Below are 72,089 nucleotides of genomic sequence, written 5' to 3' on the forward strand. Positions count from 1 at the left end.
CCTAGTGTGGTCGATAATGAGGGTTCGCCATTGTCCAAAAATGGTGATCCACATGCTCCAACTGCTCCACCTCCCACTACTGCTCCAGCTCATAATACACACCTTCCAACACATAAGAAGCAAAGATGGAGACCAGGCACAGCTGTGCTACGTGAGATAAGGAAATTCCAAAAGAGTGCCGACTTGATTATTCCTAAGGCACCATTCTCCAAGTTGGTGCGAGAAATACTGCAAGATCTACAGTCAGGGCATCATCACAAGTTCTTTTCGAGGAATCAGGCAAGGAATGTGGCGCAATGGTCAAGCCAAGCCTTGCTTGCTCTCCAAGAAGCAGCTGAAAGCTACTTGATTGATCTAATGAGTGATGGTCAACTTTTAGCCATTCATGCCCGACGTATCACTATTAAGCCCATAGATCTGGTTCTTGTTCGCAGGATCCATAATAATAAGAATGCATTTAATCTTAATGTCAACAATATGCTTTGAGAAGCTACCTTGTAATTAAATCTATGTTTTTAGCTCAGGTTTGGTTGTAGATTGTAAGGAGCTTAGTTTTGGGTTATCTTTCTAGTAGACCTTCAAGTATTTAATAGTAGTCCTGCAAAATGGAGCTAAATTTTCCTTGGCTCTAGTTGTACTTGGTGTGATGCACTATTTACCATGTATTTCATAGTTTCGCAATGCTAAATCCGATATGTGATATTCTATTTTGACCATGATTCGCATTGTGTGAATTTTCAAGTTTCCAATTTTGTAAGTAGTTTTGTTGAGGATAAATTCAATGTGCAACCATGTACACGTCGGTGATCGGTTGTACATGGGCCGATGCACTATATCTTTACTGTATTTAGTGGTTTGGCAACACTATATCTGATATGCAATATTCCATTTTACCCATGATTTATTTTTTGTGAATTTTTAAGTTTCCAATGTTTCGCGTTGCAAGGTTGACAATACATTTAATCTGCAGTTGCACACACTCGTTGGTGAGTTTTTCTATTATCAGTGCAGTATAATCCAATTAATGCATTTTCAAAAAAGATTGAACCATCAAATTTATAAATTGAAATCTGGTGAAACTTCACCCTCATGATGGGCATCAGAAAAAATCATTTATATTAAAAATTTGGCCCCATCATAAGCCTCTAGGTCACCTGTCCAGAGGCTCACGTCTGGGGCCCTGAATCTGGGCCCTGAATCTGGGGATTCAGGGCCCCAGACGCAAGCCTTCGAACAAGTTATCCAGAGGCTTCTGTTGGGGCCAAAAAAAAATTGGGTGGTTGATGTGTCCTTGAGGAGTCCACATGTAAAATGTCATGTCAATCGGAGCACTGGTGATATTTTTCCAAAGCCTGGATTCATTAATTAAACTTTTAGGGTTTTTGAAAAGTTTGGCTATAAGTTTAAAGTTTCATCTCATTTTACACATTTCACTTTTGAGTTCTGAGTTCTCTCTCCTAGAAGACATGGTATACACCAAGCAAGCGGACCGGAGATACCCCCTTGGAAATTCCATACGACAGCCACATCCTCCAGTTCCACCACCACCACCACCACACCAACATCGCAAGCGTCGATGGAAGCCAGGCACAGTGGCTCTTCGCGAGATCCGCCACTACTAGAAGACTACTCACCTCTTGATACCGAAGGCTCCATTCCAGAAGTTGGTGCATGAGATCATGGAGGGCATACTAATTAGGAACAACATGACCCAATTTCCAAATACATCACGCGCAAAACAACCCGATCGTTGGACTGCCCACACCCTCCTTGCACTACAAGAAGCTGCTGAAGCCTACCTCATCGACTTGTTTGGAGACTCGATCTATGCAACGGTGCATGCAAGGAGGGTCACCATCACTGATAGGGATCTGCGGATAGTCAGGTTGTTTCGGTGATGGAAAGATAGTCCTCGTGGAGGTTAGCAAGGATAGGGGTGTACAACTCTAAAACACATGGAATGTAGCTTTTGAAGACATTTTGTAAAGCCTTAGTTGTAATGGACCCCATGTAAATTGTTATTAATATGAATACAAATTTTTTGGCACATCTTATTTTTGTTTAGTCGCTTGTTATTTATTTTATTTATGTCGTTGAGTTATCGTTACATGCATTCAAACAAATACATGTTGTGCACGAATTTGATAAAGCACTATGTATTAAATTTAGGGTACAAATCGTGTTGTGTATAAATTCGACAAATAAATGTAACATTCAAGTAAAAAACAACCGTAAACGACACATATCACAAACTACATTGCACGCGAATCCAACAAATATCGGTTTTCATTACTTGAAGAGAAGATTACAAAGTGCATTACATCGGTGATGCGATATCATTAGGCAATAAGTACATCTAGTCTCTCCTAGGCTTCTTTGAGCTAGGGTCCCCATGGTCATTCTTGATCATAGGCAACAATACATTTTGCCCCAATAGTTCTTGTCTAGTGACAGTGGGGTCTTCAACACCAGCAACCATGCCACGGGCCACCATGGAGAAAAGTGGACCAGACCTAGTATTTGTGAATAAGTAGAGCAGCTTCGAACGTTGAAGCAACACTACTTTCTCCGGGCTGGAGTTGGTCGGTATGGTCTTGAAGGGCCTAGCCTTTGTTAGTGTCCTCAACTTCAAGAAGTTCTCAACAAAAGCAGGGGAGCATGTCTTATGAAATACAATAATGTCATTGACAAGCTGCCCAACGTACTCCTTCAATGTCGAGTCTGACACCCTTCCTTGGCTACCAGATCAGCCACCCTGCCTAAATGAAAACTCATCTATATAGACAATCTCCTGCATCACACAAGTTCAGTATCAGACTCACTATGCATGGAGTGTACTAAAGATATATACATCATATTTATATGAAACTTAACCAGTAGGGCCTCTAGGGCATCGGGAGCCAACACAATAGTTTTTGTCAAGATCGGGCCCCCAGATGTGCCCTGGCCGGAGGCTCGCGTCTGGGGGCCTGAATCTGAATCTGCAGATTCAAGCCCCCAGACGCGAGCCTCCGGCTAGATTCAAGCCCTCAGACACGAGCCTCCAGCCAGGGCACATCTGGGGCCCCGATCTCGACAAAAACTGTTGTGTTGGCTCCCGATGCCCTAGAGGCCCTACTAGTTAAGTTTCATAGGAAACCGAGAACATTACCTTCTCTACATCATCTATCTGCTGCTGTAATGGAGCATCCAGGTCTGCTCCTGCCACTGGGCCACCCTCGTCTCTCTCCCAGGTAGGCACTGCATAATCGGGTCGAGGACCAAAAAGGCTTTCTTGCAACCGCTCAAACTCCTCATCAGAGATCTGATACTGTGGTGCCACATCCTCAATCTGCTCTTGGATGCTCACAGTGGCAGAGATATCATCGATGCTCATGCCATCATAATGAGCCACCTCATCAACATGTGCTAGGGCATCCTGTAAATCAAAATTTATGAAATCACTAGGTGCATCATGCACCATGATACAATATCGTTTTTCTTCCCTTAGCTCCAACAATTCTAGCACATCCTGCATGAGTAGATATTCCACCCCCTTGATGGTGATAGCATGGACAGAAGCAAGGGGTGGCTCTTCGCTCGTGGGCATCTCATCAGGGTAGGGAGATGGGTGCACAATGGCCAAGCTTTGTGCTGCCTCAACACTTGGATCGAGAGTGATCTCCTCAGGGTCCCTCTCAAAATACTCTAGTTGTGGCCGAGAGGGTGCATCAATGTCCTCGTCACTATCCTCTTACACCTCAATGCACATAACATATATGGCAAAGGCGGCATCCCTCTCAATGAGATCCATCGTGATGTGGTCCTGTGATGAGGTGGGCTCTGCTCTAGCGCAGAGATGTTGCCCCACATGCACCAGGGCTCGACTTATCACCTTTGCATGGCTAGATCCGGCACGCAAACTATACAAAAAATCCATGGGAACCCACCTGAGAGTGGAGTCAAGAATAGAGCAAGTGAGAGGGTTCATTGTATCGCAAAACGATGCTAGTATACTAGAGTCAGGGTTTACAGCAGAAAGCAAGCTCTCTAGACTCAAGGTCACGTAAAACCTAGGGTATATTTGGTCCCCTATGTGCGCATAGCGTGTGGAGCTGATCCATGCGGCGAAGGCGGGAGTGGTAGCCATGGCACCTTGGGGGGTTCATTATATATATATTCTCTATATAACATGCGTTCATGGCCTATTTATAAATATCCTAATCTGTGAATTTTTCTAGGATAAAACACAACCCTTTTCTATTCAATCTGTAAGTAACCCCTTTATATGACACCCTTCTATATGTAAAAAATGTATAAAATTGGTGTTTTAAAACCCCCTTATTTTGAACTCACATTATATATACATATATTCATGAGTGACCCCCCCTGAGCATGGCACACAAAGAGAGAAGGAAGGAGAGCATGTGTAGGGAAGTGGAGAATGAAAGTGAAAATGAGTTTGGAGTTATAGCTTTTATGTGTTTAGGGTTTTAAATAAAGGTTCTTTATAAAGTTATTAACCCTAAAGTTTCAAATTAAAACTCTTACCTTAGTTTCTTTATTTTAGTACTTTAAAGTCATTGATAAAATTACTCATACAGACAAACGCTTCGTTCTACATTATTATATCCTCGAATATGTTTGGATCGCTGAGTATATTCAAGTCTAACGAGAGAAAATATATAATTTTTTAAAGAAAATAAATCTAAAATACCTTCAAAATCCATTTGGATCCAATTTAATATTAAAATTTAAGAAACAAGCAGCAGAGATGCCTTCAATATATCATTGTGCAAAGATAATATTCTATAGATTATAGACCTCTAGCCTGCAATTTAATTATGATTTTTACCTGCACGATTGAGTAATTACAGTATGTATTATCACACGCTTGGATAACAGTAAACTAAATTTAAAGTACTCAGAAGTTCAAAAAAGGTATGTATTCGCTCTTTATAAAGTTTTTTACAAGGATTCCACTATCTCAAGGATATGTGGAGAAGCACATTGTTTACATGTCATGGATTGCTCACTACGAGTCCTGACTTTTCTATTATCTAATTTGAAATAGAAGTTGCAGAGGGGCTCATTGGACATTAATTGGATTTCTTGTCTCAGAAAATAAATGGGCTAATGACTCTCTGCGCTGACTACGAAAGGATTATGACCACTCCACAATATTACCACATCTATGAGCGTTGTATGTGTCTCATCTCGGGTATCTTGATCCAAGCTAATCCACTCCCCTCACAAAAGTCGTCATCTTCTATATCAAAAGTGAACGCACAAAGTTTGTCTAGTAATGAAATACCTGTAATTTAAAAAAATAATGGTAAGTGAATGCGACTAACACAACAATTGATCTAAGCAAGACCTATGTCAATTAAATCAAGGTATGCAAAGTAGTAAAAAAGTTTTACCTGAATGTAAGATCAAATTGGTTGACCCTGCACTCAATCGTCTCATCAAAATGTGTTCTTTTGACTTGCCAAGACTCACCCAATAGCTGACTCATCCATTCCTCGGATGAACACTTGCATTGATAAGTAATCTTTGTTTTCTTCAAAACATCACATGAACAAAACAAATGTGCAAACAATGAGAATGGAATAGACCAACTAAGATGCACATCTTTGGAGCTTGTGGTGGGTTTCATAGCACTATTGATGTCAGTTTTTATCTTCGACTTGCAAGCTTGCTCTCCCACCATAGCTCTGTTGAGATATCGAGCTCCACTCGTGATACGCCAGGGTGACCGTTGAGTATTTATGTCACTGACTTGTCAGTTGCAGACGCGGTTGGTACACCGCTGATGAATAATAGCTACATGATAGCTATCCTTATCTACTCTAGTTTGTGGCTCAGTTAGTATGCCACCTTAGTTAGTTGAGTTTGGTTTGAGACCCATATATAGGGTTCTTCTATTTCTTTGTACTAGAGTTCTTTTTGCCTTACACAACTAAGAAGAGGAAAACTGTTTTCAACCTCCACCCTTGTGTGTATTCCCCCATTGTGCAAGCAAGAAAGCTACAAGTGAGACTCCTTCCTTCTCTCCCACAATCTTGACATGGTATTAGAGCCTTGTTTGTGGTAAGGAGCTCAAGAAAGCAAGCCAAGCTCGCGGTGTTCTGGTAAGAGGAGCAGTGTTGCTTTCATTTTCTATTTTGGGAGCAGATCTCTGCAGGTAGCACAGCCGGAAAGTGCAGGAGTGCATTGTCTCAGGTTGAGACGCCCTTCGCGGTGAAGCAAGAGGGCAATATATGCTGCGGGTAAGGGCTTTAGCCCTTGGCTACCCTGTTTTTTTTATTTGAGGCCATTTCGGGGCCTGTTTTGGAGGCGAAAGTTTTCTGCACGCACTCAGAAAAAAGCCCTGTTTTATGCTGTGCGACCACTGTTCTACAGGTCGGTGAAAAGTTACCACAGAAATTGCATCGTATGCTTGTGTGCAGAGACATAGGGAGTTTCAGAATCATCCTTGGTTCCTGTTTATGCAAAATCGTCACTAGGAAGTGACTGTGTGGTCAAATACCACTTTCGCCAGTTTTGCAGATTTGCCCTTGTGAGGGTGAAGCTGTGTTTTTTGCAGTGACAGAATTTTTTGCAATATTCTGTAATGGCGTCTGATTCTCTTTCACAGATTGTCACTGAAAAGCTTGACAAGAACAACTTCCAGGCATGGAAGTTTAGAATGACGAATTTCCTTATGGGAAAAGAATATTGGGAATTTGTTGCAGGAAATGAAGAAGAACCAGTTCTTCCTGATGTTCCCAATCAACAGCAAATGCAGGCATTTAAATCATGGCATGAGAGAGCCAGAAAAGTTATGTATTGGCTGTCTATCAGCATTTCAGACTCTATGATTGTGCATATTCAGGATGCAAGTACGCCAAAGGAGGCATGGGATACTCTGTCAAAAATGTATAGCACAAATACTCAAGCCAGGAAAATGCAGCTCAAGCAAGAGTTGCACAATGTGCAAAGAGAAAGTATGAGCATCAATGACTACCACATAAAGGTGAAGAAGATTGCAGATGCACTTGCTTCCATTGGGTCGCCAGTGGAAGATGATGATTTAGTTTCTGTGACCTTGAATGGTCTAGAAAAGGATTATGCACAGTTCCGAACATCCATTTCCGTCCGTGAAAGATTTCCTGATTTTGAGGAGTTGATTGCTCTTCTAATTTCTGAGGAGCAGAGAAATGGTGGTGCATCTTCTTCAGGAGGAACTTCAAAAGAAGCTGTCTTCTACTCAAATGCTGGAAGAGGTAGAGGCAGAGGTAGAGGAGGCCGATATGGAGGCCGTGGTAGAAATCAGAATATGCAGCAAACTCAAGAAAACCAGTCCTATGAAGGAGGACATGGTAACTCTAGAGGCAGGGGGAGACAAAGAGGTCGTGGTGGATGGCAAAGAGGCCAAAATGCAAACAGTAATGTTGAATGCTACTACTGTGGTAAAATGGGTCATATGGCTAAAGACTGCTATAAAAAGCAGAATGACATCATGAATGGAAAACTGCAACAAGGGAATTATGCATCTTCTAGCAGACAGGGTGATGACATAAATGAGCACTTGTTTATGATGCAGCACATGAACAATTCTGTGACAAGTGCAAAAGAAAGCAATGATGTATGGTATGTTGACTCATGTGCATCAAACCACATGACAGGTCATGCAGAATGGATGGAGGATGCAAGAAAAATGGAAAAACTAGGATTTGTGGAGACTGGTGATGATACTGCACATCCTATTGTGCAAATTGGAAAAATTCCTTTGTCTATGTAGGATGGGAAAAAGAAATACCTGTCCGATGTATTTCATGTCCCGAATATCACCAAGAATCTGGTTTCTGTTGGTCAAATGGTTGAGCAGGGCTTGCAGGTCAGATTTAATCCTCATGGATGCTTTGTTGAGGATATGAAAAATAAAGGTCGCTTGATAGCAAAAGGAAAGAAGAATGGCAGAATGTTTACATTGGATGCAGACATGTCTGAATTGAGTGCAGTAATGTTTGCACATGGGACCGGTGTAGTTGCAGATATTGATATCTGGCATAAACGCATTGGTCATGTTAATGTACAGCGACTTAAGTCAATGCATGCCCAAAATATTGTTGCAGGTTTGCCTAAATTCAAGGTTGCAGAAATGCATAAGGTATGTGAAGCCTGTCAGTTTGGAAAACAGGCAAGGAAACCATTTCCTAGATATGTTCAAGAGAGTGAGAAGCCATTGGAATTAATCCACTCTGATGTGTGGACTACTAAAGATGCATCTCTTGGAGGCTGTCATTATTTTGTCACTTTTATTTATGACTATAGCAGAAAAGTTTGGGTGTATTTTATGAAAAAGAAAAGTGAAGTTTTTGGGTATTTCAAAACCCTTAAAGCTATGGTTGAAAAAGAAACAGGCCTGCAAATAAAATGCCTAAGGTCAGATGGAGGGGGAGAGTACCTCTCAAATGAGTTTGCAAGGTTCCTGCAGGAGAATGGCATAAAGCTGCAATATTCATGCAGTCATACCCCACAACAAAATGGAATTGCAGAAAGGAAAAACAGGCATATTGGAGAGGTATCTCGTGCCATGCTCAATGAAAAAGACTTGCCAAATTTTTATTGGGCTGAAGCAGTTGCTACAGCAGTCTACATAATGAACAGGACTCCCACTGTAGCAATACATGGAATGACTCCAGAGGAGAGGTATATTGGTAGGAAACCAGATATTTCTCATTTGAAAATTTTTTGTTGCATTGCCTATGTACATGTGCTAGATGAGTTGAGATCCAAGTTGGATCCAAAAGCTGAGAAGTGCATCTTTATTGGTTACTCTCTGCAGCAAAAAGGGTATAGATGTTATAACCCTTCTACTCGTAAGTTTACAGTGAGCAGAGATGTTGTTTTTGATGAGATGAGTAGCTGGTATAAACCAGTAAATGTGATTGATGATGTAGATGCACAAAATGGTAATGCTGCACAAAATTCACAGCAGCAGTCACAAAATATTAGTGGACCTGGAGCGTCCTCTAGCAGTGGTTCACATTCTTCGCCATGGACAGGCAGATTAAGATCAGGAGAATCTTCTCAAAGCAATGCAGATAGTGGTATGCAAGTATCACGAAAAGGAAAAGAGAAGGTTGATTTGCCCATGTTTGATGTGAATGCAGGTCACTCTTATGTGGATGGTGAATCTAGTGGCTCAAAACAGAGCATTGATGATGAGTTGGGTATTCCTTCTATTGTTACACCTGGAGTAAGGAAGACCAGGGATATTTTGAGAGCACCTGGGAGTGAACCTACTTTACGTAGGTCTACGAGAGCTAGGTATCCTGTGGATAGGCTAAAATATGATGGATTTACAGCCATTCACTATGCATATATGGTTAAAGTGATACAGGAACCAGAACCCACTTCTTTTGAGGAAGCCATGGGAAAAGAAAAATGGGAGAAAGCCATGGATGAAGAAATGGATGCCTTGGAAGCAAATGCTACATGGGAATTGGTACCTTTGCCTAAAGGTAAAAATGCAATTGGCTGTAAGTGGGTTTATAAGGTGAAGCACAATGCAGATGGTTCTGTGAACAGATACAAGGCAAGATTAGTAGTCAAGGGGTATGCACAAACATATGGCATTGACTATGAAGAAACTTTCAGTCCAGTTGCAAGGATGGCAACCGTAAGAGCAGTCATTGCTATGGCTTCATCAAAGGGATGGTCTTTACATTAGATGGATGTAAAGAATGCCTTCTTGCATGGTGATTTGCAAGAAGAGGTCTATATGGAGCAGCCACCAGGTTATGTGCATGCTGTTCATCCTGAGTTTGTTTGCAGGTTGAAGAAAGCCTTGTATGGCTTGAAGCAAGCACCTAGAGCATGGTCTGACAAGATAGGATAGTATCTTGTCACTATTGGCTTTCAGATTTCCAAGGCAGATTTTTCGCTTTATGTGAGAAAAACAGAGAAAGGTATTATGCTGCTTGTCATTTATGTTGATGATTTGAGTATGACAGGTGACAGTGATGAAGATATCCTTCATGTGAAAATGCTATTGAAGCAGAAGTTTGAGATGAAGGATTTGGGAGAGCTGCGTTATTTCTTGGGCATTGAGGTGATTAGATCACCAAGTGGGATACAGCTCTTGCAGAGGCAGTATGGATTGGACATGCTGTCCAAATATGGGATGACAGGCTGTAAGCCTATTTCAGTTCCTTTGGAGCAGAATGTGAAGCTGAGCGCAGATGCAGGTGAGCTTCTAGAAGACCCTACTATGTACAGACGCATAGTAGGAAGTTTGATTTATATGACTATTACCAGGCCAGATTTGAGCTATGCTGTTGGATTGGTAAGTCAGTTTATGCAGGCTCCAAGGAAACCACATTTGGATGCGGCTAGACGCATACTCAGGTATGTGAAGTCCACATTGCAGTATGGACTATTTTATGAGACTGGGGTTCAGATACAGCTACATGGATACACTGATGCTGATTGGGCTGGTAGTATTTCTGATAGACGATCTACCAGTGGATATGTGTTCTCTTTTGGGAGTGCTGCAGTCACTTGGAGCAGCAAGAAACAGCCTACAGTTGCCTTGTCGAGCACAGAGGCCGAGTACAGGGGTGCAGCAATGGCTGCATGTGAGGTAGCTTGGTTGCATAAGCTACTTTATGATATGCATCAGCCTACAGATGGGCCGGTTGTCATTTATTGTGACAACATGAGCAGTATACACTTGGCAAATAACCCAGTCTATCATGCTAGAACAAAGCACATTGAGGTGCATTATCACTATGTGCGGGAGAGGGTTTTACTAGGTCTTATTGATCTAGTTTATGTCAGCACAGAGGATCAGGTAGCTGACATATTCACGAAGGCATTGGGCGCAGAGAAGCTGCGCAAGTTCAGAGACCTGCTTGGTGTGCAGGAATTGGGATTGAGCTCGAGGGGGAGTGTTGAGATATCGAGCTCCACTCGTGATACGCCAGGGTGACCGTTGAGTATTTATGTCACCGACTTGTCAGTTTGCAGACGCGGTTGGTACACCGCCGATGAATAATAGCTACATGATAGCTATCCTTATCTACTCTAGTTTGTGGCTCAGTTAGTATGCCACCTTAGTTAGTTGAGTTTGGTTTGAGACCCACATATAGGGTTCTTCTATTTCTTTGTACTAGAGTTCTTTTTGGCTTACACAACTAAGAAGAGAAAATTGTTTTCAGCCTCCACCCTTGTGTGTATTCCCCCATTGTGCAAGCAAGAAAGCTACAAGTGAGACTCCTTCCTTCTCTCCCACAATCTTGACAAGCTCTCGAGTGCAAGCTTCGATCCTTCTCACCTTTCAACTAGTATCAAAGCACGGCTTCTGACTCTTGAGCTTGGCTCGTGGAATTCTCAGCTTTCCATCAACTCCCCACTCGCATTGGGTCTCCTTCCCGGTAGCCATAGCTCATTCTCTTGAGCTCCCGTCACTCCCCAGCTTCCCGAGCTTCTTCCTGGCCTATTGAGGCACCATCAGGGCATTGACATTGAGGTATTGCTTCATTATTTCAGAGATTTATCTCAGTCCACATGTCTAGGTAAATAGGGTTTTCACACGTTGTGGGCAGCCATAGCTCACACCTCTTGGAGCTTCCTTCACTTGGATCTTGCTTCCCGCCTGTTTTAAAATCTGGCCAAAAAATCACTCTTTTCGTCATATCTCGGGCATTCGGAACTCGATTCAGGCAAGGTAAGAGTCTAAGTTGGGGTTTTGGCATGCTCCGGATGCAATGGTTATGTCGAATTTGCCAAATTCTGATGACAAAATATTTTGCAATAGATTTCAGGTCTCAGACAACATGTATTTGTATGTCTATGTCTTATGTGATGCTTCTACTGATGTCTATTGATACCAGATCACTTGTGGATGTTATGCCTCTTATGTGAGATGCATTTGGAGCTAATTTAGCTCAGTCATTGACTGTTTTGAGCAATCCCAGATATGCCCAAAATAGGGCAGCCACCTGTTACTTCAATTTTATGCTTACACGTCTTGGCATTTGATGCCCGATTATGCCCGGCTGGTGCCTATACATACGGGAATGTATGCCTATGGTTTGCCTATGGATTTGAGCTTGGATTGAGCACTGATATGCTTAGTTTACAGAGGTTATATGCTGCTGGAAACTTCAGGGCTGAAGCTATTTATGCTACAGTTGCGTTATGCCTATTGGTCACGGGGTGCTTTCGGCTACTCGGTATGATGTCATGATGTATTTGGACTATGCCACATGTCTTGTTTATGCTCTGGAATGCTTTTGAGCTGATATTAGAGCTCGATTTGGGTTTTGTTAGATATTATCAATGCCCCACCCTCATTAGGTGTCACCAATGATCCATGGTGCTCAAAGTTGTAAGGCCCCCATTATGAGGAGAAGCCAAATGTGAGCCTGGACATTGGTTGAGTCCTGACTTGTATATCAGATGAGGTCTATGTGACCGGATGGCAAAAAGGTGACCGTTATGGGTCTAATCTTTAGGTTAGACGGAGTGGTTAAGCTGGTAGTAATTCGAGGCGCATTGCATCTAGTTGCAGGGTAAGGGAGTTAAAAGGGGCCTCTATTTTGGGGTCCGGGGGCCGCGGAAGCGGCCCCTGGTTGGGGGGTCCCAGGGGGGCCAACGCACCCGACCCGATGGTAAAGGGAATATTCCCTGGCCGACTAGTGGAGGCTTATATGGTAGGTCGGTCAGGCCGACCTAACGGCCTTCACGGGCTATAAAAGCTAAACCCCTTCACAACCATCCATCATTCATCTTTCACCCAGTCAGAGTTGTTGTTCCAGCTAGCCTTAAGCTCTTCATCTATCTTCTGTCTAGATTGTCATCTAAGCTTCACACAGTGGAAGCGCATGGGTGGACAAAGCCATCTTTGTATCAGTTGTTTGGAGCTAAAGAATTTACTGATTCTCCTCTTATCTGTTGTGTACTCTCTATCTCTTTCTCAGATTCTGTTCGTTGTGCCGTGTAATTTTTTACATGTTATCAGAGCCCAGGGGGCTCTAGAGATCGGAGAGTGTGCAAGAGGCAAAGACTTCAACAGCAAAGAGAAACTATGTCGACGTCCGGAAGCGGTTCTGGCACATCAGGAAGCGGTGCAGAAGGTGGTGCTGCTGTACCGGCTATTCAAACACTGAGGATTCGTCCACCAACCTTCAGCGAAGGCAAGTTAGATGGTACAAACTACACCTTGTGGAAGTTCAAAATTACAACTATCCTTGATTCTTATGAGCTTCTGGAGACTGTGCTGGGGACTGATGCAGAACCACAGCCTACCCTCGACCCATCAAATTCTAGTGTGATGATTCCTCCGAATGCAGATCTTCTACGAGCTTGGAAATGAAGGAATGCAGATGCATTGTGTGCCTTAGTTACAAGATGTTTTGACAGTGTTCTGACTTTGATTCAGCATACAACCAAAGCGTCATAGGCTTGGAATGTACTAAGGAGTCAGTATGAAACACGAAACCAAACAAGGATTCAAAACTTGGAGAATCAACTAGCAGTGGAGAAGTTTGTTGAAGGAGAGAGGGTTGAAGCATTCATCACTCGGATTAAGAATCTGTGCGACCAGATGGCTTGTGCTGGGATACAAAAGACTAGCAAAGAGCTAGCTCGGAGGTGTCTTCGGATTTATCCACAAAAGTTTGATGGACTAGTAACTGCCCTTAATACTCAAGTGAGACCTCAAGCTTTGACTTTTGAGGAGTTTTGTGCATTATTGATGGAGGAGGAGTTGAGGCTAAAAGCCCAAGAAGAAAGCAACAATGGAGATGCTACATTCTCTGCCAATGCAAAAGGTAGTTCCTCCACCAAAAATGATGGTGACAAAAAGAAGAAGAGCGGCAAGAAGAAGTTTCAAGGAGAGTGCTTCTACTGCAAGAAGAAAGGACATGCAATTACAGATTGTCGTGTCAAGAAGGCAGATGAAAAGAATGGTACCCTTAAAAGTAAAGGGAAAGAGACAGCCAATACGGCTAAAGCAGAGTTGGAATTATTCATGGCGACCATTGAGAAAGTGTGCTCCTCGGCGCAAGAAGAATCTACCACTGACTCATGGGTGTTGGATAGTGGGGCCTCCCATCACATGACCAATAAGAAAGGTCTATACAGTTCTCTGCAGCCTCTACAAGAATCCATCACTGTGACGGTTGGAAATGATGCTAAATGCCTTGCTATGGGCACAGGTACTATTTCTTTTGTTGCTACAAATGGTGAAGTCAAAAAGCTTTCAAATGTGTTGTATGTTCCCGAAATCAGGAGAAATCTATTATCAGTTGCCATAACTGATCTTGGTCATGTAGTGAGGTCCAAGAAGACAGGTGCAGAAATTCTTGATAGTGCCGGCACAATTGTTGGCAAAGGAGAAAGAAGGGACAACCTGTATGAGCTAAGTGCTCTTACAGCCACCGCTGGAGTGGGCACAGTAAGCTTTGGCATGAAAGGTTTGGACACATCGGATTTGCAGTGTTGAAGGAGATGCAAAAGCAAGGTATGGTTGGTCACCTACCTACAATAACTGAATTGAAGGAACCATGTGAAGCTTGTATGATGGGCAAGCAACAGAGAAAGGCAAATCCGCAAGAAAGCAAGAATAGAGCACAGGCTCCTCTAGAGTTGGTGCATGCTGACTTGTGTGGTAAGATGCCTACACAGGCCTTGGGGGGATCTTCTTATTTTATGTTGATTGTCGACGACTACAGTAGGAAGATGTGGGTGTACTTCCTTCGTGATAAGGCTCAAGCTTTTGATAGGTTTAAAGAATGGCTAAAACTTGTTGAGAATGAAACAGGAAAAAGTGTGAAGAAATTTAGAACAGATGGTGGTGGTGAGTTAAACTCAAAGGAGTTTGAAGACTTTTGCAAGAGCAAAGGGATCAAGCGTCAATTGATGACGCCTCACACACCTTAACAGAACGGTGTTGTGGAACACAGGAATCGCACCATTGTGGAGAAGGCAAGATGCATGCTAAAGGGCAAGGGATTGCCTAACCATTTTTGGGCTGAAGCTGTTAATACTGCAGTTTACATTCTAAATCGGAGCTACACAAAGGCTCTCAAGGGAAAAACACCTCATGAGGCTTACACTAGTAAGAAACCATCTGTCTCACATTTCAGAATTTTTGGATGTGAATGTTATGCACATGTTCCAGATGAGAAGAGAAACAAGTTAAAACCAAAAAGCAGAAAATGTATCTTCTTGGGTTATAGTGATGAGCAGAAGGCTTACAAATTATATGACCAAGAGGCAAAGAAGATCATCGTGAGCCGTGATGTGGTGTTCAAGGAGGAGCCGCATACAATGGAGGAGAAGAAGACAAGTTCTTCCACTTTATCATCAAGCGAAGAAGCAGTCCACTATGAACCTGTCCCAAGAGCTGTCCCTATCCTTAAGGAGGAGGAAGCATCATCTTCAGATGATGAGGAAAAAGTTCACCAGCCTGATATCACCCCACCGGAAAAGCCATTGCCACATTGGGTGAAGCAACTCTATGACCACAATAATCCTATGTCGGCATCTGTTGAGGAGAAGGCAGACGGACCAAGGAGGTCTCAGAGAATAGAGGAGCAAAGGAGGGCTTCTGCTCACATAGTCAATATGGCCTTGATGGTTGAGATTATGAGAGAAGTAAAGGAGCCAATTGACTTAGAAGAAGCACTTGCAGATCCATCATGGAAGGCTGCTATGCAAGCGGAGTATAACAGCATAATGAAGAATGACACTTGGGAGCTAGTAGATCGACCAGCAAAGCGGAAGGTTATTGGTACCAAGTGGATCTGGAAGGTAAAGTACAAGGTTGGTGGTACCTTAGAAAAGTACAAAGCTAGAATGGTTGCCCAAGGATTTTCACAAGTTGAAGGGTTTGATTTTCAAGAGTCATTTTCCCCAACTACTAGAATGACTACTATTCAAACGGTACTTGTAGTGGCTGCCCACAAGAAGTGGCCAGTGTACCAAATGGATGTTAAGTTAGCGTTCTTAAATGGTAACCTTAAGGAGGAGGTGTATGTGGCTCAGCCATGAGGCTCCCCATTCTAAGAACAAAGTGTGTAAGCTGAAGAAGGCATTGTATGGGGTGAAACAAGCCCCCAGAGCATGGTACCAGCGGATAGATAAGTTCTTTTTAAACCTAAGCTTCAAAAGATGTGCCTCAAATGCTAACTTGTATGTTTACAGGGATGGTAAAAAGTCTATAGTGATTGTCCTATATGTGGACGACCTTCTTATTACAGGTGACTATGAAGATATGATCAACCAAACTCGAAAGGCTTTGAGTTCTGAGTTTGAAATGACAGACTTGGGCTTGCTGCACTATTGTTTGGGGATTGAAGTCTGGCAAGAGCCAGGAAAGATCTTCATCTCTCAGAAGAAGTATGCATGGGAGATCTTGAAGGCATTTGGCATGACCAAGTGCAAGGAGATAGCTACACCTATGGAGGTGAATGCAAAGTTATCCGTCGAGGAAACATCAGCACTAGAAAACATTGGGAGGTATGATCTACTTGTGTAACACCAGACCAGATATCAGTTTTGTTGTTGGTGTTTTGAGCAGGTTCTCAAACAAACCTCATGAGAGTCATTGGAAGGCTGGGATGCGGGTGCTTAGATACTTGAAGGAAACTCTTGACTATGGTATCACATACAGTTTCGAAACTTCTCTTGTGGGGAACTGTGACTCAGATTGGGCAGGAGACAGTGATTCTAGGAAGTCAATTTCTGGTTATTGTTTCTCTTTGGGTTCAGGAATTTTCTCTTGGATTAGTAAGAAGCAACCAACAGTGGCATTGTCTTCTACCGAAGCAGAGTACAAAGCAGCTTGTTTTGCTGCATGTGAAGCAGTATGGTTGAGAATGATTCTATGGCATATGGGAGTGCATGATGAAGAATCAACTGTGCTGAGATGTGACAATCAGAGTTGCATCGCCATTGCCAAAAATCCAGTGTTTCATGCATACACCAAACATATAGAGATCTAGTATCACCTTGTGCATGATTTGATGGAGGATGGGATAGTGGAACTGGTCTACTGTCCAACAGAGGAGAATGGAGCAGATATATTCACCGAAGCACTTACGAAGGATCTATTTCAAGTTCATCTTCAAAGACTCGGCATTGGGCCGAGGAGATAGTTCACCTATGGGTGGACATTGAGGGGGGGTGCTAGATATGATCAATGCCCCACCCTCATTAGGTGCCACCAATGATCCATGGTGCTCAAAGTTATAAGGCCCCCATTATGAGGAGAAGCCAAATGTGAACCCGGACATTGGTTGAGTCCTGACTTGTATATTAGATGAGGTCTATGTGATCGGATGGCAAAAAGGTGACCATTGTGGGTCTAATCTTTGGGTTAGATGGAGTGGTTAAGCTGGTAGCAACTTGAGGCGCATTGCATCAAGTTGCGGGGTAAGGGAGTTAAAAGGGGCCCCTATTTTGGGGTCCAAGGGCCGCGGTAGCAGCCCCTGGTTGGGGGGTCCCAAGGGGGCCAGCAGCCCCCCTGGCGGGGCAACGCCCCCTGCCCGATGGTAAAGGGAATATTCCCTGGCCGACTAGTGGAGGCTTATATGGTAGGTTGGTCAAGCTGACCTAACGGCCTTCGCGAGCTATAAAAGCTAAACCCCTTCACAACCATCCATCATTCATCTTTCACCCAGTTAGAGTTGTTGTTCCAACTAGCCTTAAGCTCTTCACCTATCTTCTGTCTAGATCGCCATCTAAGCTTCACACAGTGGAAGTGTACGGGTGGACAGAGCCATCTTTGTATCAATTGTTTGGAGCTAAAGAATTTACTGATTCTCCTCTTATCTGTTGTGTACTCTCTATCTCTTTCTCAGATTATGTTCGCTGCGCCGTGTAATTTTTTATAGGTTTGACTGTCACTTCTTTGCAGCTGGCATTTCATCTATGACATGGTTTATGCCTAGGCTACCCCGTACGGGTTAAGATGTCTTGGTAAATGCTTTATGCTTTGGCTGTGGATGGCAGTTGTTTGAGCTCATCTCGACATTCATTTGAGTATTCCCTTGAGTAGTTGGATATTGACTTGGATTTTTCCGTTACGACTTGGCTTTTTCCATTACGACCTTGGATGCTATTGAGGCATTGTCTTGGTTACATGTATTTGGTACTTTGACTTGGTTTGCTTGAGCTATCGAGCTCGTTTATCCGCCTTTTGAGCCAGTGGGAGCATCTTGTATGCTTGACTGACATTGAGCAGGAGGTTTATGCTATTTGAGCATTTTGCAGATATTTGAGACTTTGGGATCTTTTACACTTAAATGATGGATGGTTCATGCACTGATATCTTGGAGTTGCTTTTGACCTGAGCTTGGGCTTTGCACTCTTGTGAGCATACACCTACTGGTGTCAGGTCTTGCCAGTGTTATGTATACTTTGCTCTATTGTCCAAGGGGTATGCCTACTCACTGACGGATGCTTTGGTGACATGTTTGGGTGTTTGCTCAGGGTCTTGATGACTGTTTGGTGTTGATTTATGCACGTTTATGGCTGGTCATGTCTTGGCTGTCATTTCTTGACTTGATGCCGTGATTTGGTCAGCAATTGCCTCACAGTACCCTGCTGTCATTTATTACAGCAAGCATATAACTCCGGACTGACATGGATTTTTCATGCTAAAATATTTTGAAATGATGTACTTTCACTAGTACTTGGTGGGCAGTAGCTTTGGTTACACTTTTCTCGCTATTTTTCTCTCGATTTTGGTGATTTTTTGGTCATTTTCTACAATAAACAACAAGCAGTTTTAAATTGTCTGCAATCTTCCAGCCTGCATTATGGTGAGTTCGTCCACTGATCGTGCTATTTTCAACATCACTAAGCTTGATGGTATGAATTACTATTATTGGAAGAGCTAGATTTGGCATGTGTTGGTGCAGAAATCGCAGATCTAACCTTTGCGATTGAGCGGGCATTTGCTTGCAACTATGCCAGATGAGGAATGGCTTGAGCTTGATGTGTTATGCAAGTCCACTATTGTATTATCTCTCACAGAACAGGTTCATTACAATGTATTTGAGGAAGAATAGAGTGCATGGCAGTTGTGGGATAAAATCAAGAATCTCTATGACAAGAAAAGTCCAGCGAGTCAGATGTATTGGCTAAAGCAGCTTACGGATCTGCGCATGAAGGAGAATGTGACTATGTCTGCTCACTTGAGCCAGTTCCATGCTATACTCAAGAACTTGACTTCGGAAGACATCACTTTTGCAGAGGATGTCACTCCTCTTTTCTTGCTTGGTACTCTTAATGAGTCATGGGATGTCTTCCGCATTGCATTAGGTGCCTCTACTACTACCTTGAAATTATCTGATGTTGAGAGTGCTCTTCTGCAGGAAGAGGTTAACCGTAAGAATTTGGATGCCTCTCGTGTGTCGCATGCTATGACAGTTAGAGGCATGAATGATGGATATAGAAAGCATGATAGTGGCACTGGCCGTGGATAGGATTCTCAAAAATCTCGTTCCAATGTAGCAAATCCCGTGGTAGGAATGTAGATGTTACTTGTCACCATTGTGGGAAAAAGGGCCATATTAGGCCACAATGCCATGAACTGCACAATGAAAGGTGCAAAGATAAGGGGAAAGACAAAGTGCAGGATAAGTCTTCTGATAGCAGCATAGTGCATCAATGTTATGCAACCTGAGGATGTTGATGATGATTATATCCTTGCAGCTCCTTCTAGTGCTTCGCAGATGATAGAGATACACTCTATGTATGCACAGTGTTGGCTCTTAGACTCAGGTGCATCCTTTCATGTGACACCTTGCCGAGAGTGGCTTCATTCATACCGTACTGTTTCAGGTTCTGTGCGCTTGGGTGATGACAACTCTCTTGATATTGTGGGCATTGGTGATGTTAGGCTGCAGTTTCCTTCTAGCAGCTGTTTTGTTATGCAGGATATACATCATGTACTTGCTTTGACACGCAGTCTCATGTCAGCTAGACAACTTGATGATGCAGGTTATTATGTATCTTTTGGAGACTCTGCATGGAAGATCACTCGTGGCAAACTTGTGATTGTGAGAGGTGCCAAGGCTGGCACTCTCTATCCCTTGATTGTATCCGCTTCTTCCCTTGATCATGTTTTGTTTATGGGTTCTATCCCACATGTATCTCTTTGGCATGCCCGTTTGGGCCATATGTCTTTGAAGGGAATGAAAATGCTTTCTGGTTTGTAGTACTTACCGCCCCTTGATTATGCATGTTTTGATTCATGTGAGCATTGTCTTTATGGCAGGCAGACTAGGTCTATGTATAAGAAGTCTTGGCATTGGTACATTCGAATGTCTGTGGGCCCATGCCTTGTCAGTCTATGGGTGGTGCAAAGTATTTTGTTACTTTCATGGATGTTTTTTCACGAAAAGTTTGGGCTTATCCCATTAAGCTGAAATCTGATGTCTTGGCTGTGTTTTAGAGATGGCTTGCATTGGTTGAGAACCACTCTAGGTATCGGCTAAAATGCCTAAGGACAGACAATGGGGGTGAGTATGTCTCACATGCTTTTGAGCAGTTATGTGATGAGAGGGGTATTAAGCGTCAGTTGACTGCCCCCTACACCCCCCCAGAATGATTTGACTGAGCGGATGAATAGAACCATCCAAGACCGTGTACGCAGTATGCTTAGCCATGCAAGCTTACCACAGAGATTTTGGGATGAGGCAGTTAGTACAGCTGTGCATGCCATAAACAAATCACCTTCTAGTGGTTTGGATTCCCAGGTTGCAGAGGAGGTATGGACTAGAAAACCTCCCTCTTATGTACATCTCTGTGTCTTTGAATGTGAGGAATTTTGCCATGTGCCTAGGGACAAGAGAAGTAAGCTAGATCCTAAGAGTGTCAAATGCATTTTCCTTGGTTATGGGGATGCAGGCGAGATGGGTTACCATCTCTGGGATCCGCATGCGTGGAAACTCATCCGTAGTCATGATGTAGTCTTCCATGAAGACAAGATGCATAGGCAGCCTGAGAGAGTTGTTGAGATGCGCAGGGTCATATTTCAGGAGGAGCCGAGAGCTCCCCACAGCTAGTTGGACAGCCTACAGCTGCGCAAATGCTCATGGTCAGGGTGTTGGACAAGCAGCTGGGTAGGCATCATAGCCTACCGTGAGACGGTCTACTAGAGACAGACGTCCACCTGATAGATTTCAGCCCTCAATGTATTATGTCTTGGTTACAGATGCAGGAGAGCCTTTCACTTATGATGAGACTATGCGCAGGGGTGACAGTCACTCCTGGGAGAGGGCTATGCAGACTGAGATAGACTCCTTGCATAAGAATGAGGCTTGGGATTTGGTTTCCTTGCCTACGGTAAGAAGGCTTTGCCATGCAAGTGGGTGTACAAGCTGAAAAATACCCCTGGACACCCCAAGCCGGCATACAAGGCTAGATTAGTAGCAAAGGGTTTCAAGAGAGCATGGTGTGGACTTTGATGAGGTCTTTTCTCTTGTGGTTAAGATGACCACCCTGTGCTTAGTCTTGGCTTTGGTTGCTCAGCTTGACTTGGATTTATGCCAGATGGATGTCAAGACGGCTTTCTTACATGGGGACTTGCATGATGAGATTTATATGGAGTAGCCTAAGGGCTTTGCAGAACCTAGCAGGGAGCACCTAGTGTGCAAATTAAAGAAAAGTCTTTATGGCTTGAAGTAGGCACCTAGGGAGTGGTATCATAAGTTTGATGCCTTTATGCAGTCACAGGGCTATAGTAGGAGTGCTATGGATACGTGTCTTTACACGAAGAAAGCCCATGATGATTCTTTATTGATTTTGGTACTCTATGTGGATGATATGCTGATAGCAAGGAAAGCTCATGATGAGCTAGATGCTCTTAAGGTTCAGCTCAAGAAGAGCTTTGAGATGAAAGATCTGGGAGAGGCCGCTCACATACTTGGTATGCGCATTAGACGCGACAGGCATCAGGGACTTCTCTACTTGTCACAGAGGGAGCACATTCATAAAGTACTTGAGTGCTTCTACATGCAGGACGTAAAGCCTATTGGCTGTCCATTGCCTTCTTATGTGAAGGTATCATAGACTGATTATCTGCTGAAAGATGAGCAAAGGGCCGAGATGGCCGAGATTCCCTATGCATCCGTAGTGGGCAGTCTTACGTATGCCATGATCACCACTCGTCCATATATTGCCTTTGCAGTTGGTGTTGTGGCACGCTATATGGCTACACTTGGCAAGAAGCATTGGGATGCCGTGAAGGGTATCATGAGGTACCTGAAGGGCACTGCAGATATGTGCATATGCTATGGCAGCTAGGATACAGGAGTTGTGGGGTACACTGACTCTGATTATGCAGGACATGCAGATAGTAGGAAGTCCACTTCCAGCTATGTATTCACCTATGCTGGAGGTGTTGTTTCTTGGATGTCCAGGGTGCAGAAATGCACAACCCTTTGCTACTACAGAGGCCAAGTATGTTGCAACCATTGAGGCTTGCAAGGAGGCCATTTGGTTGGGTCGTTTGGTTGTTGACCTTGGTATTGATGCTATCCCTACACTGCATTCGGATTGTATGAGTGCTATTCAGTTAGCCAAGAATCCGGTCTTCCATGCGAAGACAAAACACATTGAGGTGAGGTATTACTTCATGTGTGGGGTCGTTGAGGACAAGTCTATTGATCTTGTCAAGATCTCGACTGACCAAAAACCTTTCAGATCTGCTTACGAAAAGCCTCTCTACAAAGCGCTTTGCCTTCCTCAAGAGGTTGATGGGCGTGGGATGAGATGATGTCTTTCCTCATCCTGTTGTACATGTGTACATGTTGTACTGTCCTTTTTCTTTTTCTTTTCACTCCTCGCTAGGGCCAATTCGCCTTTAAGTGGGAGGTTGTTGGAGGTAAAGGTGCCTTCGCCTAGCTGCCCGTGTATTACTACATTGACAGTCACCGCCACTGCACACTGCAGGTGGCAGGCGCCCGTCACCGTCACTTTATTCTTTATTCTTTTAGTGACAATTTGAATAAAGGAATGCCCGGTCACACATTGTGACTGTTGGAGTTCCAATTTCTTGTCTCTCTCTTTCTTGCTCTTGCTTTCCCACCATAGCTCTCGAGTGCAAGCTTCAATCCTTCTCACCTTTCAGATACATTGTTAATGCCATATTGGTGCATTATTAATGCCATATTAGTCATGAGCATGCATAGCTATGTGGTTATGGCATAACGAATAGTAAAAAGACAAGTATTTCTAGCTAGATATGAGACATTACATGAAGGACTCATCATCTTCAATATACTCATGAAGTTAATAGGGCAATAAGATTTAGAGAGGCCAATAACCAATATGGCACTAATAATGCACATATGGGGCTTGCATCTGGTAGACCAAAAGTTATTACATCTAAACTCAAAGATTTCCTCTAATGTAGAGAATTTCTTTCAAGCTTCAACATTTAAACTTGGGTGAAAGTTTTCCTTGATTTTCAACCATGAAACTAACAACAAAATTTTAGGATAACACATCTCGTGTGATTTTTCTTTGAAAGGTTAAAAGAAAATCTTTGATAAAGAGGCACCATCAACATATCAAAACCCACATCCATGTACAGAAAGGAACTCTTGTAGCACAATTTGACACATATGTAGAAGCCTAAGAATATGAATCCTTATTAGATGTTAGCTAACTCGAGCTTTCACAGGTTTCTTGTGCCATGGCAAAATGAATAGTCTTGGCTTATGAATAAGAATGGCTCTTGTAGTTTTGTGACGTAGATGCGTGAAGCCATCTTTTGCAGGGATGTGCCAAATCAAAAGACCTTTACACAGGTAGGCAAATCTATTCATCGATCTATACGAACGATGTCGCACTCACAAGGAACTCTAGACCACTATTTCATATTATAACTAGTAAGAACATCAACCAAACTAGTAAGGATGCAACATTTCCTAGTTATAACTAGAGAATTTTGGCTTCTTGAGGTTCTTTTACCTAGTAAATCCCTTTTTCTAGTTACTATCTAGAAAATTAGAACAACATTATATAGTAAGTTGTTGCAAAACTAGTTATAATACTAAGATAGCTAGGAAATTTTAGGTTTCACTACTCATAGCCAATAAATTAGTATAATCTAACTAGCAGATTGTATGTTAGTATCCTCTAACTAGCAAATTACATACAATCTTTGTAGTTAATTGAGAATATAGGATTTTCCTAGCTATAACTAGTAAATTGATGTCCTTGACCTAGACACTTATCTCGCCCTTTGACTAGAAAAGTATTTTCCTATAAGACTTGGTAAATGCAAAATCTATAGATCATGAATTTACTACATTTGTTATGGATGTAACTTTAACTAGGCAATGGGTTATTCTACCAACATACCCTTGCTTTTGTACTTTTCTGCACATGCATGCATGCACACACATGTATATGTGCATGTTTATAGGTACATGTATACACATATGTATGCTACCACTCATACATGTCTATACACATGATCCACATAGATACACATATGCATCCAATACATATTATGAACATACATACAAACATGCACGTATCTTTATGTCAAATACAATTTCATGGGCAAATAAATATACACCTTAAAACAAATCACACACACACATGCACACACATCAAAGCCCATAATGACAATATGCACTGTGTTGATGTAGAATTGTGTGTGTATATATGTAAACATGTGTGTACATACACATGAGACATATACACACTGTGTTGATGTAAAATTGTGTGTGTATATATGTAAACATGTGTGTACATACACATGAGACATATACACACACGAATTATGTGTATGTGCGTGTTTTTGTGTATCTACAATAGTGTATTAAACTAATGGCTCGGCATATGCACACATATATAATGTGCAACTCTATAAAAGCATGAGCACACAAAACACATACATACAAATTAGAGGTCAACACATATACATTGACATATCCCATCATTTTCATACACATATGAAATATTTTATAGAAATGTATCCATGCATATGCATGCATGCATTCGTGCATACACACATGCATGCAGTATCCAAAGAGATGATACTCTTATTAACACACAAGAAACTGATAGTTTTGAAAGGAGAGATTGGGCAGCAGAGTTTTGTTTTAGTAGGGGTGGGTGGGCAAGTGGTAGGATGAAAGAGATGCAAGAAACATGTATAGAGGGAGCTTGTAAGGAGGAGAGGTTCCAGGGTACACCCATATACATGGTGTAGCACTAGTCATTGAAAAGAGGTTGTTATCAACATGGGTTCTCTTTCAAGCATGTGCATAGAGAAGGTGAAGGTTAGGCACAATATAGACATTGAATATTTCAATGCATACATCTTCCCTTTCTAAGCACTGAGTGTTTGATATACATGATATGATCTCAAACAACATCTTTTCTTCGAAGCACAATATGCTTGAGCACCCTGTTCTAACCATTATTTCTAAGGCTTGCCATTTATTCTTTCTTACTTGTTAATACCACACCATAGCTTGTGTGGGTTCACATCATGTCCTTTCACAATAGCTTAAGTCCCCATCCTAAAGTAATTTAAATAACCATAGCTAGGTGCATGCCTTACATAAGTTAGGTCACAAACACAAGCGTGCTTAAGTAAGTTCATGGAAAACATCATAGGTAGAATAATTAATGTGAAAATAGCATGCAATAGGGAATGTATGAATTCTTTTCGGAGTTGTGCATTAATGTCTATCATAAGTGCCCAATCATGTGACAATGCCATGGCTTCTCCCATCCCTTTCTCTACTTTCAACATTATCTTTAACCTCCAATATCCATTATCACTATCTTTGTCACTATCCTCTCACGATCTCTATCTCCACTCATTTGGTAGTGAAAACAAAAACTTTTAAATGAAAATTTTTGAGGAATTTTTGGAACAAAACCATACATACCGTCCCTAACATGTCAGTCATCTCCCTCAGTTAGGTCCTAGGCATATGTTAGGTGGGGTATTGGCTATGTGTGCCCTTGCTTCTCGACTAGGTGCGTGATGTGTACATATGAACATCAGTATGATGTATATGTGGTGACTTGCCTATGATATGATTGTACTATGCAATAGTGTGATGATGTATAACATTGGATCAAATATGGTGTAAATACATATTTATGCATACATTTATGTGCTTGGTTTGCATGTGACATGGGCTTTCTAAAAAAGAAAGGAGGCACAAACAGGGGTATAGGTCTTGTGGTTTGAGCGCATGGTGTGTGTACATGGGTGTGTACATGAGGAGGCATTATTCAAAATTTCATTCCTTTCTCTCCCCAAAAGAAAAAGAAAAAGAAAGAGGCAGCAGGCATCTGAAGTAGAGGAAGGGGTTTTCAGTCTCGACTACAGAAAACACAATTGTTTTTCGAGGTCTTGGGATGTGCCAACAGGCGAGAACGGCTCCAAGGCAGTATGAGAGGAGAAACGACCCAGTGCCTTGCCCTGTTCATGTGCTAGATGGGATTAGAGAGAGAGAGAGAGAGAGAGACAGGCTACTGGCTCCTATGGGATCTGAGTTGGATAGACGTGCCTATTCTACCTATACCCCAATGTAGCACACTTCCTTTGGGCTATTTGGTATCAAAGAAATGATTCTATATTCAAAGGTAACTTCTGTTTCAACATTCAAGGCCTAAAATCTAAATTTCTATTGCAAGTGGGTGCTAGACATCAAGGTCTTTTGGCCCAATCGTTCATGACTATGGTACTGATCATTGCTTATATATCATACAAGCCTTTGGGATAAGGGAGGGATGCATTTCAAGAGCTTTAGAACCTGCCATGGGATCACTCCAACGTGGAGCATCACACATCCATGATTAGTTTCTGGCCTTTAGGTCCATAGGCTCAGGAGATGTGAAGGGTTTTAATCTAGCCGCCAGGTCTGAAGCATTACATGATGACAAAGTAGAATGAAGGGTTTTTATCAGCAAGGTCTGTGTGGGATTGATGAATGGTTGAGCATATTTAAAGCGGAGACATTGATGGGGGTACATTCCAGGGTGACTTGATTCTCCTGATGAGCATGTACACAATGAATAATACATGGACCTCTTGTACAGCAGGTTTGAAGCAGATAAAGTTGGTCTTCTCATGCTGTCCATGTTACTGGATCATGAAGACTTGACTATACTATATTTATCTGAGAAAACCATGTGACAATTCTTGACCTGATGGTTATTCATTGTACTTGCACGGTTTCACCATTACTCAAACCTGATGAATCCACTGATTTTATCGGCAGAGTCAATGTGCTGGATTATTGTACATATGATGCCAACAAAAAGAAACGATTTAATACGCTTGGAAATTCAGATTGCGAAAGCAGAATGTCTTCATAGCTTTGGATAAAACCTCTGCTTCTTAGTAGAGGTGCTTCTAGAAAATGTACAAATCTAAAGCTTGGAAGACTGGTATTCAAAGGTGCAGAGCAATTTGGACGAAAAGGATGAAGGAGCTTATGTGTGTACAAGCAATATCTGTGTAGATGGTGGTGGCAGGCAAGAACTTGCAAACAAAACTTGAAAGAGAAAACAGGATGGAAGAAGCCAGGACTATGTGAGATTTGCATATTGCCACGTGGGAATTAACTAAGGATTTGCAAGACAAAAGAAGTGCATGCTAGTCAGACGAAGCAGTTGATAAGTCGTGTGCCTGTGGCAACCATCATAAGGCAAAAAAGGTAGAAGGGCAGTGAGAGTATAGATCTTACCCCAGTGTGATGCTCAATCTTCAAAGTTGCATGCTTGATTCAAAATAGCCTATTAGATCATACAAGCAGGGTGCTCTTGTTACCGACCGCTGAGCATGTGTTAAAAGTACACAGATATTCTGATTGGCACAATTGCTTGTTTGATTACAGGACTGCTGCAAGAGGGATCATCATGTTGCAAGAACGGTAGCTATTCTTTGACATACTTTCCATCAACAAACTGGAGGCAAACAGGTTTGAGTGCCTGTTTTTACAATAGAGAAGGTGGCTTCTGTTTTTGGCTGCTTTTGTGAGAGTTCGGCATTAAAGTAGCGAAAGAGTCTGTAATCAGCTGGCTGTCTAATGTGGGGAGTGAGGCAGTTACTCTAGGAGGATACACTTTTACTGGATAGAGGAGGATGTGTTTTGCTACCATTGGCCTCCAAGGTGGATGCTTTCAAGGAAGATCTGAGAATTGTGAACATGGCCAACGAAAACCAGATCAAGTAAATGTTCTTTTGCAAGCTCCACAATAGAGAGCTATATAAAAACTTGTGCTATAGGTGCTACTCCATTGGGCTTGCTACCAATTGGACTCCTTCCCAGCATGATGCTGGGATTGGGAAATGAAGTTGCAGCTACTGAAATACCAACTAAAGTTATGCCCTTAACACAGATGGGTCTATGTTGGCAGTCTACCCCCTCTAGTAAAGAAACACACTATTGCAAAAAAATTTTGGCCAAATTTTGCAAACAATTGGTGGGAATATTGTATTAGGTGATGTGTAGCGAATGCCTACATAAATCATGAGATAAAGTTTGCGTTTGTGGAGATGCATACCATTGAAGAAGCAAGCAATGCCATGGCATTGGATGGCATAAACCCACTGTGTGGGCATATCAGTGAAAGTTAGGAGGTGCAATGACTATAATCCCTCATTGGCTGCCATGCTTGGGCCGAGTCAGCCAAGCCCTCATTTAAATCTGAGTAGGACAAGAAAAGCAAAGGAAAGGTGCAGGATCAGCTAGAAAACAGATGTTGAGCAATATAGTCAAGCAAGGTGACAAGCAGTTTGACAATAAGAATAAGAACAGACCTTGAGCAATACAAGTAGCAAAGTAATGATTCTAAATCATTAGGCAATCTGAAAAGAAGTAAAGTAAATATCGATTCATTAGTAGGCAGTTTGAGAAAAAAGAGAAGTAAAGCAAAGGGAAGGTGCAAAAGTCAACTGGAAAACAAACATTGAGCAATACAAATGGTAGAGGGAATGATTCATCAGACAATAATCTGAGACTCATAGCAGAGAAATAGCAAAGATTAGGAGCAAAACCAGACACTGACTATAAGCAGAGGGAGTGATTCATCAGACACTCTGACTATAAGTAGAGAGAAGGCAAAGATAATGCGAATCAGCAGAAATAAGCAATGAGCTCAGCAGGTAGCCCCCATAAATGAAGGAGAGGAACGATTCTTCAAATAGTCTGACTGTAAACAGAGAAAAAGCAAAGGAAAGGTGCAAAATCAGCTAGAGAACAATGAATACTATAGGTTCATAGGAAGCTAGGGCTGGTGTTGCTGAGAGCTGGATTGCTTCTCATGCAACACACTCTACCAGTGGTGGAAGAAGCTCCTCTTCTTCCTCCCCATCTTCTAGTGCGAACTCCCCAAGGCTAGCCTATGGTCACACTATGCTAGCTCCCCCGGAGTATTGGCCAACACCCCACGACATCAGTCAGCTACATACCATCAAGGCTTTGCTCAACCCAAAGGGCCTTCCTCCCCCCCCACTTTACCTTAGAAGCTACTCCCCCAATATACATCCATCCCTGCCATTTCCACCTCTTCTGTTGACCTGGGTGCCCTGTCCATATCATCCCTGAAGCTTGATAGAGGCACTGCTACCAGAACAAAGATACACTATTATGTTGACATTTATTATCCAGAAAGGATATGATTTGACTGAATTTTGTTTAAATGTGTCCTTCATTGCATCTACTACACTTACTGGTTGGGTTTAATTAGTCGTATCTAGTTATTTCTTTTCTTATAGACATTCATCAACAAAACGTTTGAATATAATCAACTTAAATAATTCTTGTGGGGCATCCCCATCAATTGTCGTGTTAAGAGTTATAGGCATATGAACTCTCCTTATGCAAGAGTGGATAAGGGCAGGCAGGTATGAATGGTCCTGAGGGGAAGGGAAAACCCTAACCCTAGCCAATTGGGCCTATATAAACAGCCCATGGGTCTACATCAACTGATGAGTGAGAGTGACCCAAGTGGTACTTTCATGAGCAACTCAATAAGCAAGACTTGTTCTTGTACTTTTGAGAGCTCCTCTCCCTCTTGTTCACACTTCAATGTTGGCTTGCACTCTGATTTTTCACATGATATCGAAGCAATCTTTGATACTTAGCTTCTCTCAGCCTCATTACACCACTAAGTGCACATGAGCCTTCATTTTCTTCATTTTACCTCTTGACCTCCATAGGCACAGGTTGACCCACCTCTGTTGGAGGACCTAGGGAGAGCAAAGGAGAGCATTTCAGCTCAAGATCCTTTCTAAAGATCGCTTCCCCAGGTCAAGGCGTAGCAGTGTGGCATGAAAAACCTTGACATTGTGGACACAGGAGCATGGCATTGCAACAGATACATATTCGACGCAGTTTTTGGTAGTGACTTGCTTCGAGCTCAATCACGACTAGCACAGGGCGCAATGGAGGCGGCTATTATGGGGCTTTCATAGCCCCCTAAGAGGGCCATCTATACCTAAGAGGGTTTAGAGAAATTCTCTCTCTATTGCCCATAATTAGCAAAACCCTAACTGTGGGTTTCCTAGCAGTCATAGCTAGGAAGCTTCAAGCTTTTTTATTCTCGTTTTTTTCAATTTGGGCATTATCAATAATGATTCTAATCACTGAAAAACCCTTGTCAGGATCTGTTAGTGTCTTATGGAGCTCAAATGCAGAGTTTCCTCTCATTCCATGGGCACTACTAAGCTTGTAAAGATCGACCTTCATTATGAGTAGAAGAATAGAAGTTGGTACCAGTGCTTCTTAGTACTACTGATACATTTAGCTGATGTTTCTTATTGTTTGATGTTGGTAAATCAAAGAAATGAGTATTATTGTACTCTCCTTTGATTCATCCCATAGCATAGAGTTGATTGATCAGCCTTTTTCCACCAAGAACTCTAATAGGCCACAAGGAGCCAAAAGTGCAATCTAAGTTCACTTCCTAAAGCCAAGGAAAACAGTTAAACATAAAAAAAGGGTTGGCCGAAGGCAAGGACCACCTAAGTCCTATTTTGAAATACTCCATATGTATAATTTTCAACCATTCTCAACCTTGAAGTTTTAATTGTAAAATCTACATTGTTGTCGTTCTTGCACTAGTGGTCCTTTGTAAAGGATTAGACAATGCTGCTTGTACTAAGCAAGTAGTAAGATCTTCCTATGGCCTCAGCCTATGTTGATCTTCATCCTCAAATTCCCAAAGGATTAGATACTACTGCTTGCACTAAGCAAGTAGTAAGACTTTCCTATGGCCTCAGTCTATGCCGACCTTTGTTCTTAAATTCCTACATTTGATGGCAAAGACTTTCACCCCTAGCAAGTACTCATTGAGTACAAAATGATGGAGAGAGGTTATTGGCCTTTCATTCAAGGGACTAGAGCTGTTGATCTTATAAATCTTTCTGATGTAGAGGATGATCAATGTGCTCAAGCAATAATCATGTTACACTTAAATGAATCCTTGATTCATCATGTTGATCAGCTCTTCACTGCCAAGGAGAAATGGGATGAGCTTGAAAAGCTCTATGGTGCTACAGGTTAAAATACTAAGATTTTCCTTAAGATTGAATTCTTTAGCTTGGAATATAGAGAAGGAGAAGACTTGTGAAAATTTATTTCTCATATGAAGGGCCTTATGACATAACTTTCTTCAGTGCAAGCACCAATCCATGATGAGGATGCTATTTCCATTTTTTTAAAAGTAGTCAAAAAGTCTTTTCTACACTTGTAACAACTCTTTCTAATATTCCCAATTCTATCTTGGCAAGTACCATCGAATCGTGTTTGGATAGAAAAAAGAATCACAAAGAAAGAAGCACCAGTCAGACATATACTCCAACATCGCGTGACCAAGTCTTGGTGCATATAGTTGTTAATAAGTGTATCTTTTGTAAGAGGAAATGGCATATTGTAAATAACTGTTGAAAAAAATACCTAGAAAAGATGAAATGTGATAAATGTAAGAAGACATGACATATTACGAGTAAATGTCCTAACCATCCTGAAGTATCTAAGGAGTTGGAGGCCAATTTTGCCTCTAAATCCACCGATGATCGACTCTTTTGAGTCCTGTATCCTTTTTGTCTATAACTATCCTTGTAGCTTGATCTATAAAGGCATCCTAGTTTGGGTTAAGGGGGGGCATTCTCTTACGGTTTGTATTTCAATGCCACCTGGCATTGAGGGGAGGTGTTGAGAGTATAGGCATATGAACTCTTTTTATGCAAGAGTGGATAAGGGCAAGTAGGTGTGAATGGTCCTGAGGGAAAGGGGAAACCCTAACCCTAGCAAGTTGGGGCTATATAAACAGCCCATGGGTCTACATCAACTGATGAGTGAGAGTGACCCAAGTTGCACTCTCATGAGCAACTCAATAAGCAAAACTTGTTCTTGTACTTTTGAGCTTTTATGTGCACACTTCAATGTTGGCTTGCACTCTGATTTTCCACATGTCGTCCACAAGTTACATGTTTGTATGTTTTGAAGATCTATCCACCTGTTTGATTAGTGTCCTATTAATATCTTACTAGTCGATTAAAGCTTAGATAAATGGGCCATAGGAATCATTTGGGGCTTCTGATTAAGGAGAACTAGGTAGTGTCTTATAAGTGATTTGTTGATGCGAGGAGCAACCCTACTATGATGGATGTAGAAATAGCTAGTCAAGACAATAGTGAGTTTGTTTGATTTGCGTCATGAAAGAAGGATGCATACTATTAGGTTTGTAGAAGAAGCTAGTCAAGATAGTAGTGGTAGAGTTACAACAATGGTAGAGCTACCAGAATTGGAAAGAGTCTACAAAGTCTAGGGGTGGAAATTCGCAGTGTGGATGGTCATTGATGAAGGTGATGCACATGTGAACTTAGTGGGAGAAATGCACATCCTCCTATACACGAGAAAAATTTTCAAGTAGTCTAGGTACAAAGGTTAGATCTAAACAAGATACTGATGAAGATATAGATAGACCTTCTCCAATTGTGGAAGATGGACTATCACTATTGTTTATCAATGCAAAAATATGGATTGGACTCAAAAAAGTTCAAGCTTTGTAGTAGTTTGTTAAGGTCCTGGGTGTATCTATTGACAAGACACACCACATGAGATCAAGAATAGAAAACTAGCTTGGGACAAGCAAATAAGATGCTTAAATGATTAGGACTAGAGTTCGACATTGTAGAAGATCCTATTGAAAGGAGGAACAAAAGCTTTTATTTTCAAATAAGGACCCCCTTGTATCAAAATAAGGTCCGTGTCATGTTCGAAAGGGCTATACTAATAGTTGATGGACCTCATTTTTTACAGTAAAAATTCTACATCTATCATCTCTTGTGTAGGCAAAAAAAGAGAAAAAGTGGTAAATAGTATGCATGTCCTTCATCAATGAAACTCTAGCATATCATTGTGTATACAAATCTCATACTTTCCGATCTTTAGAACATCACTTTAATTGTTTATAAATGAAAAGTTAAAACTCTATGTGGTCAGTCTTATTGTGGATTTTAAATAATTTGCAGATATTAAAGTGTTTTGACCTACTACTAAGTGGTCAAGGTGAGTCAAGAGAGATATTGCCATTGGCCACATGCCTGCACACATGATGAAGATCGATCGTTGCAAGTGTTCCAGCATAGTCAATTCATGACTTCTAACTCTTCAGCGCAACAACTCATTGTATGGCATATGCATACATATACTTATTAGGTACAAATTTATACCCCATTCTCTTATTCTTTTGTATGAGATCTAATCTAAACTCTTTATGTATATCATTAGAATGTATCATCGTTGTAATGTCTATTAGTTCAAGCTTTGATGGAGATTTGATAGGAATAATATATCTTATTATTTCAAGCTTTGATTGGAGCTCTTTTGGTATCTTGTTGCGTAAATCGAATGTTAGATGTGCACATAGTGAATGTTAGAAGCTCTCTCCCACTCTTTTCTCATAAAATGAATAGCACGACTCACTTAAGACAAATAGATAAAAGAAGACCAAGAGAAAGTAAAGTAGAATGAAGTGATGCACTATTGGGTACAATTTTTTCCCTATACATGTAGTTGGTTGCTTTTTCATGTATGTATTTATAATATTTTATTGAATCTTGCTTTGCCCAAAGTAGGTCATTTACATCACTCTTTTGGTAAAAGAGTTTGAGTTCACTAAATCAGAGGATGCTAATTGTTGCATATCTCTTTGGCATTGAGAGTCCTTAATTATTTACAAAATATCTTTCTAATAAATCTATCATATCAATAAATAATTACAAATGATTGTGTGTACACCATAGACTAATCGACAATACGTCTTATTAAATAAACACTAAATAAGAAAGTATTTTCTAGATTAATTTGCGCATCACACATATTCAATTTGTCATATTTGCTCTACATGTTAATTATCACAAATTCAAAAAATTATTGAGAGTAAAATAATTAATTGAATTAAGATAGCAAGCCATAATAAATCATAAATAATCAAAATTTTATTAAATATCAAAAACACGTAAATGACAACATTTGTGATGTGGATGTTGTGGTATCACTTATAGACAGATTCATGTATGTTTACACATTCAAATTTTATACCCAAAAAGAATAGGTATCTCTATTGACCTTTTACTTAAGAGGAGATGCATTCACTCTTAAGAATGCGCTCTATACTAAAGGAGAACCATCTAAGATTATCATCTCTTCATTGTGCACATTAGGGAGAACCATTTAAGGCATTCATCCCCTCGTGTAGGTGCCTCTTGGCAACATACCCCTAGGGTGTATATAGATGTGGATTGGGAAAAATTGCAAGGCTTTATGATGGGGTTTTGGCTAAATTTAGAAGTCTTGTATAGATTGTGCAGAGATCACCTCTTACAAGCAAGAAGTCCACAGGGACTTGTGCAGACTAAGGAGATTTATGTGGAACATAGTATGAAGGAGAGTAAGTTTGAGAAGTAAAAGAGTGATCAACTAAGACTAATAAGTTTTAATACACAAAAAATTGTTTTGATACAAGAGGATGTCATAAAATTGGCCATCGAAAAAAAAATACCCCTCTTGTGAAATTGATTGAAAGCTTAAGCCCAAGCTTAATTAGCTAGGTCTAAATAAGCTCTCTTTTGGTTTGAAAGTTCCAAGATGAAGAGACCATGAAGTAAGAAGGGGAGATTGCAATGTTGGTGGAAACTAAGCGATTTTTAGGCATGGATAAGGGTTTTGGGGTTTTGAGATACTAGGAATCTAGTCGTGTAGTCTATTTGAATTGGAGAGCCCAATTTCTTCAGAGAGCTCACCTTTACATAAGAGGGTAGGTGATCGGAAGATCAAGAGGTAAGTTGGGCTCTAATACCACTGTTGCATAGATTGCATGCGAGATGCGCACTAGCGAATGAACACCATATTGGGGAATATGAAAATTTCCCATAAGTTTGGGACATGTGGTCAAATCTTTGGATTTGTCATATAACTTGAATACTATAACTCCAAATTGAGCGCTCTTAGCTCAATAGATTCTATTTTTCAAGCACTTTCCAATGATAGGTTACATCATATGGTTTTGAGAAACTTATGGGCATGTTATTCGGGTGTCACCTTTTTAGTATTCAAAAAATAGAAATTGGGAGATTCCCAAACTCACTAATATTGTGTTAATGTTAGAAACTCTCATTCTCACTCTTTTATCATAAAATGAATAGTACAACTCACTTAAAGTCAAAATTAGATAAAAGAAGACAAAGATAAAGTCAAGTAGAATGAAGTGATATACTATTGGATACAATTTTTTTCCTATACATGGAGTGGATTGCTTCTCCATGTATGTATTTATAATATTTTATTGAAATTTTCTTTGCCTAAAGTTGGTCATTTATATCGCTCTTTTGATAAAAGTTGAGTTCACTAAATCAGAGGTTATTAATAGTTGCATATCTCATTGGCATTGAGAGCCCTCTATTTTTATAAAATATCTTCATAATAAATCTATTATATCAATAAACAATTACAAATGGTTGTGTGCATGCCATATACTAATTGGTAGTGTGTCTTATGAAACAAACACTAAATAAGAAAGTATTCTTCGGATTAATTTGCGCATGCTGCATATATTCAATTTGTAATATTTGCTCTACATATTAGCTATCACACATTCAAAAAAGTATTGTTAGTAGAATAATTAATTGAATTAAGATATCCAGCCATAATAAAAAAATAAATAATCAAAATTTTATTAAAGATAAAAAACATGTAGACATTTATACTTGTAGTGTAGGTGTTGCGGCATCACCCACATATGGATTCATCCACATTCACACTTTTAAGTTTTATGTCCAAAATAGATAGATGTTCCCATCAACCTTTCACTTAAGAGGAAATGTATCCACTTTTAAGAATGTGTCCTATGCTGAAGGAGAACCATTTTGAAAGGTGAGAAGGATCGAAGCTTACTTGGAAGTGAGCTATGGTGGAGAGTAATAGCAAGAAGAGAGAGAGACACAAATGGGAACTCCAACAACCACAATGTGTGGTTGGGTCTTCCCTTATTCAAACTGTCACTAAAAGAATAAAGAATAAGTGATTGTGACGGGTATCCGCTACCTGTAGTGTGCAGTGGTAGGTACTGTCAGTGTAGTAATATACGGGCGGCTAGGCGGAGACGCCTTTACCCCCAACAACCTCCCACTTAAAGGCGAATCTGTGCCAGTGAGAGAAAAAAAGAAAAGACAGTACAACATGTATACATGTACAACAGGATGATAAAAAATACATCATCTCATCTAATGCCCATCAATCTTCTAAGGAAGGCAAAGCGCTCGGTAGTGAGGCTTTTCGTGAGCAAGTCTGCAGGATTCTCCTCAGTTAGAATCTTGACAAGGTCAACAGATCTAACCTCAACGACCTTGCGAATGAAGTGATACCTCACCTTAATGTGTTTCGTCTTCGCATGGAAGATCAAATTCTTGGCCAACTGAATGACACTCATAGAATTCGAATGCAGTGTAGATATAGCATCTATCATACCAAGGTCTGCAATTAAACGGCCTAACTAGATAGCCTCCTTGCGAGCCTCTGTGGTTATAATATACTCGGCCTCTGTAGTGGAAAGAGCCGTATCCAAGAGATAGCCCCTCCAGCATAAGTGAAGACATAACCAGAAGTGGACTTCCTACTACATGCGTACTCTGCATAATCAGAGTCAGTGTACCCCATGACTCTTGTGTTCTGGCTGCCATAACAGACACATATCTGGTGTGCCCTTCAAGTACCTCATGATACCCTTCACAGCATTTCAATATTTCTTGCCAGGTGTAGCCATATAACATGCCACAACCCCAACTGCAAAAGCAATATCTGGACAGGTGGCTATTATGGCATACATAAGACTGCCCACATTTGATGCATAGGGAATCTTGGCCATCTCAGCTCTCTACTCATCTGTCTGCGGACAATCGGCCTGTGAAACCTTCATATGAGAAGATAATAGACAGTCAATAGGCTTAACATCCTGCATGCGGAAGCGCTCAAGGACTTTATGAATGTACTTCCTCTATGACAGATAGAGTAGTCCCTGAGATCTATCACACGTAATGCACATACCAAGTATATTATAGGCATGTCTCAGATCTTTTATCTCAAAGCTCTTTGTGAGTTGAGCCTTAAGAGCATCTAGCTCCTCATGAGCTGTTCCTGCTAAAAGCATGTTATCCACATAGAGTACCAAAATCAGTAAAGAACTGTCACGGGCTTTCTTCGTGTACAGACACGGATTCATAGCACTGCGGTTGTAGCCTTGTGACTGCATGAATGCATCAAACTTATGGTACCATTCCCTAGGTGCTTGCTTCAAGCCATATAGACTCTTCTTTAGCTTGCACACTGGGTGTTCCCTGCCAGGGTCTGCAAAGCCCTTAGGCTGCTCCATGTAAATCTCATCATGCAAGTCCCCATGTAAAAAAGCCATCTTGACATCCATCTGGTACAAGTCCAGGTCAAGCTGTGTAACCAAGGCCAAGACTAAGCGTAGGGTGGTCATCTTGACCACAAGAGAAAAGATTTCATCAAAGTCAACACCATGCTCTTGCTTAAAACCCTTAGCAACCAATCGAGCCTTGTATGTCAGCTTGGGGTGTCCAGGGATACTTTTCAGCTTGTACACCCACTTGCATGGCAAAGCCTCTTATTCTTATGCAATGAGTTAAGCTCAGACTGCATAGCCCGTTTCTAAGAGTGACAATTACCCCTGTGCATAGCCTCATCATAAGTAAGAGGCTCTCCTGCATCTGTAACCAGTACATAATCCATAGAGGGCACAAAACGGTCAGGAGATCGCGTTTATCTCTAGTAGAACGCCTCAACCCAGGCTGTGCTACCTGATTGACATCTTGTCTAACATCAACATGTCTAGCATTTGGGCTATGAGCATTGGGTGATGCTGCGCACTGTCTAGCTGGCCGTGGAGCGGGCTCAACGGGAGCAGGTGGCTTCTCTTGAAAGATAACTCTGCGCACCTCAACCACTTTCTCAGGCTGCATATGCATTTTGTCCTCATGAAAGATGACATCATGGTTGTGGATCACTTTCCGCGCTTACGGATCCCATAGATGGTAACCCTTATCTAATGTATCTCCATAGCCAATGAAAATGCGTTTGACACTTTTAGGATCTAGCTTATTGCGTTTGACCTTGGGCACATGGTAGAATGCCTCACATCCAAAGACACACAAATGATCATAAGAGGGGGGACTTGCTTGCCCATACCTCCTTTGTAATCTGAAAGTCTATGCCACTGCTAGATGACCTGTTAATGAGATGCATTGCAGTAGTAACTGCCTTAGTCCAAAAGTGCTACGGTAAGCTAGCCTGGCTAAGCATACTACAGACCCTTTCTTGAATGGTCATATTCATGTGTTCAGCCATACCATTCTGGGGTGGGGTGTAACGGGCGGTTAATTGACGCTTAATACCCCGCTCGTCACAAAATTGCTCAAAAGCATGCGATGTATATTCACCCCCATTATTTGACCTTAGGCATTTGAGCCTTTTCCCAGACTGGTTCTCTGCCAATGCAAGCCAACGCTGAAATGTGTCTAAGACATTGGATTTCTCTCTTTATGGGATAAGCTTAAACTTTACGTGAGTTATCATCTATGAAAGTAACAAAGTGCTTTGCCCCACCAAGTGACTGACAAGGCATGGGCCCACATACATTTGAGTGCACAAGAGCCAAGGGCTCATACCAGAATTTTTATGCGTATTTCTAGTATGCTTACTATACAAACAATGATCACAAAAATCAAAATGTGGAGATTCAAAAGACGAAAGATATTGCAAAGCACATAGCATTTTCATTCCTTTAAGAGACATATGTCCCAAACGAGCATGCCAAAGGGATACATGGGGAATAGAATCCATAGACAAAATATGATCCAATGTAGCTCCTGATACAAGTAAGGGATAGAGGTTGCTAGACTTGGCACCTCTTGCAAGTACAAGCCTGGCACGAGTAATTTTCCATGCAGAGTCTCCAAAAGACACAAAATACCCTGCATCATCAAGCTGTCCAACTGACATAAGGTTGCGAGTCAACGCAGGTACATGGCGTACATCATGCAAAACAAAAGAGCTACCAAAAGGAAACTGTAGCCTAACATCTCCAATGTCCACAATGTCAAGAGACCTGTCATCACAAAGAGCACAGAACCATACATGGTACGACAGGTATGAAACCAATCTCGACAGGGTGTTATATAAAAGGACGCACTCAATTTCAAGAGCCCACACTGCGCATACATAGAATGTATCTCAGAAGCTTGTAAGGCATCGCATGAAAAAGCTGCAAGTATGTAATCATCATCTGAATCAGTGGCTTGCATGACATTAACCTCTTCTATATTCACATTGGACTTTGTAGGTACAATACTGCGCTCAGAAGATTTTTCTTGCACTTTTTCTTTTCCCTTTTCCTTGCGCTTATCATCGCGCGTTTTATGGCATTGTGGCCTAATATGTCCTGCTTTCCCACAATAATGACAGGTAAGATCAAACTTTCGTTCATGGGACTTACTGCGACCACATGACTTGGAATTGGACTTCTGAGAGTTCGTACCCTTATGATCATTATCATGCATGCCATTTCTGCCACCTCTAACGATCAATGCATGTGAAGAGCGGGAAGCATCATTGTTTCTCTTGTTGATTTCCTCAGTCATCAATAACGCACTCTCAACATCTTTGATTTTCAGCCCATCAAGCTTGTTTGTGTATATGGCAGTATAAAAGACTTCCCATGATTCAGACAAGGTGCCAAGCAGAAATAACGGGTGCAAGTTATCTTTGAACTCAATACCCTCCTGTGACAACAGACTCTTCATGATACCATGAAACTAACTGAAATGAGATGAAAGGGAGGTCCCCTCCTTCATGCGAAGGTCCATTAACTGCTTCAGCCAATACATTTGTGACGCAAGACTCTGCTTCATATAAAGCTCCTGAATCTTCTCCCATAAATCCCATGCACTCTGATTCTTATCTTCAACAACATTATGATGGACCTCTTCTGAGAGTGACAAAATAATGGTAGACTTGCATAGCTCATCAACTTCTATCCAAACATCATCATCCATATCCTCAACTTTGACACCCTTGAAACGCAAGGGTCTAATCTACAACTTCTGTACCAAAACCTGCCATATTTGGGACTTCCAATACCCATAGTTGGTACCGTCCAACTTGGCAATATTAAAGAGACTTGTATCTTTCAAATGACCAGCCATACTGTCTCAAATCAAAGCAAAAAAGTAAAATTGCAAGTTGTTGTAATTAGCAAGAAATATACTAAAACCACTGCTAAAACTAGTTGAAAGGGTGGATTTCACCAAGAGAAGCACTTGTCCACCAAATATGACCAAGATAACATAAAATAGTAAGCATTACCCTCATAGAAGTGCTCAAAATCTACAGATTTCATCTTGCTATAATAAATGATAGCAGTATGTAAAATTGTTCCAAAATGAAGCAATTACTGATACATATGTCACTGCAACTGCTAGGTAACAAGATACATCCAATAGTGAGTTTCCACGGGCAAGAAGGTACCAAGAACTGTCAAACCAATAACCTATCAGACAAGAGACATCTCATAGGTCCAGAAGTCATGCATGTAATGGGTCTCGGGGTAAGAGAAGAGACGAAGTACAAGCATAACTGATAGAGCAAGAAGCACAATACATAACCATCCAAGATACATATAAAACTGACAAACCTGTGACAGAGATAAGTGCCTGTAGACTTTGCATACATTCGAATATACCAAGAGGATCCCATTAGAAGTGAAGTCACATGCAAAGAGAGCAAGCAACACTCTAATACATCAAATACATAGCATCAGACATGCCAAATCCCAATAGAGTACATTCGGAGCATAAATCTCAAGCTATCTTAGACTCGTAAAGCATAAGCTTGAATTTAGCATTCAAAGAGCATGTAACTGACAACCAAATGTAATGCCCAGTAGATCCAAAATGCTCAAATACATCTGAAGATGAAGCTCCAAGTAACTGTCAAGCATGGGCAAACCAAATGGTATCCATATCTGACCAAAGCATAAATGCAAGAGGCCTAAATGTCAAGCAGTGACAATAGGCATAGATCAGTCTAAAGCATGCCAATTGAAGCCAAATGCCAGTGAAGAACAACCAAGTTGGAGCTTAATACAAGCTCAAAAGCATTCTGGAACCAAAGACAAGCTCGATGTCATACCCGGAAGGTCAATACTTCATTGCATATCCCAAAGACATAGTCCGAAACCAATAGGTATAACCAAACATGAGATAATAGGCTTTAGCCCACTGTGGAACAACAGTGATTTACTGTTCAAAACTGAGTATTTTCAGCAAGAAAATCAGTTCAAAATGATGGCATAACATGTGCCTTGCATTTCCCAAACAATCGCATTTCCCAAACAATCGGGCATTAATAGGTTTCAAACCAGTTAAGTAGAAGTGCCTAAACAAACATAGCATTAGATGCCAATGTTACTTCTGCATAACATGACTATGGGATTGCTATAAACAGTCCTAGGAATGTATAGATCAGACTCAAAATTGATGCCAATGATCAAGGAGGCTTCAACCGAAGTTAGAGACCATTGCCAAGTGCATTGCCAAGCCCGAAGAAGCATGACATAACTATTTAAGGCACTCATCCCTTTGTCATGCACACAAGGGATAACTATTTAAGGCACTCATCCCTTTGTCATGCACACAAGGGATAACTATTTAAGGCACACTATAGGTGGCCGGGCCTTCCTTTATTCAAACTGTCACTAAAAGAATAAAGAATAAGTGACTATGATGGGCGCCCGCCACCTATAGTGTGCAGTGGTGGGTACTGTCAGTGTAGTAATACATGGGCGACTAGGCGGAGGCGCCTTTACCCCCAACACATTTAAGGCACTCATCCCTTTGTCATGCACACAAGGGATAACTATTTAAGGCACTTATCCTCTCATGTAAGTGCCTCCTAGTAGTATATCTATATATGTAGTAATAGATCAAGGAACCCAGACTTTTTCCTTATTTTATTCAAATGTGAAAATATCTTGTTCTCATATTGTGTTTTATGATATCTATTTAAGTGTGTTTATATATATAATAAGAATCTCATGTCTATTATTCGAAGCTTTAATGCAAATAATAGGTGATACATTATTTATAGATACTTTTACATTTCAGCCAAATGTAGTACTAACATTTTTCAAGTGATGAAGGGTTAGTTATAAGCACACACCATCTTAAGGATCTCTTATGATATAATAAGGGATCCAAGGCACCTTGACTATTCTCTTATACTTTTTAAAAAATCATTATTAGTATAAAGAAAACACTTTTAAAGTTTTATATGTTCATGAGTGTCATTCGAAATATTTTCCAGAATGATTATAATATTTTTTAAATTTAGATTAAAAATCACCTCACTTTCTAATTTAAAGTCTAAGCTAGAACTTTAGCCACATATTCTATAATATAAAATTATATATAGGCTCTTAAAGGGATCCATGGCAGCTCCCTAGTTTCTTTTTGCTTGTGTTGCACACTTGTAATCGTTTCAATATATTGATTGTGAAAATTGTAGAAAAAATGCATTTATAAAGTCATACAAAATTTCGTTCATAAGATGTGAGATAAACGATGTTGGGTGTAGGTCAATTGACAAGCTTTTCATCATGACTATAGATACGTTTGTAAGTTTTTTTTTGAAGTTCAAAAAATGCAGCAAGAGGGTTGTTTATGGGCCTAATCCTCCCGTGTAGTAACATTTTCTTGTGCATATACTAGTAGACATGTTTATGGATGCAAATGTTTAAGGCTAATTGTCCATGAGAGGTGCACCAAAGAAAATGTTAATGAGATACATACCATAACTTTTTTAATTCCTTATTTTAAAGAACATGTTATCACTTTTAGCTGTATATAAGTTAATGCATGCATGCCTTTGATAAAAGAGAGCATAAAGGTAAATACGACTAAAAGTTCTTTTTCTTGTAAAAGCTATGGTTGATAAGAATGCATGGCTTTGATGAAGGTCATTTTTGAAACTTTGTGAAATAAAGTAGTTACTTCAAAGGTGCAAGGATAGCGCACTATACAAATGAAAAGCTTTGAATGTGGGGCATTAATAATGTGAGGCTTGATTGTGAAAGAGGATATTTTTTAGGGAATGGTAGGCATGAAAAAAGAGATGCTTTTTTGGCTAACGTCATGTAAAAGGATAATATTTTTCTAATAAATGACTTGTTCCTCCATACCATTTTCATGGATTTCTTGGATTGGAGTCATGATGTGACTAGGTTTATGTTGTATTAGTCAATGCCTACTTGTGGAGGTAGCGAAAGGTTATAGAAACTTGATAACAAGTGAGAAGTTTTCTTTTGGTTAAGAGATGTGACATTCTAAGGTCATGGCTTGAATGCATGTGCATCATTGGCATGTCTTGAAAATTCATTCCTTATATATGGATGAGCATTGCTACATTCCAGGCGAAATATTTGGGATCATTCTTTTTGTTGAGATGAGTGTGATGTATGGAATGAGGGACCAATTAGTTGTCATCAAATACTAAGATTTGGTATCAAATAAAATGTTAAATTCAAAAAACATCGTGAAAGTTTTAGAGAAATGTTCTAAGTTTAAAATTCAAGGTTATTGTAGCTAATATGATCCATAAACTTGCGAAATCTAAGAAAGAACTATAAAACATCTTATAAAACATCGAGGGTCAAGATTTCTATATTGGCTTATTTTCCAACATTGGCGGATATGGACCTTAAACTTTCACATATATTAAGCATATGAGAAATTAGTTATGTAGGAAATGTTTACTAGCTATGTCTTGATAAGGTGGTGGGGCTAGTACAAGTCTATGTGGAACACCTCCAAGGTTGGCAGAGTAAGAGATCACTATGTGTAATACTTGAAGATGCTAGGACAATATTCACGAAAAACATTGTTGGTATACAAAAAACTTCAAAAATGCAAAATTTTGGACCACGGATTTTTGAATAAGTACTTGTATTTGTCATTATAGTGAAGAATTTTATAGCTTTAGGCCTTCTTTAAAATTTGAAGGTTTTCCTTAAAAGTTTGCAAGAAGAGGGGGCTAGGAGTATATGTTCCTTAGGATGCGAGTGTCATGTTGGATAGTCACTAGGATGGATAGTGTCACTAGGACGGTTCACAACTTGTGGGCGATGTGCTAATAGGGAAAGCCACTAGGATGGATAGTGTCATTATGTAAAGAAAGGAGGGAAGGAATCTCTCTCTCTCTCTCTCTCTCTCTCTCTCTCTCACATATGACATCATGATACCCTACCGATTACCACCTGGATGGGAGATGGAAGGGTGGGCAATCAAAAGTCAATGGGATTTGGACTTCGGTGTGCCACAAGTTGTGAGCCGTCCATGTTGCTCGGAATGGAAAGTCAAAGGCATGGGTTAGGGCCTAGAGGCTAGGCATATACATACATACATATATATATATATATATATAAGAGAGAGAGAGAGAGAGAGAGTCAACGATCATTGCTAAGAACGAGAACCTTGTGCGTCTGTGTATATAAATTAGTAAGCAAGTGCAGTGCTGAAGTATGCTACTATGCATATGTGATTCCTGAGAGAGAGAGAGAGAGAGAGAGAGAGAGAGAGAGAGTGTGTGTGTGTGCTCGGCTTCCATGATCATGATTATAATCATAATACGTCACTGCATTATCAGCTTGCTGATTTAGTTGCTCCGCAACGTGTGTATCGCCAACCCTACTTATCTAACTGCAGAGACCACATCCACTCATTACATCAGTACTGCCCTGTAAATACAGCCTACAGGATCCGTCATCATATTATTGACCGTAATTACTATGGAAGCCTGGGTTTTTGATGCCGCCGTTGACGTTGAGGACCGTAGGCTACCTCACAAATCCTCTCCGAACCGTCCTGTCTCAGAGGCCTACTTACAAGGTGATTATTAGCCCATTATGATCACGCGTCACGAATAGCGACGTATAATTACTAAATCATCGTATTTAATCACGTAATCAATGCTGTGTTCCGATCCCTCGATGATCTGATATGCTCTTACTCATATATTTACTTTAACGCTAGCGGCTATCTCACTTGCCTCCCTACTCTTTGAAATATTGATCGGAATGTTGTTTTCTAGAGCTGGGGGTTTCGCATTGGCAGATAGACACAGACAACTGGGATTACGACCCCGCTCTCCTCCATAGAATCAAACAGGAACATGGCTTCCTTCACTCGGTAATTATTAAGAAGTAATCGCGAGCAATCTACGATTAAGAGCAAACAGCTATAAACATCAGTAAAGATCAGCAATCTCTTTCACGTCTACTCGAATCGAATCGTTATCACTAAGATTGCTAGCTAGATTGCACTATATTTGCTCTACTTCTGCAGCTACTACTCGTACTACTTATAATACAATTAATATCAACTTGATTTGATCATCCACTACTTATATTCCTAATATGCTCAATGTTGTCGCACTTGAGTTCGTTTGATTATTCGATGATCCACTGCTGCAGGAGACGTTAACTGTAGCTCCCGATGCCATGGAAGACTTCGAGCAGAAGACTGAGAAATTCTTTCACGAGCATTTGCATCCCTACGAAGAGAGCCGAGTTATCCTCGACGGCAGTGGTACTACTTATATATATATATATATATATCGCCATCTAATTTAATTATCATCATCACCACCTTAGTTCAAGTTAATTAAGATAAACCACTCGTTCAAATACCCTTGCAAGGCAGTACCAATGGATCATGCAATGCCCGACGTCTAGCAATATTAAAGAAAGTTATACATAAAAAACCTGAGATGTGATTGTTCAATTTATGCATTTAGTTCACAAGATAGGTTATGTATTTAAGTAAGGCTAATCCATGCTTTAGAAAACTTTGTAGTCAATGATAAAAACCCTAACATGTGATTGTTCAATTTATGCATTTAGTTCACAAGATAGGCTATATATTTAAGTAAGGGTAATCCATGCTTTAGAAAACTTTGTAGTCAATGATAAAGTGCTTTAGTTTCTCTTTTGGTGTGATAGTTGCAAATTGGGTGTCAAAAGCCATGTGTTGAAGGTCCTAATTGCCACATGTTAACTAGGGTATTGGGATATTCGTGACTACAACCATAATTGGATACGCTTTAAAGTGAACAAAGGTGATATGATCACTCTTGTTCCAGGCATGTACCATCGTTTCACACTAGACACTAACAACTACATCAAGGTATGAAGCATTCTACTCTAGATAATCATTGTCTAACTTCAAACTCCCATTTTCTCGTGCTTTATGTGTTCTCGATCAAAGTATGATACCTTTATCCAATCCTCATTAATTAAATATACTAGATTTGTTATTGGCATGTTTATTGAGAGCTTCCCTTTGAATCTAAGAATGAAAATACTAGTAAATTCTCTGTGTTTCGCATATTGATTGGGAGCTTCCATCCAGAGAGAGTGACAAAAGAATTGCAATTTCAGGCAGTGCTTTTGTACAAGGATATTCCAAGCAGGGTAGATGTATTGAGACCTATTGGAGATAAGTTGGAGGTTAGGTGAGTAGAGAAGTAATATATCCTTTGAAAGTCCAAAACATACAAGCTAGTTAGGCTTATTCTCTTGATTTTTCAATCTTAACAATATGTTTCTTTTGTATACATAGGAAAGAGTACGTGCACAATATTTTGGAAAAACCAAAATATTATGATGCTTACAAGCTAAGAAAGAGAAAGAGTTCTTTGTGATCTCATAAAGCCAAACAAATCCTTCTATAGGCTTAACTTACATAGAAGAAGGCCTATCAATCAATTTACCTCACAATATGGATGGAGATGTTCCAATAGATTTTTATTTTATATAGAGGCTTTCTATGAATATATAAGGTGTATTTAGAACAATCAATGCTAATCTTATTGTATACAAATAAGTTGTTCAAAGTTTTAGAAACATTTAGAGCAAAATTATATTTCAGTTCTATGAGAAAGTACTTTGGCAAGGTTTTTTTACCAAGTCATAAGGTTTCATTTCTCAAGTCAAAGTGCTCTCCCTCCCTCTCCCTCTCTCTCTCTACACACACACACACACACACACACACACACACACACACACACACACACACACACACACACACACACACACACACACACACACACACACACACACACACCCCCCTCAAAAGATATAAGTATAGCACGTGCAATCGACAAAATACTTATTTTATTTATAAGTAAAATTTATATGATTTCATTTACATAAGGGGTTTTTCATTACAATTTGCAAAAATTCCATAAGTTTCTTAAGGAAAATGGACCATTTTATTTCCTTATAGCATTTAAGAAAAGGATTATGTTTACACCCTTGGAACACACATGATATGGATAATTTTTCATAGTTTTCACCCCTTCAACTCTCTCTCTCTCCCTCTTTGTGTCTCCCCAAGTGAAATCAAGCTTACATGTTGAGATGTCGAGCTCCACATGAGCTGATAGCCACTATACACCTTGGTGATATGGCAGTACTTTACTCACTAGTACGTTAAGTAACCAACATGGAGGATACACCAATGATTCTACAACTAGACTATACCCACATAGTGAAATCTTGGTTATGGCACATTCAGTATGTTACCTCATTTATCATTAGTGGGTTCATTCATTATGTCACCTCATTTATCATTAGTAGCTTCACACTTAGTGAGCACATATACATATGTTTTAGTACCTTCATTTTAGTATTTCATCATGTTATAGACTAAGTTCTTTTGAGTGAAAGAAGATTCGGATTTTAGTCCTACTTCTCTATGTGCTCAAGACTCCATTGTGTATGTGTCCTCTTCATTGTCTCACCTTTCTCTTCTCTTATATGTTTACATAGTGTAAAAGTAGTCCTATGGCTGCACAAAGCTCAATTGAAAACTGAGGTAAAAGTGACAAAGTCTGAAAAAAAGTTAGCAAGCGATGACTAACTTAAGGTTGGCAAGGCTGCATTCTTTGATTGCAATGAAACCTAAAGAGCTTGAAGAGTAGTGTATATACTACAAATAAGCCATGTAGGAAAACTTGTGTTGTGTTTTGCCATTTGAGGTTGTTTTAGCCTCCATTTTGGTATTGCAAGTTAGTTGACCGAGGTGAGCAGTTTTTTCTAATGTAGCATTTTATCGGTATTATGATTGCTAATGGTTCATCTAAGAATGACGTATGCTATGTAGACTTGGATGCATTTAACCACATGACTTATCATGAAGAGTGGTTAAGAGAGATGCACAATGGAGAGTCTCCAAGATATGTGGAGCAAGAGGATGAGATAGTCCCATTACTCACATAATTGGAGATGTTCCCTTAGTACACAAGATGGTAAAATAAAGTACTTGGTTGATGTGCTACATGCACAAACATAACTAAGAACTTGATTTTTGTTGGACAGATGGTGGAATAAGGATTGTAGGTTCAGCTCACATTTGATGGTTATTATGTAGAGGACATTTCTACCATTGGTCACACATTGATTACAAAAAGATAACCATGTTGGCATATTGTTTACTCTTGATGTAGGTCTACCTAAAATGAATGATGCTACTCTATTTGCATAAGGTCCAAGTGTTGTGGTTGACATTGAAATTTGGTATAGCTAGATTGGTCATACAAATGTGCAACATTTGAAAAATATATAATAAAAAGATATTGTGGATAGCTTGCCAAAGTTTAGAGTCGATAGGATTCATAAAGTATATGTAGCATATCAATTTGGAAAGTGGTCAAGGCATGCATTTTCACATGAGAAGCATGTATGCAAGAAGCCACTTGAGTTGATATATTCTGATGTGTGAGATTGTATAAAGATTGCAACTATGAGTGGTAGCAAGTATAATCTATCTTTCATTGATGATTGTACTTGAAAAGAATGGGTTTGTTTTATGCATGAGAAAAGTAAGGTGCTTCCTCACTTAGTTTCTCGAATGAGTTCTCACATTTCTTACAAAAAAAAGGTATTTAGAGATAATTTACATGTAGGCACATTTCACAACAAAATGGAGTTGCTGAGCAAAAATACAAGCATATTGTAAAGGTGGCTCATGCAATGATATCTAAAAGAAACTTGCCTCCTTATTATGAATATGACACCTACAACTACTATACATAGTATAACACATAAGGATAAGTATATAGGTGAAAAGCCAAATCAGTCCCACTTGAGAGTATTTGGATTTATTTTCTTATATGCATATTTCTAACGAGTTGCACACTAAATTAGATCTTAAAGTAAAAAAGAAGTGTATTGATAGGATATTGTATTAAGTAGTAGGGATGTAAATGCTACAACGTTATTGAATATGAGTTAAGAGTTAGTAGTGATGTTCTTGTTGATGAAATGAGTAGCTTGTATAACAATGTGCAATATATGGTTTAGGTTTATGTATGTGATTGTGGTTGTGCAAAAAATATCAATAATGATAGACATTGAGTGGGCCAGAGGAGTCTCCTATTCATGACTCTATTCATAGACCTTGGAATGGTAGATTACGATCACAAGTCACTCCAGCAACAAGTGCATTATAAGTGTCAAGGAAAGGAAATGAGAAGGTTGGGGACTCAGCTATTATGGCTGATGTATCATCAATTTTCTTTCAGGTGTTGATATGGATTTAGATGATTTTGAGCAAAGCTTAGAAGGATAGTTTGGGATTCCATCTATTAAGTCACCCTATGAAAGGAAGGTGTGTTGACAGTTTATGTATGCATTCTTAGTATGGTCTTACATGGGGTATGACATGACATGATTATAGAATATCTTGTTAGCATTAGATTCTAGAGAGCACATAATGATCACTCACTTTATGTGTGTGAGAGTGATTGGGTATTGTGATCATCACTGTATATATAGATGTCGTGATTATTGCACAAGGAACTTTTAACCATTCCCTATAGGAAAAAAAAGAGAATTTCCTATAAATTCCCTAGTTAAAAATACACATAAGTAGGGAAAGTAAATCATAGGGAAAATGGAACATTCCCTAGTTAGAGAATGTAGGGAATCACAAGGGAAATTTCCTTTCGGAGGCGATAGAGCAAATAAATATTGATATGCTACATTATCATCACTCAAAAGTAAACCAGTCTTCTATAAGTCTTGGAAAGACAACCCGTGACACATTGTTATTGAAATCTAAAGCATAAGAGGCTATAACTCATATAGCAGTTTGGAATTTTAGCAAGCACAAACCATTTAATTTGTGATGAACAATGATGAACTCAAATAGAATATTCAAATTTGTTCCCCTTGACATAGATGATGATGTCAATGGTAATAGAAGCTCAAACAAACATCAGGTCTACAATTTTCTAAAAGACTAATATGCTTCTCTTAATTTTTTTCTTGACATTCTTCAAAAACACAAAACTCCATTCCTACTCACAATGGAGCCAAAACACCCATCATTAAACTCTACAACTCTTAGGAATCACCTTACAACTTTTGTTGTTGCCATTTTTCATGTTGTGACAAGCTTAGATTTTTACCATTTGCAAGTTCTACTTTTCTAACAAGCTCAAATTAGTGTTCTTGATAAAGTTGTAGTACCTCATACCAATATTATTTAGTTTTTATCTATATTGCAATCATGATGTGCCTCCTTCCAAAAGATTGCTTTATCTTGTAAGTTATTACGTATAATCAATTTCACAAACAATCATTCTATCACACTCAAGCAAGATAGTATATTAGCACACTCGTCTCCCCCTCTCTTCGAGTGTAAGGCTCCTTTCTCCAATAGTAGTTGGCTTCCTTCCATTCAGAGAGCTCATTTCCTAGCAACTCTCCTCACTTCCCATTTTAGATAGCTACTTTGTGAAAAACCTATCTAAAATTGAAGAGGGCATCTTATGTCATCTCTGAGATACCATGAATCTTGTTCTCCTGGTGCTGCTATTTCTATTTCTAGGTGTTTGTACATGGTTATCATTGTCCCTACATCAAAACAATGCTATCAAGGATAGAATATCATCAATATAGCCCTTGATAACTGGTAGCATGCGTAATAAGAGAACTCAAACTTGCAGTCCACTAAATGATTCAATAGCTACAATACCACTTTCCAAGACTCTTAAAAGATCTCTTGTAGCATTTATAGATCCCAAACATTCTCTAAATACATCTAAAGAATCTAGTAAGAAGCTATAGACCTTATTTAAGTAGACTCAAACATGAAATAAAGCCCCAAATCCCTACTTCAACTTCTATTTACAATAGTGCTTTTTGCATTTTATGCACTATAATGTCAAGTATCATACACACCATGCCTAGCTTGACACATGTATATCCCAAGCTCTTCATGGCCTTTCTTGTCACACTCCGACTATGATTGTAGACGTGTCACAATTTTGAGCACCCAAACACCAATATGGTATGTGAACTCTATAACAATGCACCTATGCAAGCTTCAAATATGCCTTCAATGGATCTTGTAGCCTCCAAACATAGTGACATCCCATGTGATAATCTCAACCACAAAAGCACATTCATTCTTACTGGAGCACCATGAGCATGTTTACCTTGATCATTATTCGATGCCAATCAAGTTTAGTAGCATATGTGGCAATATCATTTGGACAAGAGTATCACTTGATTTAAAACCCACATGAATGGCAACTAGTTGATGATTAGGAGCATGTGAATAACTAAGATCATGACAATCATTAGCAATCTAAATATTCTTAGAAACCACATTGTCATCTTCATAAGAAACATGATGATGGCTTTGTTGATGATCATGTTGAGTCTTGCGACATTGAAAACAATAGCAAATCCAACATGTCTGCTAAGTCATGGCTAGTCCCAACATCATAATCATGCAAATGTAACTTTAGAACATTCAACTAAATAAGGCATTCTAGTTAACTTTTACAACGAGGATGATGGTATTTTACATGTTTCTTCAAACTTTTAGACACTTATTTCTCAAAAGTATTGCACAAGTATAGGCATGAAAATTTTGACAATCATGTTTGTTAACTTTCACATTGTCATAGGTAAGCGTTGTATCTGATAATGTTGCTAACCAATCCTCTCAAGATAGTCATACCATGATCTGTGCTTGGTGTTGTTGCCTATAAGGATTCAAACCATATAGTAAAATATTGAATGTGTTTGGAAACCTACATAGTGATAGCAAATGGATTTCATAATGAGGATACACCAATTTAAGCTAGTAAGTTACCATTGATATAGAGTTTGGTCATTTCCAATCATCACTTGCCAATTTTCGATCAAAACTTACACGTATCTTGCATGTCTAGAAAGCTGAAACTATGATAGTATGCAACAAGTGAAATTTCAAAGCTCACTTGGCCATGAATAATCACAAACCAAGAAGTGATTCAACATGGACATGAAAAAATAAATGAATACCTCTGTAGGTAAATCAAGTAAGAGTAGGGCTATGGCACAAGCTCATTTCAAAAGATGTAAAAGTGGTTTGCTACATGAACAAATCACATGAGAAAGATATTTGAAGTTATTGAACTCTTTACTTAATATAAGTAACATTGATGAATGATATCTTCACAAAAGTCTACTTCATCATCGATGAATGCTGAAAATAACCTTGACCTACATTTGTAGAAACTTTGCATAATCAAAGTCTCATCCAACTATGAGTCTTTGTTTGCAACATGTTAGAGTACCTATTTAAGATAGGATGGTCTTACAATAAGTCCAGTTTAGTAAGTTGATTGTTGCAACACTTGTATGTGAATCACCGCCTTTAGTGCAGCAACAATCTGTGTCAAGAAAAGCTCATAATATGCATTTAGAACCTACATACATACAACTTTGAACGCATAAATTTAGCAAGCATCATATACATGCTAACTTGTAAGCAAAGTTGCATTTTGATCATAATTTTAAAATAGTGATGGTAAAATGACTAAATCCCAAACACACTCTGGAGCTGTAAGCAAAGATGCATTTCCAACTAGTTTGCTAGTTGGCTAGCCAAAGAGTTAAGCCACATTTGTTAGGAAGCACTCAAAACAACAAGCCTCCTCCTAACGTCATAGTTGGCAGTTATAACTAGGATGGCAACTCATAGCCTCCCATGTTTCAAAAGCAAATCGCTCCCCTCCTCAAATGCTATACTATGGTGGTTATGCATCCTATTGATGATGGCTCATCACAAGCAACAACTCCAACACACGAATGCTCCCTAGCAATCCAACACCCTATAGATGTAGTCAATGTAGACCTATGTAATATTACCATTGATTATCCCTTTTTAAAAAGAACAACATTCTTGTAATGTAATTTGCATACAATAACTCCCCTAGCACAATCACTCACCACCTTATCGTTTGCATATAATGAGAAACGGGTGCCTCCCTCACTCTTCAATAATCATAATGTTACCAAAATTAAACCGCAACCATGTAGCTCTTTGGAGTGTCTATTTCCTATTGAAAAAAATCCTCATTAACATGATGTGGATGGTGAATAAGAGGATTACGAACCTGTTCTAGGTGTTGTTGATGATGGTAACTACTACATAAACATCCTCCTCTCTCTTCTAGGAACGAGAGCTTTGATCCTCACCAAACACCATTGGTGATATGATTTAGTGTTTCCCTTTGACCTTACTTGATGAAGACCTACATTCCTCCACAATAATACAGGTAAAAAAGTACCCCAAAATTTCCCTTCATCTCTCCTTTGACTTGACTTGCACATCTTTGTCTGCTCTTTTCTCTTTCTTTCTTTGTGTAGTGAGAAGACAAGAAGCTTTCAAAAATTGGATTGTATAAGAAGAGGAGAAGACTCCAATCATCATGCTTATACGTCACATTTCTCCTGAGCATTTTGGAAACATTCATTTCCAACATTAACATTGCAGATGAAATATCTACTCACAAAACTAAATGATGATTGTGTGCATCATAGTTGGATTACATCGGCCAGAGTTTCTATAGATGGATTAAATGCTCGTAACCCCGCCAAATATATTGAGAACCCTCAGCAAGCAACTCTATTCATGAAGTAAACATTACTATGTTCTAGAAGAAAATGTTTTAGGGACAACATGAACCATCTATTGAAATTCTCTTAGAGGCAAGTCACATGTAGGTCAACAATACTTTCACAATTCTACATAGATGTGGTTGTCAATACATGGAAGAGGTTTAACGTCTTTAATTTCTTGTAAATCATGAACATATCAAGGATTTGGGATACTTTGAAAGGAAAAAATTCAAAAGAGTGTACCATCTTAGTAGGGAGGTGGAATAAGATGCCGACTAAGGTTGACCAATCCCACTCAAATAGTACCGTGATTGCATGTGAGAAGGAAAAATGGCATGACTTGAAGAGGACATATGATTTTATGGAGGTTTCCCACATGATTATGGATGAAGAGGCCCATGTCTTCACACTTGGCATAACAAGCATAAAGACTAGTCTTGGCAAGCTACACTATTAGACAAGACCTACATCAATCAAGGAGGATGGTGGGTTGTACCATAGCTAGGACTCAAAATCTTTGCAAAGTACCTAGAGCACCTATCCAATGGAGATTTTGAGTCCTAGCTCTATCATAAATACAACGGAAAAATCCATCAACAAAAAGGCCTCTTAGACGCGCTCTTAGAGGTGATTTTTGAATTGAGAGAAAATCTTACGGGTGCGTCTATAAGCCCGTCTAAATGCGCTTGTACCATTTCACGTCTATAGTCGCGTGTATAAGGAAATCCACACGCACCAATAGACGCGCATATACACGCATAAATAAACACGCAGACGAAAATCAAAATTATTATTTATTTAATTTCTTTTGTGCGTCTACAAGCGCGTCTACATGGAAGATTAGACGAGCACATAGACACGTGCATAGACGCGCTTTTACATGCACCATTAGACGCGATCGCAAAACCAAAAATCTCCTTTAAAAAAAGATATTTATTTTTTTAAATTAATTTAAATTATATAGTGCATCTATGGGCACGTGTACTCTGCATTCTAGATGTGAGTATAGACGCACATTTTCTGCAATTTAGACGCCCAAATAGACGCGAAGCACAGAATTAGAAAAAAAAACCAGAGAGCATGTGGTGGCTTTGCAACAACATGCTCTCTGGTTTTTTTTTCCCCCTCCCATACATCAAATTGTGCATTTGGGAAAAACACAATGGATCTGAAGGTAGAGAATTGAAAACAAAAATCCATGTATTCATTATATATAAAATGCATTTACATGGGGAGTTTAAGTGCTTGCGACCTAAAGAGTGGCCTCAAGCAGTAGGCTCAAAGATGGATAATAGAAAAAAAAGGAAACAAGGCCATAGAGGAGGCATGATTCTTCTCTACGAATTTTGAAGAAGAAACATCTTCGCTAGCACCACCGTCGCTACTGGCGTCGCTATCCCCCTCCTCACTATGCTCTACATCAGGGTTCGCCTACACACACAAAAGATCAAGGTTGCTTACGTACAATTGCAAAGAAAAAGTTAAAATTAGCTATACTTTTAATAGAAAAGTAAGAAAAACATACCTCCTCTGGCTGTCGAATCCTCATAGCCCAGTTGTATTGCTCCTCAGTGATGAGACCCTCCTCATAGAAGTGAAGCCATGTGGCTGCGTGGTTATGGCCTCGATGGTAACCTACCTCTCTAGGAGTAGGCATCCTACCAACGATAGTAGTCTGCAAAATAATTATGATATACAAACAATTATGAGACACAATGTATTAGAATAAATTATATAAAAAATTGAAAAAAATATAAATTTTAAAAAATTAGAAATCAAAATATACTTACAAACTTTGCCTCCCACGACTCTCTGCTATCCGATCCGTAATGCGACGATCCCATAGTTTCCATTTGGATGCATCGTGCCTCTGCGTGCTGGCGACTCTTCACTTTCTCTGTTGCTTTCTTCTTGGCTTTCTTCCACTCTATGCGGTGGCACATAGGTGATTGGCTATAGGCTCCACGCCCCTCCTCTTGTCTTCGCAGTGACTCCTTGGCACGTGTGATGAGGTGGGATCTTTTGTTGTGAAGCAAATCCCTCACTTTTGTGTGTCCCCAATCATCCGAGAATCGTTGACCCTTAGGATTTGGGTACCTCCTATGGATTGCCCTCAGCACCTCCTGCCACAAGCCACTTTTCTGATTCTTGAAGTAAATGAAATAATCTTTATACGTCGCATGCACGACGCTCCTCATGCACGCCATTACATCCCTCCCTTCATCATCATAGAAGATGCCACCAGTATCTGTAACTCTATAGTATTGGCATACAGGCTCCTCTACATGATCTTTTGGTGAGGGTGATCGCTCGCCACCTCCTAGGCAACCCCTACACAAGCCTCGTCCTCCCCCTCGACTATCCCTCCTCCCTCTCTGTCGACTACCCTCCGCCTCACTGGATGCACGTGCTTCTGCAAATGCACGTGCGTCGGTTGACGCTTGTGCTTTAATTGATGCATGTACAGGCACTGTACGTGGAGTACTCGCAATTGGGGTTTGGACATTTGGTGTTTGGGAAGCAGTGCCAGGCAAAGATGTCAGAGGCATTTCAGACATGATGTTGAACACCTCGTCTGCTGTGGGAGAGCGGCCAAGGTGTCTAGTCATCTCTCCCATGAAGTCTTCCTTACTAGGAAAACCTCCAAATAAAGCATTGACCCCTCTGCTGAATTACGCAAAAGTATCATTCATGCGCTCCAAATCTGGGTCATTGCTAGATAAACCAGGATGCGACATCTGCAAACAAAATACAAGAATAAGACAAATTTGCTAAACTACAATATTGTATAAACTGTACTATTGTGTAACATGTTTGTACAATTTCAGAAATAAAAGCTTGTCTTTTTTATCAGACCTGGCACGTGTATATTCGCGTCTGAGATACAGAATAGACGCGCTCTCAGATGCTTCCCCGAAGTCAAAGCCTTTGTTTTCTAAGCAAAGCGCGTGTATTCTCGCGTCTAGTATGTAGAATAGACGCGCTCAGAGACGTGGTACCACCATGGAAAAAACAAAAGCTTTTTTTTTAGCATGGCGCGTGTATAGTCTTGTCTATCATTCAGAATAGACGTGCTTAGAGACGCGCTTGAAGACGCGATAATAGAAAACATAGCTACGCGTCTATATCTGCGTCTACTCTGGAAACTACACGCGCTCTCAGACGCGCTAAGTCGGCCGCTCTTAGACCGATAACCACCATGATTTTTTTGTGATATAAAAGCTTCAAATTCATAGAAAGAAAGATCCTAATATAGAAAGAGGGAGAGAGAGAGAGAGAGAGAGAGAGAGAGAGAGAGAGAGAGAGAGAGAGAGGACTCACCTTGGGTCTTTGGTGTGGATGGGTGGTGGTGCTGCTTCCTTCCCCTTCTTCCTCTCCTTGGTGAGTTGTTTTCCCTTGATGCTTGCTGCTTGTTGTCTCCTCTCTTTGCCTCTTGTTCCTCTTGTTCTCCTCTCTTTTGTTCTCTCTTTCTTCCTCTCCTTGGCTTTCTTCTCTTTAGCTGTCTTCTTTTCCTTCTTGTCTCTTTGAAGTGAAAGAAGAGGCGAGTCATGAGGAGGTGAGTCATGAAGAGACTAGTGGAGGTAGACTGCATGTTGGCTGAACTCGAGCTCCAGAATGCGCAAAAAACACAGGAAAGGCGCAGCTTAAAAAGAAATCGCTTGTATCTTTTGAATTTTGATATTTGCGTCTATTTTTGCGTGTATATGCACGTCTACTTTTATGTAAACGTGCTAATAGACGTGCAGATAGATGCGTGCATAGACACACATTTAGTGCGCTTGCGTTTTTATCATAAGTTTTTGTATTTAAAATAAGTTTTGATAGTAAGTTTTTATGTATTTATGATAAATTTTGTGTATTTAAAATTGAATATCTTAGAATAATTAATAGGCCTTGAAGTTTTTATGTAAACATATTAATAACAAATTTGATGTTGTCATGAATTAGGTTTAATTATGTCATCGTCATCACCTAGTGCGGTGCATGCTGATGAGTCAACAAGCACATCCTTAAGTGAGGATGAAACATTACGTCTTCATAATCGAGATGCATGGCTACGATGAAAAATTAAATGCATGTGTGATCGTTGTCGAGGGTGTATTTTTTGAGCACATTGAGTTGCAATGTCACACCTCAGCATGTACGGAGAATGGGACCGAGAAAAATCACCGGTATTCATTGTTTTTAACACTAAGATTGCTAGTCTATGTTTGAAATATATATCAACATACATGTAACTCCCTTTTGTGGTTGATCAGGATGCGGTGCCACATCCTCATATGCTCCCTCTCGGGCGTCGAGAGGCTGCAAAATATCGATGCGAGGAGGCAAAGTCTTCAAGAAGAGTGGAGACTGACAACCATGATAGTAGCCCTCATGAAATGCCCCATCAAGTTGTAGATGATGAGATTTTGGACAACATGGTACACGATTTATTTTCGCAACCGGTTCGGGGAGAATGTCACTCGACGAAGCTAGATGACCCACCATACGTAGCGTCATCTACTCCATTGTATGAAGGTTGTACGTACTCCGTTCTTCGTGTGTCCCTCGAGATACTTAACTTGCAAACAATTTATGGATGGAGTAATGTCAGTTTGAATGCATTATTGAAGTAGGTATCAATTCAGTTTGGCTTATGAATCATAATATTAATTGTTCTATTTTGAAATCAGACACAAATATACGTTGGTGGTTTTTTAACTCGCTTTTAAAAATATATGTAGGTTATTATCACAAATGCTTCCAAAAGGAAAAAAATTTCCAACTAAGAGAGAGCAAGAAAGACATTACTTGACATCTCTGGGAGGCCTCGATTATGTCAAGATCTATGCTTGTGTCAATGATTGTGTCTTATTTCGTGGGATTCATGAGTTCGCACGAGAGTGTCCTGTTTGTGGTGAATCAAGATACGAAGTGGAGATGAAGTCAATGGATGTGCCTCGTAAGATTTTGCGATATTTTTCGATTATTCCACGTATTCAACTTATGTTCAAGTGTAAGTCTATTGGAAAGCTCATATCATGGCATGCTAGTCATCGTTCAAGTGAGGAAAAATGGAGGATCTCTGCAGACACACCGGCATGGCAACATATAGACAATTTGTGGCCCGTTTTCAAAGAAGAGCCAAAAAATTTAAGATTTGGTTTAGGTATGGATGGAATCAATCCATTTGGCATCAAAAGCACATCATACAGTGTATGGCCAGTGGTATTGGTGAACTATAATATTCCTCCATCCATGGCAATTAAAAATGGACATGTAATGTTGTCCCTTTTGATTCCTGGAAAGCACAAGGTAAAAAACATGGACATTTACTTAGAGCCTTTGATTGAAGAGTTAGAAATGTTATGGGAAGGTATTGAGGTGCAAGATACAAGCGCATCTGTATCCTCTAGAGATTTCACTTTGAAGGCCATGTTGTTGTGGACCATGCATGACTTTCCAAGATATGGAGAGTGTTCAGGTACATGTATATAACTCTATATTTGAAATTTAAGACTTGAATCAATTGTATGTTATTAATTCACTTGTTTATTCAGGTTTAACTACATCAGGATATCATGCATGTCCTATTTGCGGTCCCTCTCTAGTTTCCTCTAGGCCGTCATGTTTAAAGAAGGTTATCTATGACAATCATCATCGATTTCTTCCTATTGACCATCCCAAATATGTTCTCCCTACTAATGGAATGAATCCACAATCTCTAACCATTTGAGATTGGAAGGAGAGATGGATTAATGCCGACAACCACCCTCCACTATTTCTCTCGATTTACTTTAAAGTATTTAGCATGATGAATTGTTTACATAATATATTGTTTGTTTGTTAGGTTCTCTATATTTTTTTGTCTTTCATATTGGACTGAACTCAAGATCAATCACCTATTGGACCCCATGCACATATTCAAAAATGTTGTATCTACATTATGGGATCACTTGATAGGGGCTCGTGATTCAGTCAATGTAAGGGAGGATTTACGTAACATTGGTCGCATGAGATGAGCCTGGCCACACATTGGACCCAGAGGAAAGATTGAGCTACCCCATGCACCTTGGATGCTATCAAAGAACGAGGAAAAAATAGTGAAGGAATAGATATGTAGCTTTAACACCCACAGGATGTATGAGATGTCTCAAGGGAGCCTTCATAAAGAAAAAGAAAAGAGGTGTGGAGCAACTATTTGGTTTGAAGTCCCACGATTGGCACAAAATGATTCAAGTAACGGTATCTCTAACCATGAATATAGTAATTAGTGGAGTAACTATGTGTAAACTTTGGGGTATAATGAATTTTTCCTCAACTAATCATTTGATCTATGAATATTATTTACATTCAGTTCGTACTTCCTACTAGCATATCCCATTGTGTATCCAAAGATGTACGTGATATCATTTACAAGATGGGAGAGCTTGTGAGGTGTGTATACATTGTATTTTTTCATTATATATTGTATACATCATGTAGTGAACCTCTTTGAATTTCTACATAAAAATAAACAATTGTCAAATACATCCTGACAGATTCGTGAGCTTGAAGGAAATTGATCCAAACACATTGCAAGATGCTCGAGTATTATCTGTTGAGGTGGTTTGTTTGGTGGAGGAAATTTTTTCTCACTCTATTTTGACTACTCAATTACATTTACTCGTACATTTGATTGATGAGATTGCACTTTGTGGAGCAATTCATGCAAGGTGGATGTTTTTTCTTGAGCGCTTCATGAAAACCTTGAAAGATTTTGTGAGGTAAAAAGCACGGCCTGAGGAAAGCATGGCTAAGGGTTGGTCAGTGCAATCATCCCTTGTTTATATCTCTGAATATCTTGTTGAAGTGGACCCCTCTCAACCACGACTATGGAAAGACAATGAAGACTTGAGGATGACCTCTATAATACCTCAAGGAAAAGGAAGGAGTAAAGTGCTAACAAAAGAAGAACTTCGTAAGTTAAATAGTTTTTGTGTGCTCAATAATGATGTAATGAGCAAATGGGTGACACTATATAATGAAACAAGGGCAAGAAGAAAAAGCGAAAGACAAGCATTTCACACCAGATATGGACGTAATGTCTCATTTCTAGATCATCTAAATGCGCTCCCATGTCATATTGATATAGATTGGTTACATGAGGAAATGGAGAGAATGGAAAAAGAGGAGGGAATTAATATATCTCAAGAAGAGTGGGAATACACACGAGGTTGCTTATCAAAGGTGAGATATACTATCAATTAATTTGTTTCTAGCTATATTTTATATGATAAATTGACATGTTTGATCTTAATCTTTTACTACTAGTGCACATTATTCAATGCTATTTCGTGTGAGGGTAAACGTCTTAGAACTCAACGTATAGATAAAAGAGAAATACCCAAGATTGTGGTGTCCTTGCTCACTTCGAGGATGCCAATGGTACCATGGAAGGTTATTGTGGCTTGATCCAAGATATTCTGAAGCTTGACTTTAGAGGATTCTTTATATATATACTAGATGTGAAGTGGTTTAAAGAAGTGGTAACAAATGGTGAGCATTGCACAATCAGACGTCATCCAAGTGGTTTTGTAATCATTGACTCTACAAAATTTCACCAAAACAAGAATGACACATTAGTACTACCTCAACAATGCAAGCATGTATATATGTAAAATCTAAATTTTTTATATGTATGCATGTGATACATATACACAATATAATAAGTATTTAAGTTTCTTGCTTTTGTTTTTCAAATACAGGTTGTGTATCATCCAATGGTAAATAATAACCGATGGTGGTATGTCATCCATATATCTAATCGTTCAAAACCAATATATGGTAATATTACCGACATAGAGATAGCAAATGACAATCCAACAATTAATGATGATGTACATGATGACACCATAATGGATGATATGCATGATATAGTACAAGATGAACCTCACGAGGATGTTCAAGGAAACCCAAAAGAGGACAATAATGTGGTTGATGATGATGAAGTTATTGAGCAATATAGCAATACATCTAATAGTGGATAGACTTATTTGTTTCGTTACCTCTTGGTAACATAGACCTAGAAGTAGATAGTTTAGCAAGGGCTGATCTCATTGAAGATGAGATGGATCATTCACTCTAACATACTTAATTCGCTTAGTGATTCAATGTGTATTCTTAATTCTATGGAAAATATCATACGCACATGTGCATACTCAAGAATCAATAGTCAAGTTTAAAGCTAAATTGAATTTTCCATAATAAAAAGGAAGTATTTTTTAATCTTCTTCAAGTAGAGAAATTACGAGATACATGCAATGCTTGCTACTAATTGTATAATAAGGTTTGTATCGCTTGCCGTTAATTAATTATATCAGGCTTGTCAACTGGAGGAATTGCCATTTATTATAGAGCAATGCAAAAATAATTATTAACTCTGGTTTTTTAATTATATTAAGTCCAATTTCAGGTGGTTTAATAATTACGCATCTGAAATCGCATCTATATTTGTGTCTATGTTCGCGTTTATCTGCGCGGATATATAGACGCAAAATTCGCGTCTATGTATACGCTCTTTTACACGTGCATATAGACATGCCCGACTTTGCACATCTAACATGCGCATCTATGACTCGTTTCTGTTGTGGTGAATCAATATGCAAAACAAGGAATAAATAGGACTTACAGAAGAGAAGGGACATGTGGCTGCCCACATCAAAGAAGCATGGAAGACATAAAATTGACCAAGTCTTCAAGGTTGCCTTCAAACACCTAGCTAAAAGTTGAAGCATTCTGGCTTAGTTAAGTCACACAATTTTATGTTTGTATATATTCACTATAAAGTCTATTTTGTAGTTAAAAAAACATGTTATATGTATCTATCTTAGTCTAATATTTATTAACTCACTACTATAATTAAGGAAGCTAAGAAGTCTTTTATAATAACTGTGATTAAAAACTAAAGTAGACAATTTACTCAATTAAAATATTTTCTATAATATAGAAAAGAAACCAAATTCAATTGAGTATTAGTAATAAGCTAACCTACAATTGATTGTCATTAGAAAATCATTGATAATTCAATTTTATTGAGCACATATTAGAGACAACAAATTATCCCCTCCTATTGATCAAACTATCATGTCTATTGGTGTTTATATATATTGAGCTACTCAAATATTGGCTAATAGTTAGTTATTAGCTAGTCATATGTTACCTTCGCATGGCTTCTTGCACTATTGAAATAAAATTTTGAAGGAGTAAGGAAGATAAATTATCAAATTATCAAGGCAAAAGCAAGAAGCATTGTTGTACTAGATAGACATGAAATGAACTACTGTCACTATCACTAGCAATTGATGAGACCCTACTACACAGAACTCTTATCAAGTTAAGTGTTTCAGGTGAGTGGAAATGGCTACCTCTCACACGGTTATGCATGCTCTCGCACAATGATGTAGTGAGCTTGCCACGAGGCTTGCCATTGAATCCAATCATTGTAGTCCTCTTCCTCGAATCGTTCAATGGCTCCATAATTCAAGGCACTAGCTTAAGCAAGCTCCATCTCTATGATCCAAGCTCCAACCTCCATAGACGGGAGAATAGATAAGAGAAGAAGGAGGTGAGGAAGAGAGGGGAAGAAGAGCTTCTCCAAGGTCTCTCAATCTCACTGATCTTCGCTCATCATGCTTTCCACCTTCATGAAATTGATTGTTGCATGCATTCCCTTTTTGTGCATTTAAGGGCTGGTGATAAAAATTCTTGTAGAAGGGGTCACATCCATGATAATAATTATCCCATAGAGTGTTGTCTTGTTCCCCTTCATGTCTATGATTATCCTTTGGACTATTAAACTGAGGCCTTGGGATATGAATACCATGAATTTGTGAAGGATGATGGTTGGCCCTCACTCTAGATGGTTCTCCCCTTTCAAAAGTGTGCAGTACTGGCTGAGACTTTTCTTTTCTTGGATGGAAAGGATTACCAACAAAGGGAATTGCATGGGAGTCTTCAATATTTTGAGGTTTTCTTTGTGATTTGCTTCCGATTTCCTTTATGGCTGAGATGAGCTCTTGGAATAAGGATTTATTGCTTTGCTGCAATTCAGAGATTCCTTGGTTTACCTGTGCCATCCCTTGCAAAAAACCTTGATTCATATGGGTTAAACCTTCATTCAAAGTTTTCAAATCCTTAGAGAGGTCTTCATTGACATGTCCCAACTCTTTTAACAGTAGGAGATAATCATTCCCTATATGCTCTTCATGTATGTCATGGTGTCCCTGATGTGTACTATAAGAAATCCCAATGCTTAATTCTTCATATATTTGATCAAAATTATGGGCTTCAGTTGTGTAATTTTGATCCTCTTGGAAGTCTCCGACACCATCATTCAATGCCTCAGTAATAGGGTCTTTCTTCTTATTCCTGGCCATTAGGAAACAGTGATGTAGTAGTAGACAATTTGTCACTTAACCCCTTGTTTCTCTCGGAATATGGCACCAATACCAATTCTTAATAGCTCTATGGAAAGCTTATTATATGGGGATATGCTTTAATTAGTAATATCTCAGCTTGCAATAAGGTATATGGGTAGAATGAACTCAAATAGTGTATCCCAGACAGCTTGTTTAGGTGCAATCCACTAGACCCCCTATCAGTAAATTGGCCATAACTTTTGCTCCCAATGTCGGATCAAATTTTTTTTTGATTCAAATAGGAGCTTAGGATCCCCTCTTAAAATCAAGCTATTAAGATCCCAAATCCAAACCCGACAAAATTTTTTGTAATAGGAATTGTGTACCTGTCCAGAGAATTCCTGCAACCAATTAACACCATGTGGAAACCCTGTTTGACCTTGTAGGAATACCCTGAGTGAAGGAAATCCTTGTAAACCATTGTAGCAACTAGGAGAGGGTTATGGGGCACTTGTAGGGCTCAAGAATAACCTGTAGATTGGTATATACCTGCTGTTTTATTTGTCAAAACTCTATCAAACACCTGTAGGTACCCTGAAAATAGGAGATGCTCTACCCCTCTTCCAATGGTTCATCAACCACTTATGGAACCCTGAATATTGCTGATCAATGCTATACCTGTGCTAAACTCTAATAATGGGAAATGTACCTGCACTTAAATTTGAAAATAGCATGGGCTCCGAGACAAGAGGGGTGTGCAAAGTTCCACCTCAAGCCAGGTTGTGCACCCCTTTAGGGTCTTAATCAGGAAGGGAGGGTCACCTCTCTTTTGTCTTCTTGACTTGCCTGGCATCCGCTTTTCCTCACGGGAATCAACATGGCAAGTACATTCTAATGGCTAATCAAACAAGGATGCTATGCATTGATTGAAAAAGCCTTTGAAATTTTTAATGAAATGCAAGTGGGTATTGGGAAATGACTAAATTGAAAGAGCTCTGGATAGGGCATTGCCAGATTATGTTTGGCCTATCCCTTATGGATTTTCATGCCGTGATTTTGTCTGAGAATAGGGTGAGAGCTACAATTCTGTTTTGTTGTGTATTAGTTTTTGAAGTAGCTTGATACTCTTCATGATTCATTAATGTGCAAGTCAATTCGTGGATTTGTTGGGCTAAGTCATCCAATCTCGTGTGGTCATCAATGAGAAAGGATTTTTGAAGCTGATTTAATGCGCAAAAGACCCCGAGAGGCATAAAAGATCAAATTTTCATGGAAAATGAAGGAGCTAAAGTTTTAGATGCATTTTGACACCGGGAATCCAACACAAGTCTCCATTCATCAATTGGAGTCCCTTTAGCCCACCATTTAAATGGCTGCAAGGTTTGGTGTTATGAAGGAGCTAGCGGATTCGAAAGCGAAAAAGCATGTGACAGAGGCCAAATTGATAGTTTTTGACGCTCAAAGCCAGTCGTTCAGTCCATTTGCAATTCAAAGGTCGTTTGCCTCTCCGTTCGACCAAAAACCACTTATAGATCAGTGTGAACATATAAGCTTGAACTAGTTATTTTAATGTTTAAAGTCGAAATGGGGCTTAAGAGCCATTAGGGGAGTTTTGAGGTCTCGAAAATGCCCTGTAAGAGATCCTAGAGAGAGAAAACAATTTAAGAAATAAAATCATTTTATAGAATTTTTAAAAGGTTTATATTTTGGTAAGTTAAAATATCAAAATTCGTTAATAAGTCATTGTCGTGATATTCTCGTGGTCACATCAAACCTAGAAATCTAGGTTGCCATAAAGTTGGCAAAGGTTGTCATAATGAAGATCTTACCTCTCCTCATTAAAGTGAAAACTAATATTCAATTTGAATTTTGGTGGATACTCGATTGCCTCCCTCCATCATTTCTCTCTTCTTTTTTTCTCCTCCTTAGTAGTCTCTTCTTTGTTTTCGTTCTTGCTTCTAATCATATCCTTAGCTATGGATCAATCACCCAATGATCTCTGTAACTCAGCTATGGATCAATCATCCAATGATCTCTGTAGCTTTCATAAAAGATCTCCCTATCATCTTCATATTGAGTTGGATAGTGAGTATGAACCAATAAGAAAGAGAACAAATCTATCACGGTTACAGAGTCTATGAAACATATACTGAGGTTTGAAGGAAAGAAGAATATTGATCTTTGGTTAGATGGAAAGCTATATCCCAAATATCCTAGCAGAAATAGCACTCCTCCTTTCTATAATAGCTCATCATTAATGAGGTTTATTGGTGATGGCTACAATGGATTTTTAGGTTATACACTTAACCTTGTTGTTGCAGAAAAGGATATCCTTGGACTAGAGAATCATCTTTTGATGAAACACAATATAGAGTTGTTGCAGAAGCTAGAGGATTGTCAACAAAAAATTCATTCATTGGAAAAGCGTATCAAAGCTTATCAACGAAAGCAAACTTTATTAGGCCTTCGAAATCGACAAAGAGCTCTTCAAAATATTGAGAATCTCAAACGAGGAGGAGGAGGCTATGGTAAAAGAATCAAAGCAGCAATGTATATTTTTTTTTCACTTTGAAAATCTTAAATATGGCTTTATTTAAATTACTTGTATTGATTTGTGATGTTAATTTTGCTTAGATCTCTTCTACAACCAAATGCAAGTGAAAGAGATCCTTTAAAAGCAGCTCAGTTTTATTATCATCTTCTTCCTTCAGTAGTTTCAAAGGATATTTTGGAGAAGAATAAATTTAAAAAGGCAAAGAAACAATGCTTGGAGTCATTTGTAAAAGATCGTTCTTTGGATTCTGAGTTAGTGCAAAAGACACTGGATAGTATTGGTATCAGTCGAGATGCTTATATGCAACTTTTCTAGCTTTTACAATCAAATATGAAGCAAGGACAGGTACACAATTGCATACTTTCGAAGCCATTTGTGGTTAGGACTATCAGACATAGAGTTAATAACAAAGTGATGGGGATTCTAGGTGGGCCTTTTCATATCAAGGCTACCTTCAGGGGCAAGAAAAAGGAGGTTACATTCAATGGATTTAACAATATTTTCCTTGACTTGCCCACCCTACAATGCTTAATGATCAAATTTTATGACTTGTCAGTAGCAGAGGCACAGGGAGTAGCTAGATTTGTGATTAAACTTGATGAAAGTGAGATTCTGAAATGTAAAAAATTGGAGAGAATCTCTATCACCTTGATGAATAGAGCACTTTTGTCAGGTCATTGCAATCACTCAACATCATTTAGTGTTCAATCTGAATATAACATCTGGTGGCTAGGAGCATTTGAGGTAGATACTGAGAATTTTGATATATTATATTGGGTTTTTCATCAAACATCAATACCTAATGTTATTCAAAGGCAACAAGCAGGAGAAGAGCTATTTGTTGAAGGATTTGAAAACTACAGGATTGAGTGGCACATAGCTGGTGACCTAAAGACACTCAAATGTATGTATAATGTATCAAAGGGAGCCAACTCAAGATCTCCTTGCTTATACTGCATGTCGCTAGCTACAGAGTTAAACTCAAGCAATTGGAATAGAGCTCCCTCTAGGCACAATAAGGATCCACAGTTTAAACCAGTCTTGGACATTCCTTTAGTGAATGCCCATATTTGTACACTTCATGCACTTTGTAGGATTATTAAAAAGCTTGTTCATCTCTATATAGGATTTGCATGGAAGCTGAAGCCATTATCAACTAGAATAGATGCTATAACAAAGGTTGAAAAAGTTCTCTCTACAATTGGTTTGCATGGTGGCAATGTTGTTATTGAACTAGATCTTCAGAAGTCTAAGGATGGTAATTGTGCCCCAAAAAAATCATCTATTGGTGGAGTGAAGGCTAGAAAGTTTCTAGGCTTTCATGGGAGACTTGGCAAGATAAACTCGAGAAATGGTGGCTCAACTATTAAATTTAATCAGTGGAAATCCCTACATAATGCAATTAAGGATCACACTGATAATGGACAAGCTTGGAATAGAAAAGCTAAAGTTTGGGAAACACATGATAAAGTGTTTTTTTATTGTGATAAGAGTGAGTGGAATGATGACGATATCAAAGACTTTAAAAACCAATTGAACATTTTCAAAAAGGCGATGACAGAAGCTTGGGGTGATCAACACTTTACTCACTATATGGTAAGAAGTTTGTATATGTCTGTTTCTTCATTGTCGAACTCATATAATGTTTTTTAATAACTTTCTGTATTTGTTGACTATGCAGTATATTTTATACAACCATGCTCCATATTTTATTAAACAATATGGATCTCTATCTATCTGGTCAACCCAAGGTATAGAAAAATCACATTATCAAGCAAGAACAAAATATTTCAGACACACAAGACATGGAGGTGGAAGACACAAAGCCAACAATTTATTAGAGGTCTTTCAATAGTTCTATCAACAAATCTGGCATAAATTCAAGCTTAAAGATACAACCACATCAAGCAATACATCATCTTTAGCAAGGACTATACAAATTGTTACCCAAAGAAGAAAAGATAGATATTTAAGTTCTTGCGCAAAGCAAAGATTTACAGAATGGTTACAAACCAAACAAAGAGTTAGAAAAAGATGGGTTTAAAAAAACCCTTGATCTTTGGCATCTTCTAGTCTGATTGTGTTGCAGAAGAGTCCTTAGTTTCAGGCACCTCGATATGGCCTCCAGAGGAGTCCTTAGTTTCAGGCACCTCAACAGGGCCTTCAGAGGAGTCCTTGGTTTTAGGTAGCTCGACAGGGCCTCTAGAGGAATCTTTTGTTTCATCCCACTCAATAAGACCTCTATATTATAAAACTCCTGTTTCTGATAACCTGGAAGAAGCTTCAAATTCTTAATATCTCCTACATAAGAGAGCAAATAGGAGCCAAGAACTCCAAAATATCCATCTCTAGATCCACTGTATCCAGCCATGAAGCCAAAAACTCTTATGGCTTCTTTCTTCTCCACTAAAATGATATTGTCCAAACCTATTGAGAGTGGAAAAAGACTGAATTTTTGACTGATTTTTGTTATTTTTGAGGTCTGAATGATTGATTTTTGATGGATTTAGAGTGATGTATGGTTGTTAATGGAAGTATTTGAGAGTGTTTTGGATGATATTGATTATGTTTTGGAAGTTCATGATGATTCTCAGTGGAGATATGAGGTTCTATGATGTTCTGATAGGTTCTGTTGAGCTTCTGATTGGTTATGTATACCTTCTGTATAGCTTCTGTTTTGTTCTGATTGTCTTCTTTATGAAGCATGGATTGATGATTGATGTAGATTGAGATCTTTTGAAAGCTTATTGAATAGTTTTTGATAGTTTGGAATGGTTTGAGTATGAGTTATGAGGTTCTGATGACCTTCTGATAACCCTCTGTAGACCTTCTGTAGAGCCTCTGTCTCTACTCTGTCTCTGCTCTGTCTCTGTACTGTAACTGTACTGTAGCTGCTTTGGTGCTATACTGTAACTGTCCTGTAGACCTTCTGTAAGTGTTCTGTAGAATGTATGTGTGACTTTGGAAAAATTTTCTAACCCTTGGAAAGGATGAATCTAAGTTCAAAAGAGCTAAAACAAGTGGAAGAAGCAGCTGCTGAAGACTGAAGAGAAGACTAAGTGACAGTGACAGTAGTGAGCTGTGAAAAGACACTGTAGTGGCTCTGGTGACTCTTCATATCAGACATACCTCTTGGGAGGTGCATCCATGACCTAAGAAGGATTATTGAGAGTTATTATGAGAGCATTTTAGTGAGGAGATGATGTACTATTTATATATATATATATATATATATATATATATATATATATATATATATATAGAGAGAGAGAGAGAGAGAGAGAGAGAGAGCGAGTTAGAGAGTCAATTCTATCAAAACAGTGTAATTGTATATGAGAGATTGAGAGAGAGAACTATGAAGACATTGAAGATGAATAATATGTGATTGATTTCCATTCAAAAATGGTGTATTCATTTGTGTTCTTTATTCTATTGATGGATTATATGAAGATGTTGAAGATTATGGTTGATTCTATCAAATTCGTGGGAGAAATCTACTATGATGCTGCGTGAAGATTTGCTATTTTCTTTGTTTTGATGATCAAAATAATGAAATAAAAGCTTGTTGATGTTACAAGATAGATTTTCTTGCAAGAGAATTCCCTTTTTCTTGGTTTTCCTCTTGGGGCTCCATGTTTTTGGTGCGTAGCCGGGGAAACTTGCCATCAACAAGCATTCGAAGAGGCTGAAAATGAAGGAAATGGCTTTGCCAAGAAGAGAAGAATTCAATGGATGTTTGCAAAGTTCCTTCTTCCATTGAAGAGTTGGAATTTCTCATTATCAAAGCCACTTTCCACAAGAAGTTCATCCCATAATGGCGGAAACATATTACCATCATGATGCATGCTCTATGTGGTGGATTGTTTCCTCTTCCTGTTGAAGCAGTAGAAACTTGCATCTTGGTGGATAACTATTTGGGAACAAACTAAAGAACAGAAAAAGAGAGAATAACCATCCATGGAAGATTTGACATTCATTGAGAAGTTTCCAGACATCATCAAGTGGGAGATTGTGAAGAAGCTTCAGGAGTCGTGGTCTGTGGAGGTTCACGAAGACAAGAAGAAAAAGAGTTGGAATTTGTTCGTGGATGCTCAACAACAAGATACATGGGATGCTTGGTGCACTGATAATCTTCTATTTTTCCAATTAGCAACCCACTGGAAGTTGGTAGACAGAGTGTTTTTCATAACATACAATGTTGAAACCCTCAGAAGCTGGCATTATTATAATGACGCAACAACAATCCTAAGAAGAATGATTTTTGATACTTTCAGAACAGAATATCTCCCCCTCTGTAGTGGTTTGAAAGTGGAATTCAGAGATGTTGAAAAGAAGGAAGTAGAGGAGATGTTGGCCAAAGAATCCATCAGAGACTGAAGCCCCCTCTAATACTATCCTGTTGAGTCCAGACCAACTGGTTGGAGCCAACCCCCTGATGAATGACGCAATAAAGAGGCAAGCGTTGGAACGAGTCCAGAGGTACGTGAGAAGAGAGAAGGCAAAAATCAAAGCTGAGAACGAGCTTGTAGTAGAAGCCTCCTTTCACACCCTAAAAGCACTCTTTACAGAAGTCCCCATGGCGA

General features: G+C 39.5%; 1 protein-coding gene and 1 long non-coding RNA gene across 2 annotated transcripts; both read left to right on the top strand.

The window, feature by feature from the left end:
• Positions 1 to 26,264: 26,264 nt before the first annotated feature.
• On the top strand, positions 26,265 to 33,821 carry LOC148021279 (uncharacterized). Its single transcript, XR_015694699.1, has 3 exons — positions 26,265 to 26,610; positions 27,867 to 27,950; positions 33,512 to 33,821. It is a non-coding gene; the product is annotated as an uncharacterized LOC148021279 (long non-coding RNA).
• An 11,351-nt stretch (positions 33,822 to 45,172) lies between these two features.
• LOC148021280 (uncharacterized) lies at positions 45,173 to 47,535 on the top strand. Its single transcript, XM_087698120.1, has 6 exons — positions 45,173 to 45,496; positions 45,699 to 45,796; positions 46,081 to 46,195; positions 46,668 to 46,792; positions 47,047 to 47,120; positions 47,228 to 47,535. The coding sequence occupies exons 1-6, from the start codon at positions 45,397 to 45,399 to the stop codon at positions 47,307 to 47,309; spliced, it is 594 nt and encodes a 197-aa protein (XP_087554246.1). The 5' UTR covers positions 45,173 to 45,396; the 3' UTR covers positions 47,310 to 47,535.
• Positions 47,536 to 72,089: the final 24,554 nt, after the last annotated feature.

This window comes from Lygodium microphyllum, chromosome 18, assembly GCF_053477565.2.
Source record: "Lygodium microphyllum isolate KBCC chromosome 18, Lygodium_microphyllum_v1.1.10, whole genome shotgun sequence".
NCBI classification, from domain to species: Eukaryota; Viridiplantae; Streptophyta; class Polypodiopsida; order Schizaeales; family Lygodiaceae; genus Lygodium; species Lygodium microphyllum.

What these genes read in the sequence shown, in the direction of transcription:
- LOC148021280 (XM_087698120.1), top strand. Translation starts at nt 45,397, where the DNA reads ATGGAAGCCTGGGTTTTTGATGCCGCCGTTGACGTTGAGGACCGTAGG. An exon ending in CTCAGAGGCCTACTTACAAG is followed by an intron (nt 45,497 to 45,698) that starts GTGATTATTAGC and finishes GTTGTTTTCTAG; the next exon opens with AGCTGGGGGTTTCGCATTGG. An exon ending in GGAGATAAGTTGGAGGTTAG is followed by an intron (nt 47,121 to 47,227) that starts GTGAGTAGAGAA and finishes TTGTATACATAG; the next exon opens with GAAAGAGTACGTGCACAATA.